The sequence below is a fragment of the Anabas testudineus genome, chromosome 6, assembly GCF_900324465.2.
Source record: "Anabas testudineus chromosome 6, fAnaTes1.2, whole genome shotgun sequence".
Lineage (NCBI taxonomy): Eukaryota > Metazoa > Chordata > Actinopteri > Anabantiformes > Anabantidae > Anabas > Anabas testudineus.
The window spans coordinates 11,940,134-12,006,878 of NC_046615.1; the positions used below are offsets into that span (position 1 = coordinate 11,940,134).

Below are 66,745 nucleotides of genomic sequence, written 5' to 3' on the forward strand. Positions count from 1 at the left end.
TTTCCTCTCTACAGGCTTCTGTTCTTATAGTCCCTAGGCACTATCACTTTTTCTTTTTATCCGCCCTCCCACAGGTTGGGCAGTAAAACAGGAGCATGCTCATGGGAGGCCATTAACCACCAGAAACATGGCATTAGAGCTCTGCTGCAGAGGAAACGACTGCAGACTCTTTTACACAACCAGTGGAACAAGTATGGTAGGCCAGCTCAAATGGGACCTCTGGTCCTCCAGCCAAACACTGTAAACAATTATGGGCAATCAGCCAAGTAACTCTGTATATTTCTGATGACACCGAACAGTTTTACTATTTCATCTGAATGTGTCTCAGCTCTAGCTCCTGTACTTTGTAAAACTAGAATAACATCAGGACTCTGAATTTGCAAGTTAACATATAGGCTAATTACTACATGTACTAGTTAACTACGAGCTAAAACAGATTATAGGATACTGCATACTGAACTTTGATTTACTTATTTTTTTATAGAAAGAGTAGTCCATCACAGTGCATGAACATCTATAGGTGTACTACATTAATACAGTACGATAGTGTGGACACAAGGATAACTCTGGATTACTGAAAAACTTGAGTTTGTTGTCAAAAGCTTCAGCACTTTCACTACCTGCAAATGAAGTTTTTATATTCATTTGCTAAATTGTGACTCTATTAAAAAAAAAAAAAAATGTTTGTAAACACAGAAATTATGGTGGAATTAAGGTATCAAATTCTCTCCAAAGTTTGCTTTTTGTAACAACACTGTCAGTTTCAGAATTTAGTTAGAAAATGCCACCGCGTCCTTAGTCAGGTCACATACAGTATGGTTCCTCCAGTGGAACTGAAATATCTTGAAAGATCTTTCAATCGTACCTGTTGCACAATGAGTTCTTTATTTGTGTCAGGATCTTCATATGTATGACATTGTCTGGATGGGTGCAGATTTGGCCAGCCCCAGGACAGCTGCATTGAGGACTTAACCAGAAATTTCCCCCCCGTGTCCCTTACTATGCCACACACAGGTTCTGCACTCTGCAAGGCTTTAGCTGAGTGCCGATCTTGCGTGTGGTCTGTAAGGCAATGCCCTTGTTATGAAGTGATACGTGCTCGAGACGCTCACCTCAGGATTTACACGAGAGGGAAGTCTCCAACATACTCCTGATCTAGACATGTGCGACCACAACTGCCATCAAAAGCCAGGTGGTACTGACTCACTAACCAACAGAGTAGGCCTATCTCATGTAGTGTGTGACAGAGGTAATGAAAGTGTTTGACATAGAAAGTCATATGTGAGTGTAGAAACCACACATAATTTCTAAAAGAAAGTTGTATGTTCTCTCCTCAACAGAAGAGAGCCATTGGCAGGAAAAGGGAAGATATACATGGACAGATGTACCTCATGAAATAACCTACATTGCATTCCCTCAACACCAACCATAAATTTTACCACCAGATACATTAGATATTTAGATAGGACATTTAGATACATACAGCTCATTTTAAAAAATGCCATTGACGATACTACGTTAAGTTCTAGTTAAATGTGTGAGTCAGCTTTCTGAATGAAAAATCATTCTTACAAGATTTTAAAAAAGTAAATAGATACTGTTTTCTCTATGGATTATATCGCAGATTAAGTGGTCACCAGTATGTCAATTGCTGGCATCCTGCTGAAGCAACCCAACCTGCATACCCCTCAATTAATTGAGTTTTCAGTTGTGGTGGAACATGATCTTGTACTTAGAGTGCTGTTCTTCCAATTGGTGTCAGAGTTACAGTGCTAAATAAAGATCAAATAGAGATGTCTCCAGACACCTGTGTGCATAAATGTGTGTTTGTGTGTATGTGCAATGTAACAGAGACCCCTCAACTGCTCCCTAGAGACAGGCCTGACACAGAAGCTAAGAATAGCCCTGGCTATATTACCAACATTTGGGGGTGGTGGGTGCATAAAGGGGGGATAGACACTTTGCCACATGGGAGAAGACAAGCAGACACAGGAACCTTCGTCCTTCACTGGACATCTCATTTACCAAGCATACTGTAGCTGTATACACATGACCTCACCAATGACCCCTCAAAGAGAAGCGCATGCACACACACAAATACAAACTGATCTTACGCCATACATGTCAGGCATGCACAGGCTATAGCATTAGCAGCCTAACGTCTTATTTTTAGACTGAGTAAACAGTGGTCTGTGCTTGAGATGTCCATCAACACTGGGTGTGATGTTGTTAATTGTAGGGGATGGGTGGAGGAGATGAAGAGGAGGAGGAGGAGAAGGGGAAGAGCAGGAGGCAGTAGGAGGGAACAGGAGGAGGAGATGGATAATCATCAGGAAGTAGGATTTCCTGGAGCACACAGACACATTCTTGACCTTAGATTCATGCAAACCAAAGGCTATTATCACAAATTAAAGGACAGAGATGCAATGTCTATTACTGTTTGGTTACAGCTGTCATTTCAAAAGCATTTTTATATCTCTAGCAGAGCTCTACTTACTGGGTTTTGTGGAGCATAGATTTGGAGACAGATAGATGGACAGAGCTAGACACGGAGGAGCTACAAAAACAACATGTCACACATACACAGTCTTCTCCAATGTCAGGTGAGAGGTTGTGACCCTATACTAACAGCTCTGTTTCCATTGCCATCGAATGTGAGAACTTCATGCAGAATGCCTGAATGGTTTAGAAAGGGAAACACTGCGCCGAGAGACCTGTCAAAATAGGCATATGACAGCAGACCAAAGACTAAATGTGTGTGTGTGTGTGTTTGCATGTGTGTTGGTGTTGAAACTAAGAAATTAGAGACATGAATAGCTGTATTCAGGCCAGCCAAACAGCTACACTAGAGCTGGTGCTAAAGCAGTATTGGTGATGAAGTCTGATAATCACCCGTTATTTGAGATAATTGGGTAATTGGGGTAATGGATTTCACTGTGATCCTCTGAGCTTGTCATTACAAACAGGTATGGGCTGGTATATTTATGGCATCATACACTACACTAGCTGGAATAATAGCATGACCCAGAAGTAACTGGCTGCTGGCTGTATTTTTATTTGGGATTTGAATATTAGACACATAAAACAAAAGAGGAGGGAGTGACGGAGAGAGACCATCCTAATGCAGACAAAGACCAAATGTGAATACTGAGAGGGGAAATGCAAAAAGAAAAAAAGAGCAAGAATAAGCTAAATATGGTGAGATGGAAAAAAAAAAAATAACTGAGATCGTCCGAGAGGCTCTGCCAGGTGGTTAATGGTGGTTCAGGGTTGTTCAATGTTCAACAGAGGGAAAGACAGAGCTCATCATAATAGCAGCCTAACATTAAGGTTCTCCTGCCATTATAGATTTAATGACATGCAGGGTGCTGTCCAACTACATTTAACCCACTCATTTGCATAATAGTGCTGCCCTTACAACACTCACATGGGAGTAATACCTCTATTCGATCAATCTCCCTCTCTTTATCTCCCTCGCACCCTTTCAAATACACACACACATAAGCAACGAGGCACAAGCACAAATGACCATTAGCATACAATTTGCATAAATGAAGCCAGCAAAAAAGGATAGTGAGAACATTTGTGTATATGAAATATGATCATGCGAATTACCAGTTGTTAAAAAAATATCCCTCCACTATTAAATAGTTTGTCTTATACATTACACATTAACATCATAACATTTATCCAATGTTTCTTTAAACTAATGGTGACAAAAAAAATCTAACCATTTTGGAATCTGCTGTTGAAAATGCTGAACTGATTATGACTTTGCCAAGAGTGATGTCATTACAGTATGAAAAGTACAAAGTTGTATTCTATTAATGAAGCAGAAAGTGCAGCTACATGAAGTTCATAGTCTTTTCACGTCTAGCGCTCCCTAGACATCAGTATTAGTAACAGAAGTGACAGCAGTAGTTGAGCCTTGAATCCAGTGAGAAGACCTCAACAGCTGGAAGGACGCAGACTCATTAATCTTAGAAAATGACACTTTCCACTGAGAATGCTATACCGTTAATCAAGTTGATTGTGACTTTTATTTCATTTTCTTCCTCACTTTCTTTCTATCTAGATAATGCACATACACATGCATGCATGCACGTAGGAAAAGGCCCTGAACCACCATAAAATTCAAGCAGGTTGGATATGACCTCTATGTCTAGTGTGAAATATATACCCTGCACATTCTTTCACATATTTCAACTTTAAGCATTGATGAAGGAGCCATAAAATGGCAGTGAGTGCAGTCATCTGTCACTTGCAGAAGGCTACCGCACATCCACTGCCCTGATGATAGCTATGCCCTTCATGCTTACCAAAGCTGGTGCTTTAGTACCTCTCACTATGCAACTGCATCAAGTGGAACCTGGTGTTTCATTAAATGAAAATCAGTTTAACATCCACATAAGACTTCGGGTAGACTCTGCCGACTGAGTATGTCTCACAGAAGACTGTGTAGTATAATAAGACAGTATAATACTGTCCATAATACTGGACTGAATCATTATGAAGCCTACATGTGCCATAGTGTAGTATATCTATTGCACTGTAGTATAATGGAATGTCATGTTAAGTCTTACAATAACATAATACTAAACAATGTACAGTATAACTGATACATGGCAAATAATATTCCATTCTGATCTGAGACACTGAGCATGTGTGTGTCTTTGTGTGTTAGGAGGCCCTCGTGCTGGAAAACAGGAATGTGCCTGCAATAAAGCAAAATGATAACCAACATCCCCATGGATTTGGGAAAGACATCAAAGGCCGTGCCATATGCTTAAGGTTTCCAAAACCACAGGAAGGTAGTAGGAAGGAAGGTTAAAAAAATAAAGGAAGACAGAAAGAAATAGAGAGAAACAACAGAAATATAAAAAAAAAATAAGGTGTCTACAAGTCTACTATAAATAATAATCGTTTGAGACTACCTCATGCTTGGTGATGATTAAGAAAGGTAATTAGGTTGCAATGAATGCAGAATGAGCTCATTAAGACAAACGGTAGTAGACAGCGGCTTATCACATTAGAAGAGGCACAGGCAGCTTCTCCTTTATGAACAGCACTGAATCATCCACCATACAAAAGTGTTTAATATAAAAGGAAGCTGTTGTCACCAGGGTACACCATCAATTTCATAAAAGATGAAGCGATATATGGGATGTAGAGTCACGGATATAATTTTTATTTCCGGCTGTAGACAGGAGACAGTGTCTGATATTCATTACTGGGATATCTGAATGGCTCTGAATCTGAAAAGGAATTTCATTCAGTAGGCGTATCAGTGAGCAAATGATTAACACTGAGATTGTCAATACTCTACTCACTACTTTTGCATTGCAATTCCTTGCTGGGATGCCAGGGTCAAATCTTGTTAGTGGAATCGTAAATAAGTATATGACACATCAGATCGACATCTATATATTTCTTAATCTGGTGATGATACTGTCCTTTGCATGCAGTGTGGTTAGTAGCACTCAAGGTCACTACAAATATGACTGCTGTGTTTACTAGTCTGAGTCCTGTTATTATTCAGCCTGTTATTATAGTTTCTTCGGGAAGTAAACTTTGTCCAGATTTTCTCTTATGTAATGTTGTTGTGAACTTGGCAGGGCACCTGGAGACTTAAATTAAATACCCCTTGGTCTCAATGAAACAGTATTGTTTGGAACAAATCCACAATAAAACAGAGGGGAACATTGTGTGTGCTGTTGCAAAAGAATAACAGATTGTTTGCTAAACGGCCAGTGTGGACCTTGTAAAACTGAAGCTACGAACTTAAAAAAAAAACATGCAGTAATTTCTTCTGCAAACATTCTGAGTTAATGGAAACAAACTCTGCAAATGCTGATTAATTTCACAGAGACATAAGAAAGGTGCACGCAGTCTTGACTCTGCTTAACAGTATCAAGTAAAAATCCACAGTGCTGCAGCTGTTTTAGTGACAGACATTTCATCTAAGCCTCTGATCTCACAACACATGACCGTTCACACCTCTGGAAAACACTTAAGGCATACCAAGCATGCACATGCACGGTTAAAGTACACACAAACAGTCTTATGAGTGTCTACACCACCTTGTTTGTTAATGTGTTAAACAGCACTATGATATCTTTCCTGAGTTACACAGCTGAAGAGCTTAAGTCCCTGTTCTCTGAATCAATCACTAACATTGGAGCTTTATCTCATGTTCTTATTTAATGTGTTATGTGAAGCTCTCTTTATCTCATTAACACTGCACTATAAGTACTAATTGCACAAAGTAAATAATAAACCAACAAAGAAATGTTTTTCTTGTCTAAAGGCAGTTTGATTTTAGTGCAAATAAGCTGAGATCAGGCTAAATTACATGGTGGACAATTAAGAATCATGCTGTTATATCTGATCTTTTTCTAACATTGTTTCTTTGCACATCAATCTAAAAATACAAGGTAACGTGACATACTGCTGCTTCATGTTGGCACCACAACCAGTTGAAGTCCAAATACATGAAAAACACAACAAACAACAACATAATCTGTAAAAATGAAGCAAAAACACAGGTATAGGCTGTGCATGGAAAAGTCCCTCGAGAGTTAGGTTTGGAGCATGCCACACTGTCCGTCAGTTCGATGTCCAAAGTAATCAAGTGATTTGGTGACCTCAACAGGGCTAATTCGCTTTCAAACCTATTCTCATCTGTTATGAATAACAAGGTTTTCAAAGGGACTTTTTCTCACCTTGCAGTAAAGCAGAGTCAAGACTAAGGGAAACACTGCACGGTGTTTGGTTTCAGCACCCAAATCCTCAATGGAATGATGTGATGTGTTATGACTGAAGTAAGAGGAGATGCCATTGCATGCTATCAGACTGTAGAGGGATACTAATTCCATTCAAGTATCCACTTTTCTCTCTCACCCTTCTCTACTGCTCTTCTGCCACCCCTCACCCCCCTCTCACCCTAACACCTGATAGCCCAGACCACTTGATAACTATCCTACTCAGTCTCCAAAATCATTATGATCAAAATACTGAACTTTTTATGACTATTCTGTTCTGCACCAACATTGTGCCCATCATCTACAAGACAGGGGCCTAAAAAATGACGTCATCACTATAAATTTTCTTTGGGGTTAAGTTGTTCAATATTCATAATAGTGCCCAACAGTGTCAAAGTGCTAAGTACCTAAAGCAAAAAATGAAATACAGTAGTGATGACGTGATGGCACTCATTTCAAACATGAACATATATATATAAATAGGTTGGCATGGTATGAGAGTCAGCCTGCGCGCCGTGCAGTTGGTATCCATTACACAAATCAGGGAAATATTTTCCAAATGAGATTATGATAGGACATGCAGCTGCACGGCAAAGCAAGCGTAAAATAAAGATATGTGACCAATTGGAAAAACCTATTGAAAGGCTAAAGGTCGCTAAGGTGTGACATCAAACTGCACTGTGCACAGTGTGCATATCCATTTCGTGGATACTGTGTTTGCCCCTGGGATCTGTGGATGCCTGCAGCAATATGAGACACATGCAGACGCTTACATGCAAATGCACAACTATAAAGAAACAGACATTTAGGAATGCGGCCTGTTGTGGTGTTGCACACACAAACACTTGATTAAATCAACACACTTTAATCCCTAAGGCAGGAAAAGTCATCCCGATGCTGGCAGCCAACTTTAGCTGCAAATTCATTAATTGGATTAAATTGTTGTTATGATTAGAAAATGTTTTCTTCGTCAGCGTCTTTGTCGTTCTTCTCATGGCTCCATTTATAGACTCTGTAGTTGAAGACAGTAATTGTGTATTTGTAGTGTACCCTACCACAAATACTGTAGATTAGATTAGATTTTTGTCCGTATTTTATAGTAAAAAAACACATTGGGACCATGTTTCACAAGAAATAATTAAAACCACTTTTAAATAACTGCGTGACAGTAATAATACTGGCATATTTTATTGTTTGTTCAGATTTAAATGGATTCTTGTGACTTAGCCGCACTAATACTTGTCAAATTGTACATGTTTCTAACAGAATATAAAAACATTCGGTCCTCCATCTAGGGAGAGGCTCTCATATAAAATTCCAATACAAACAAAACACAACCCATTCGATTATTTTCAGGCTGGTAAATGAAATAACTGTTCAATAATATTATTATTATTTTTCAAACCTTGATTTTAACCTTATGGTTCACAGTTAGGACAAGACTACATTAAAGCCCACTGCAGTTTAAGCCAATCGTGTTCATGTAAACTGAGTAAATGTTGCAAGAATCTGATGTGAACCTTTTGGAATTTCATGGTTTTCAGCATTAATTTGTCATAAAATGTGATCTGATCTTCATCTAAGTCAAGAGTATTAACAAATATAATATGCCAACTCTGATATTTCATGTTAATATTGAGAACAACAATATAAACTTCACAGTGTGAAGGTAAAAAGTATGTGAACTCTTGGAATAATTACCACAAAAAAAACTAATTGAAGTCTGGTGCTAGCATAAGTTAAGAAAATTCATTAGATGTGGACTAGAGCTACTTCGACTAACAAACACTCTAACTTTGCTCTGCACAAGAAAAATACGCTTATGCGAGCCATACCTCACCAAATTAGCTTTCAGAGGATGTACGATCAAGAATTGTTGATTTACAAAAAAGGGAGAAAGGGAAAAAAAGGGATACAAAGTGATGTTAAAGACTTTAAATTGGAACTACCTAACATCTGTGTTCAAGAGTCTACAGTACGTAAAACATTGAACAAGCAGGGTGTCTATGGCAGGACACAAAGATCAATGGCAAAATGTTTGGAAAGAACACACAGACCTACATCTGGCGTAACAAGTTCACTGCATATAATCATGAAAACATCATCCCAATTGTAAAGTATTTACAGTATTAGGTGGGGGAAATCATGATTTGGGCCTGTTTTGCTGCATCAGGGGCTGGCAAGCTTGTAGTGATTGAGGAAAAGATTAATTACCAAGTGTGTCAAAAAATTATTTTACATATTGTGAGAATATCTGTACATCAGCCTAAACTGTGCAGAAGCTGGGTGATGCAACAGGACAATGACCCAAAACACCAGCAAGCGAGTACACAGCAGAATGGCTTCGGAAAAACAAAATCCGTCTTTTGGAGTAGCCAAGTCAGAGCCCAGACCTCGACCTAAGAGAGATGTTATGAACGAGTTGAAGGGAGCCAAACATGAGACGTCCAAACAATATGACTGAGCTAAAGCAGTTCTGCAGGAAGAATGGGCTAAAATTCCTCCTGATCGATGTGCAGGTCTGATCCACAGCTACAGTAAACACCGGGTTGAGGTTATTGCTGCCAAAGAGGGCACCAAACCAGTTCTCTTGCTACTGTATATTTCTATACTGTCTACATTTTGAATTCACTGCACTGACAAACGACCTGAACACCAAATTAAATAACTATTAAACTACTTGAATTTAGTGCATTCTCTACACCTAGGCATGGAAAACAGATGAAAATCATCCCCTCCAAAGTGTTCTGGAAGATTTCCATGTTTACTGAGCTCATTAACCTTCATAGCTAAATGTGCTCTCTTGTGGTTTGGGTTTCCACTATACAGACCAGGCAGGCAAAGTCTGTAGATTGCTGCAAATCATGCAACACTTGGACCACACTCCCACCATTTTACTTTTTCACTTTCTGTTAGTTCTCATCAAGCCTAGCAGCTTCCCGATAAAAAACAATGTATTTACGACACTTCCATTCCTTAGAGATCAGTCTAGAAAATGTATATAAAAACAGGAAAACCAGCAGAGGAGAGCAGAGGAAAGGAGAAGCCCAAAGGGGTTATTGAGATAGGTTCAAAGGTAATCTATGAAATATTGGTAGGAAGCAGATGTTATATGAAGCAGAGCACCTGGGAATGCCAGGGTAAACACACTGCTTACTCTTTCTTGCAGTTCAGGAGAAATTCTTTATACTCTTTATATTCCAGTGCATTGCCACTGAACAGCTGTAGCTCCTTTAAGCATGAACCAGGTGAGAGATCATATTGTTAAGATTGCTTAGATTGGACAGTGATGTTGTTTGTTTAACATCCCAGTGCAACAAGAAAAGTAACATATATCAGACTGGACTCTACATAGGTACTTTCTTTAATTAACCTCTTACTTATATCAGCCTAGTGACATATGCAGTACTACAAACCCTGGACTTCCATAGTACAATCACAATGCTGTCATGACTGGTTAACCTAACTGGAAACCTGATAACTGATGTCTTGTCATGTAAACTCTCCGTAGCATGTGAAATGCACTGCTTGTGATGGGTGATTAAAAAATAAAGTGAATTAATTGTCAGCTCTGTACAGCTCTGGAGTCTATAAATAAAAATACCATATACACCTTTTTATAGCTGTGTCACTGTTGAGTTTAGATATTACAATTATCAGATTGAATTCATCAAAGATAGCTAAACTATTTATTGAGTGATCTCTGATAAAGATAATCAAACAGTGTCTTAACTTATAAAAACAAACATTCCAGATGTAACACAGTCACAATAGCAGCAGTGGTGGTATCAAACCAACAAATGCATTTGCAGAGCAACATATTCAACAACATTTTCAGTGGTTTCATAATCAGGAACTTTTCCATGTTGAAAATGTCTCCCAGGACTTGTGTGACATGAAGTAAAAACGTCTCATATCCCAGAGGGCAAAGTCTAAACCGAATTGTTTAACCAGGCCAGACAAACTAGTGTTAACTGTCTTTTTAGAATTTATGTCAGATGTGATTATACTCAAGATCTTTGTAAGTATAATCATTGCGCCCCTTTCACAGATTTCTGATCTGCCAGTACTTTTGATAAAATGTTAAGGCGTATTCCCTAAACTGTTGCACTTTGATAGCAAGAGACCTCTCAGCTTGTCAACCTCTCTCATGACACCTGACCTGTAATAAAACATGAAGCTGATATCATTTTTTTTTAAAAGTGGATATGCATGTGTGCCCAATGCATACTGGCAACAAATATCCAATAAGCAGTTATAACTTCCCAGTTGGCTGTTGCAGGAGAACTGGCACCCTGATTCAGTCCCATAAGCCACATCTACAAAGCATCTGCCACAGCAAGGGGAAATATCAGGCTAGGGAGCATCCAGAGGAGATGTCTCATTTACATCAATCTTCAAAGCACATCTTTGCACAACAAATGAACACATCTATCATAAGGTGTGTTTAGGACATTCACTGCATCCTGCATGTCCTGCCACAAATCCTGAAGTGAGGAGAGATCACGTACATCCATAAATCAGACAGAGGGACCAAAGGTAGTCATTACTCTAAGGGAACAACTGTTTCTAGCTCATACACACATACCTTTTGCCTTCCAATACCCTAAGGCCACCATCAATACCGCCCAGCCTGACAGCTCCCATACAGTATTTGGCAGTCTCCACCCAAGCCAAGAAGTTCACTGTCCGTGTCTGACAAACACATATCTGCACAGCTGTAAATACCCTGTAATATAGAACCACAAACACCTCTGTGGTCCGACATCTCAATTCCGCTCTCTCCTACTTTTTCTTCCCTCTCTGGTCTCCCTGTCACGGTGTTTGACATCTTGATTCTGGCATGGTGCTGTGGAAGTGCGCTGGGACAGCATGTACTGTAAAAACAACGTTGAATTCTTGCACCTGGATACACTTGCATCAACTCACAAAAAAAAAAAACAAATCTGTGCTCACCGGTGTCGAGATAATTGACGCAAACAGACTGGCAGATTCAGCACGTTGAACAGATACATACTGTGCAGCAATCTGTACACTCGTTTGTAGGTACCAACCATAACATCAGGCACTTTGGATGATAACTTTGCATAACTTTTATGACGCACACACAAGGTGGAGTGTCTGATTTTGTTTATCTATTAAGTAGAAAACACAGAGACTCTGATGAGGCTTTACTTTAATGCACATCCCTCTCTGGCAGCGTAATAGTTTATAAGGAATATAATGATGATTCCTGATGTAGAATAAAATTTATAATTAGGGAGCAGCCCTACAATCTTCTTGGCTTCAAACTGTTCCACCCTCTGGGTGGAGCAGGGAGCTCTAACCTGTTCATTACAACAATCACATCAAATTAGCCACTTCCTTCCGTAAAGCCTGGTTTCTTTCTTCGTTTTCTTTCCCCCCCCCGACTGATTCTGTCTACTGCAGCAAGGCACCGTAACTCATTAACTAAACTAGGTAAAGTTCAATTCATTACGTTCACTTTTCACTCATTTAAGCGCACTGCTGCAAAACTGCACCACCCTCCAACCAGCTCCATAAGGCTAGGCTAGGTTAGCTAAGATTACTGAGACTGTGTGGTTAATTACCATAAAATTACAAGAGCACATGGTTCATTTACATTCAGACAAAGTCATACACTGTTTACACTGTTTTTAGCCAATTCAATGCACATACCATTAATGATTCACATCCCCAAAGCACTCTTATTAAAATAAATAACATTTTAACAAAAGCTATGCTAACCTACCTGTAGCATTCTTCCGGTTAGCTAACGTGATGAATCCATTTGTCTCCATGTGTAGTCCTCGTATCATCTTCACCTGTAATCTCAGGTCATCTTATTATTTCCTCTTCGTGTCTCAACTGTTAACATCAGATTTTTAACTTTATCTAACTATCTTAACTTTCTTTTTCCCTACAGCAGCCAGGCCCACTGACTGTAGAGCAACTAGCCACATTAGCCACATTAGCCACTGTTACTCAGCAGCCTCCAAAGTTTCTTCCTCCACACTTCCTCTTTGTTTCTGCTCCTTTAGGGTTATATATCTTTATTAAAGATTAAAGATGTAGTTAATGTAGATTCAGTAAAAGGTTTTGATGTCATCTAGGACATAAACACCACACGTATGGTCTGGATGACCTCTCATACAGTTTATGTCAGTCTAACAACAGCTTCTTCTTACTGTATCTCAAAATTCACATTTTTGGATGTTTTGTTTCTTCCTCTAAATTATTTAGACGCTGTACCAGACGAATTCAATGGTTTCTTTCAGAAAAGCAATAATGGTTTTGGCACAAAGATGATTAAATATATACATTTCCTATTGGGCCTCTGCTACAAATTGTATGGTATGATACCTATGTACTGTATTTATCATTATCCTAGTGTAGTGCTTTCATATTGTTCCTCTGCCTCAGTGTTGCTTTTTGGGGGAAATGTATTTTGTTTGCAACTGTCTGATAAATAAACTATAGACGAGAAGGAAGTGTTTGAAATATTTATTGTCTTTGTTACAAGAAAAACAAGGAAATCGCTGTGAAGAACCCCAAAAGGGGAATTGAATACTGTTCTATGTACATATGTATGTAGGGCACGATGCCAGTCAACTTAGCATGGGGTCAGTAATAATTGTGTTGGTGTAGACCTAGACGAGATCCGATAAAGCTTTTTTCTGTCTTTCACAGAAACGTAATTTCACTGACAGCATTACATCCGAGCACTGTTTATGATATCTACATTATTATGCAAGTCTTAAAATGCTTTTCATTATGCATTGTGTTGTATAATGCTTCATTTCATTAGATAAACTTGTTTGGCTGGATAGAAGACAAACACTTTCACTCCATCTCTCTCTCACACACACACGCACACACACACACACACACACTGAACAAGAGACCAGCTGGTCCTGAATCATTCTGACATCTGCATGCAGTGTACAGGGACTTGTGTTGCTATATCAGGAGAGGCTCAGCTGAACTTACCCTAACTCCTAATTCATTTTCAACATGCGTGCTTAACTGCGCTGCACGTTTAATAGGTTTATTGTGCAAATGATTTCATCTCTTTGCAGAACGTAATTAAGAGAGAAGAGTTTTCCAAATACATTTATTTAAATAACTGAAAGAAAACAGAAATGATGGAAACATCTATTAAACCTACAAAAGGTACTGTATGTGAAACATCTGTACAAAAATGTTTTTTTTCACCCCAAACTTAATACATGATTATCATTATAGTTATACAGATCAATAAAAAGACTAAATAGAGCATACCCTATCCCCTGTACATGTTTTATAAATATTTACAGTCATTACAACATTGACAGATCAGTCACGTTGTAATTCTTTTCCTCGTTAATGTATTTCTCTTCAACTCTTGGACTGTTGACTCCACTGTTAACCTTCCTTACTTGCTCATGGACTGATCTGTCATTGCAATTTTACAGCTCCGTGTCATGTCTGCTTCATCACCCAACAGGTGGATATACGCAGCTAATCCTGATGTTTTCTTGTCCCTTGCTGCTCCGCTGTCCTCACCACCCTCTTTCTCTCTTTCTCTTCCTCCCTTTCTCTGTGGTGTCTCCTGTTTCTGCTCTTCTTCATTTCCTGGATGTGTTTCCATTTCCCAGTCGCTAAGCCTCGTCCTCGCGCCTTTGACGGCCCCTTCTCCAGCCACAGTGAGTCACAGTACTCCTCCAGAGAGCGAAAGGGAGAGCTCATCACTCTCAGGTAGTCTTTATATCGCTGACGGGACTCTGTACCATGTCGTAGATCCACAGTGGGCTCTTCACCAAGCTTGAGCTTACTGTCTAGCTGGCCATGTGTAACGAGTTGCAGCGTAAGGCGGAGGAGAGTGTGGGTGAAGTGCGTGTGCTCCTGAGCGACGCAGATATACACCCCGGCATCAGAGGCATGGAGGGAGCGAATTAGAAGACCTCGATTAGTGTGAACAACACGATCATCCAGCCTGACCTGGAGAAAAGAAAACAAACGAACATCATAACAGCTTCATCATGAACAACAGGGTTGTGTGAACACAGCTACCTGACATTATGCTGACTGGACAGTCCACAATCCTATATACCTACAAATGTCTTATAAATTCATATTCAATGTTTTCCTATATATTCTGTGTCTCTCTGCCCCTAAGCAATCAATCACAACGACTGCTGGATCACAGAACACTTGCTCAATACCTCCCACCCTGTTTACACACATATTTTCACGCATGATTTGTATCTTAAGTGGCTTAAACACGGTAATGACCCCTGAAATAGGAAGCACATTGAACTGGGTGTGGTGAATGTCACCCACAGCACGAGGGTCCAGAGGTCATTATGTGGTGTGGAGAGATACTTAGATCTATGATGAGAAAAAGCAGTTGGCAAAGAAAGGTGTTTTTCAAAAGGTCCGTGTGTGGGTGGGAGAATACATGTGCTTGTCATTAAGGTGTAAGAGTAAGTAGCATGCAAATGTTTGTGGTTCCCTCCATTCATTTAGCATCCACCATGATTCATCAAACGGCATGGCTGCTGTCAGGGCCTAAAGCAACACACCTGTGTTGTCCAGTGTGTGTGTGTGTGTGTGTGTGTGTATAAGTAAGTCAGTGCATATATGGATGCTTCAAAAGCATACCTCCCGCAGCCCTGCTCCAACCCCCAGAGGTGTAAACGATAAGACAGCTAAAGACGAAGGCCCAACCACAAACTGTGGATATTTGAGTGTGTGTGTGTGTGTTTTTGTGTAGCTGGTCTGTGTTATGTGTGTATTGCTCTGTGGTGGTTTCTAGGTCTGACACTGATGATGTGTTGTCCGGGCAGAGACAGACCCACAGGTCTCACAGTCTCTTTGGACACTGACCTTTACTCAAATTTGATTTAGTCGTCTGTTTCCTCGCACATTCTCATTTCATGACACACCTGACCTATTTGCTAAAACGTGTAGTATTACAAAAGACAAAAATCTTACACAGAGTTCGCACAGAATTCAGTGAGCGTTTATGTGTGCATCGTGTGTGAATCTGTATCCCCACTGACCATCTAAAATCTAGGTATCTGTTGCTAAACTGAAATGCCAGACATCACTTTTGCCTCTATCTGTATCTGAGCATGTGTTTTAGCTGACAGATTCCTGAAAGGATGAGCAATGCAGCTTTTAAGCAGAGGTCTGTGTTTTGTTCTAATGAACGTCATCCCTGAACTTCAACATCAACCATGCTTTTTGTATCACTCATTTTTAACGGGCCAGCATTCCTGTCTCCGGGAGGTGAATTTTGCACACAGGCACGCAAACAGCCGCGTATACACACAAACATTCTGCGAGAAAGACTGAGCGCTCTCCCCCAGCTGACGCCTTTAATAGCTGACTTTTACAAGGGGATAAGAGAAGTGCGCGTATGTGTCTATGAGGAGAGTAAATATTGGAGCGGGCTGCAGGTGCTGTGAACAGCTGCTTGAAGATGCCTTTATCAGAACCCATCAGGAGGCAGAAAGTGTGAAGAGAAATGCAGAAAGGAACAGACTGTGGGAAACAGTGGAGATAACACAAGAGGTATGAGGAAACAAAGTAGACAGAGTAAGGAGCATGAAACTGATGAGGGAGAATGAAGGACAGGAGAGGAGGAGAGATGACAGACAGGAGAGAATAGGGGGGGAAGAAAAGCGCAGGAATTCAGACATCACCTTCTTCAATGTGCTGTGCAAGGCGGTAGACTGAACTGAATGGCTAGAAAGAAACCTCACCTCCCCAAACTTACCTACTATAAAGTTCATACTGCAAAAAAGACATTCTTTCTGTTACCAATGATTAAAGTAGGCATCCTGATTTAGTCGATTTTCTTTTTATTGCTTGTTTTGTACCTCGCCTGTAAATTGCTTTGCAAAAAAAAAAGCTCCAGCCAAGTGACTAAAGGTAAACGTCATGTAAATGTAGGTTGTAAAATAAGTCAGTCGGTGTGAATCTTTTTGTACTTAACACAGCTGCCACAACATTCCCAGTAGGTGGTTAGGAGAGGAATAAAGAGGGAGACTCAAACTAGAAATAAAAAGAGACAGAGTGACGGAGAAGTCGGGTTTTTGTCCAATAAAAGGGTCAAACTGCATCCATTTAAAAATTTTAAAAGTAGCATGGCTCACACACATAGACATGTCCCGCTATGTAAATTAAGACATGTCTTTAAACTCCTCTGTATTAGTCACTTGAACTGCTTCACTTTGTATTGACAGTGAGGACCAAAACAGCACTAACTCCCTCGTCTAATCATAGGCATTACGCTACATGGCAAAAAAAAAAAAGTGCACTGACACTAATCTTGCCTGTAACAATAGAGAAAGACAACTCAAACACCTTTTTTACATTAGCCCTGATATTACTTCCTTTTTAATCAGTTTGGAAGTCACGTTCGTAGTCTGACATCTTAATTAAAGAAATCTTTAATTACTCAAAATGTCAAAGCATTTGTGCTGCAGTTTATCTTGGTCTGGAGTATTTAATAAAACATTAGAGGGTTTTCCACACTCTCTTGCCAAACAATCTCACTTATTTATTCATTCATTCAGGTATTTATCCAAAGCTGTTGTGCTGCACGGCTGCATTTGCATTTCTTCAGGCTTCATTCTTTATCAGGACACTCTTCAAGCATCAAAGGGGTTTTCTTGTTAGGCTCAGCTCGAGTCTGAATTCCTATTTAAGATACTACTTTATGTATCAGAAAGATTGTGAAACAAATCGGCATGCCAGTAAATCCAGCCGGGGGGCTCTCACTACCTTTTCACTGGCAAAGTAGAATGAGGGAGATACAATTTCGGTTACCTAGAAATTATTTTTTAAACATATGGAAACCGAGCCAAACATCTTGGAAACTTTGCCATGATATATATTGTCATTAATTCATCACAATCTGCACACTGTAGTGTATCTTTTTAGTTTCTGTCTCTATCATACGGCTGTTCTGGAAGAATGCAGTGGAGGAAGAACTCCTGCATTCACTCCTTCAACACTTTGTCTAACGTACAATAGGTCACATATCATTGCATGCCTAAACATACAAACACAGAAAACTCCCCATTGTGATCATTACTCCAAAACACACGGCTGTCCCTATAGGGAACAATCTGTTATGATTTCTGCTGTAGGAGATCATAAAGAAAAGGTCTGTGCGAGTCTATAAAAGACCGCATGGGTCTTTAGCGGCCTCTGCACCTGTCATTGTGTTTACATTCACCCCTGAGAGGGAGGATGGGGGAGCAGTTGTGGGAGTAAAATTAGGGGGAAGTAGTGAGAAGTGCCTTGAGTGGTAAACAGGCCACTTGCAATGGGTGGAGGAAGGTTTGAATGTTTAACTAGGGCAAGGGAGGGGCGCTGACACTGCGAGCAAGCAGGTTTCTGTTGTGTCATTCAGGAGACAAGTGTCATCATCAATGAGTTCCTGTCCACACCTCAAGTACAAACACATTACCCCGCTGTGCCTATACGTCTCCCCCTGACGACCATCCTGTTTCCCAGGATCATTTCGTATTTCACAATGGAAAGAATCGAATCTACCGTGAACAACCTATGACGGCGCACAGGGCAAAGCAGTGACACTGAAGCATGAATACCTAGCTATTCAATGAGAAATGCAGAAAAACACAGAGGGTTTGATTTTTACCATTATTCATATGATATGTAAAGTATATCCTACCCCCATCTCTAATTCAAGTCATTCCTCCTTTAGAAGGAGCTACAGGAAATTTCATGAAGCCCTGGACACTCATAAACATCAATAATGACCCTACATAAAGAAGTAGTGAGACCTCCGATTGCTCCCCGATTCCCTTTAATTCTACAAATCATGTGACCTTTGGGTTTTCACATTGATTCCACTGTAAGCTGTGAATGTTATCCTCACAACACACGCACTAGCTTTTATTTTCCCCATGATAAATAGGACCTGCAGTGATGTGATTTGTGGCACAAACAGTGTTTGACAAGTTCACGGCTCAGACCTCAGGGCTGGTGATTTTGAAGTCAAACATGAGGTTTTTGGAAGTTTTGAAGCAGTTATGTAAGAAATGATTGTTGAACGGCTGGCTTTGTGCTCGCTACTTCCCTTTTTGTGACCTGGCATGTGAAAAATGTAACCCCTCGGGTACAGTATACTCATGAAAAGCTAATAAAAGGCCTGACTTCAGAGCGAGGGGTAAGATTTGTGTGAGTGTGTAGATGTGTAGAGATGAGTGCACTCTCCGACCTCCTCTCTGCGTTCGGATCCAGGTCTCTGTATGTACCACCGGATCTGGGCCTGTTGAGATTTGGGGATACACTCTAGAAATGTGGAGTTGCTCTTCACCCCAAAGAGGACCCTCTCCTCCACCCGTCCCCCACCAAGACCTAAAGGAAACAAGGCTGTTACCGATGCAGTCTTTCAGTCTTTCCTCTGATTCTCTGAGGAAAAAAACATACTTTCCTAGGAAAAGAGACACAAGATGAACTTCTGGAGAGAACAAAATCTACGTACCATCAGTGTCCCAGCACTGACTGGCAGGATCTCCATGTTTAATATCCTGTCTCCTGGCTCGCCTGGAGAACAAACACATAAAGTTTAATAAGATTACAAGTTCATGCCCTGTGATCCTAAAAGTTGACAGTAATCTTAAGTAGAGGCCCTTTTCTGGTTCATGTGTGCAAAGCGAGATGCCAGTTACAGGGTGGTAACGTTATTTCTACATAAATGTTATAGTACAGATGTAAAAAAACAAGGGTTCAGGAGGTGGGGGAGCTCACTTGGGCTCCTTTAGTTTGTATTGATTTCCCCTCCTCCACCTCCTGTCAGTCCTGTGTGACGGGACATCTGCAGCCTTCACTCACTGACACTGTGAAGATCAGCTTTCAAAAGAGCCCTTGAGACCACACTATTCCACAAACCATAACAAAATCCCCACTGGCCAATAATGTGACAGTGTGACCCCTAACTGTAGGGTATACGTTCTGTGAAACCTAGATCCGTGCAACGAACCCCACAAACAAACAAACAAGAAAAGATGGATCACAGAACACAAAGTCACAGATGCACATAGAGTGGACTCTTCCACCTCGAATACTACACTTTAGAGGTGTCCAGTGACAGTAGCATTAATCATCTAGAGGGACAGCATCTCTAATCGATGCCTTAAATGGACCAATACCCTCTGACATGGAAAAACCTGAAAAAAAAATGTGAAGAGAGCCAGAAGAACCAAAATAGAAAACATATTCAGCAACAACGATGAACTCCTTCTGACAGTCTCAGAACAAAGAAGCAGCCTTAGGGACACACACACATACACCCACACCATGTAGAAGTAGAGCAACAGAGGGTCAGTTTAAAGCAGTTTGTTGATGCAGCTCTTCCTTTTCTTTTTTAGATCACACATATCAAAAAAAAAAATCAATAACACATTTGAGTTGAAGTTGCTCGTTATTATTTCACGCTATTTGTGCAACACCGCGACTGCGACTTGGCAAATTAAGAGATCAGCATCACCTTTTAGATGCAGGGATGTAGCGTGAGCACGTATGTCCATCCCAGGCGCAGTAGGGGTCTCGAGCCAGGCAGCACTCAGCACAGGCTTGGCCATACAGATTACATCTACTGAGGGAAACCTGGGCCAGCCCCTCACTTGAACCCACGTAGAGTTGTTGCTATAGTGAAACACACAACACTCTGCTTTAGGGGTGGTAAACATAAAGATCTATTTCAAGGTCAAGTTTCCGAACATGCACAGAAAGAACAGAAACCATCAATGAAAGGGAACAAAATGCATTGAAAGCGCATTCATTAGTTGAGCCTGGGAAAAAGATTCAGTACGTGACAACAGATTTGTTGCTAAGGACAATTAAGACACGTGTAATACTATACATGTATTTTTCATTCAGGACATTTTGCTCATATTCCCTATTGTGAAAGTAGGCTCAGGGATAATTGGGAGACATTATGGAAGACTTTAAACATTCACCTGAATGATTTGATTTGTCAAAGTGACTGGGAAGATTTTTACTAATGTGAATCTCCTGAAGTTGAGGAGACTCCTAAACACCACTTTCAAACTCCTACTGCACACACTCGTGACCATGCACACGCACACAGGTCAAAAACTGCTGGAGATTAATGAAAGCTGTGATTGGGCCTGAAGTGTCTACTGACACTTGTGACCCTTAGATAATGAGGGAGAGGGGGGCGAGAGAGCTAGAAAGAAACAGAGAGAGAGAGAGAGAGAGCGTGAGCGAGAACACAGGACTAAATTGGGGATAAGAAAACATATTGTCTCGTGCCACTTCGGGCATATGCACCCACTAAATGTGCGTGGTACGAATGAAGGAGGAGAGCATGCAGAAATGGTGATATAAAAAGAGTGTGGGAAGAAACTGGGTGAGAATGAGGCCAAACCTGTTTAGAAGACATCTCCATGCTGAGGATGGGAGTGGGAACCTGCAAAAAGTCAAACATTCATTGGACAGAGAACTGTTTAGCTGAAAACAAAAGATGAGATTGTTGAGTTGTCGTTCGTTGCAGAGTTCGTAGAACAAAGGGCACGATGAATATTTGACTGATGAGTCACCTTTTCCACGGAGAATGACTTGAGTTGTCATTTGACAGTCAGTTGACGGTTGTCATCGCCTTTCACAAAGCAGCACTCGCAGCAAACAAACTGTATTCGTGGATTTGTGTGTGCAGCTGTATTGTGTACAACACCTGGAAAACTTGAAGTTCTTCAAGAACGACCTCCTCTGTTGACCAGTTCTCCTGTGTGATGCTCACCACCTTCAGAATTGAACCAACATCTGCAACAGAGGGTGACACACAACAAGCAGATCAATGCATCCAGCCATAAGTTGCTGTCCGTACGCTTGCATCCTTCATAAAAGTCAGACACTGAGTGAGAACTCCTGTTATAGAGCTTTGTAATATAAAAGTGAGTCAGTGCTGAGACCTACTGGATCCAACATCTACCTTAAATGTATTCATTTTGCCAACAACAAGAATAAAACAGCATCAGCAAAACCAGTTTTATGTTGATGAAATGTTATAGTGATCTAGTGCCACCTTCTGGTCACATATAGGCAAGAAGAGGAGAGTGTGTCGTACCTGTCCCAAGAAACATGACCTCATACTGTCCATCCTCTGCTAAAACTCTGTCCACAACAATCTGAGTCAGGGTGTAGTCCACCCGGACGCGTGTGAACACTGGCCGGCCAGTCAGTGGGTAGACGGAGCGATACATCAGAGGGTGGAATCGGATGAAACTGACAACTTCATCCGGGAAGTCTTTGGTGGTCTTGATCCTTGGATCATATGTTTTGCTGGGACACTGGAAAATAAGTTGGATGATAATAAGTTGAGATGATTTAAATTTTTTGTTGTTATTTTGCTTGTTTGTCTTTTTCCAACAGCTGACTCTCTGCCAATGTAACGGTGCGTGTCTCCCTCTGGTGAACACATGAAGAACTGCAACAGGCCAAACACTCATCTGGAACATCTGCGTTACGCCTGTTCTCTCTTTTCGTGGAACAGCACGGCTCAAACGCAGCTCTCACTCATTTGTACGGGTCAAGCTTACGCCATACATCCCACGTCGGCTCATGATTAACTTTCCTTTTTAAACTAAATTAAACAAGGATCTGATTAGCATGTCGTGCAACCTCGGGGTTGTGTCATACATTATGAGATTGCATGTGCAGATGTGAGCTTGTGTACCCTGCGGCATTCTGAACATTTCACCCTAAACTTTCACATCAGTCCATGTTTATTTTTTTGTAATTGTACTTTGCAAGAAAGCTAAGGACTGTGGGCATGAAATGAATAAATAAAAATGTTTCTACTTGTCTCATCTCAGTGGTACTGTTGGATTAAAAGTGGTAACGTACTGTTCCTGGACGTGGATACGGTATCCTTCCCTCATATTCTACCCATCTGTGGTCAGGCCCCTCCTTGTGGGCATAAGGTCCGTTAAACACAGCTCTTATGTCTGCCATGCTGTAAACACACACCGCTGACCCACGGAAAATGGAGCTGTGACAGAAGCAGGAACAAGAGGTTATGTTAAAGATGTAGCAGAATAGTGTTGATATCAGGGTGATTAATACTGAATTTACCTGGATGTAGTGAAGACTGCATACACTACAGGGTTTTTTCCATCTCTGGTAGGAAGCAGAAAGATGTCCTCTTGAAGAAAGAGAGGAAAACAACATAAATTACCTGCACAGGAAGAATGCTGTTGTATTTTTATTTACACAGAGCCGCAGCTACAGTCTACAGTGCAGCTGCTGGTGCAGTTGCACATTCAGTCCTTATGCAAAAGTGCTCTCTGTTGGTAGTTTCTACAAGATAAAACCCAATTTCTTGGCCTAGATTTGGACTTTTTATAGTCAGCAGTCACTTACGGAGCTCATCAAAGTGTGTGTCCACTCCGTCTGACCCAGGGATAGAACACACAAGTCTGGCTTTGAGGAAGGTGGTCCATTTATTGGTTAGACTTCTCAGCCCACCCACATCATTCTGAAACACAACCACATACACTGTAACAAACCCATAGTCAGCGAAGTGCAGCTGTCCAACATGGCAAAAAGACTACTGTATCACAATTAATACAGACTTTGTACTTAAACACAATCTGACTGTAATGTACACAAACGGGTTTAGACTCAGAGAAAACACACAAAATTGCAACCTGACTCCGATTTCCTTCACTACTTAGGAAAATAAACAGGTCAACCACATGCCTCTGGTATGGATCTGCTTATTTAACTAGCACAAAGGAGGCTTCTTGTTAATATGATGACAGTTGGAAGTAATTGAAAAGAGAGAGGAAAGAGAAAAAGGGAAATGATGGAGAGAGAGGGGACATACAAAGGAAAGTGCAGCAAGTGAGGCAGCTGATTAATAATGCAGGTTTGATTTTAGCATATGAATTGCTGTTTTAAGAAGCAAAGTATGATTGAGGTTTGGTAAGATGGTTCAAGTGCGCCTCTTTGTCGTGCACAGAAAACTAAGACTAACTACCTCCCTATTAAACTTGGCTTGTGGTTCAACACACACAAAAGCACACTTAGGTTTAGGGGACCAAAAAAAAAATGTAAGCACTTAATGAGGATGGTTCACAATGGTGATAATCTTCAAAGAGGATTCAAGTGAAGTGGCCTCATTCCTTTTACATGCAGGGAAAAACACACTTACAGATAATGAAAGTGAAGGGAAAACACAAAGACGGAGAGAGAGAGAGCAAGAAGTGGGAGCACTGCCATTCCAGAGGAATCTCCTTCCAGTCTGCCTTACAGCTTACTCCCAAGTCATAAATACACTGAAAGCTTTTCCCTAAGAATGTAGCAAAAGACCTCTGATTACTAATAGCAAACTGCTGTGTGGGCCAGTCACTAATGACACACTGTACAATATACAAGAGGTCCCCAATCATGAATTTATCCTGCATCTGTCCTTAGTCAGATGGGAAGTGCCAAGCTTGTTTTGACCTGCTGTCAGGGGCCACTGAATGATGAGTTCCAGCTCGTTTTCTAGTCGAGACTGAATTTTCTCACTGTAACTTGCGCTGGACAACAGGATCGGCCGAACTTACATAATCCAACGTACATTAAACAAGCTGCGCTAAATTATTAAAGTTAAAACATGTGCAGTGTTAAGTACTGCTGCACAACATTGCTTTTTAACAACGTTTTAATAGAGCGCAAATACGAATACTTATTCTTTGGGGCCATTGAATGGTCCAAAGATCTTTCAGTGACATTGATACTGAGGGCTATTTAGGCAGCAGCGCTTTGAATGACCTGTCAGCCGAGCACAAAGGGGTCAAAATCGTGATTTAATGACCCTGACAGCAACACCCTGTAACTCTTTCAGAAGAATACAAAAGAAGGATGATTCAGCAAGGCCTCCTCCTGGGAAACATAAAACACTTATGTAGTGGCTAACACAAAGATCCCTTATCCAATCAGATCACTGTCAAAATTATCCTGGTCCTGTCCTGGTCTCCTGGTCCCACAACATCACACCAGTTTCTCTCGTTATTTAGTGAGTCTCAACATCCATGTCCAGTACTCTGGTTGGCTCTTTAATTCTTCCACTCACTTCTCACTCCCCTATCTATTTCCCAACGTGTTATATCCTCACCTCCTCTCTTTGCCTGCACATACTTCCCACTTTCCACACCTCTCTTGTGTAATATCTCACCTTACACACGCGAGCCACCCGAGACAGGATGCTCTTGTCGTTGCCTTCCCACGAAACCTCACGGAAGAAAAAGTATATCTTATCATCGTCCGGGTTGTAGGTGTCCGCAATGGGATGAGCAGATATGAACCTGGCCTCTGAAGACAAAGTGAGGAAAAGACAAAGAGGGGAGAGCGTCAGACAAAGTCAGGTAACAGCTTTGGCCATGTGCTGAAGCCGTGACATCACGTTAACAACACACTTAGCACATGTTTAGTTAGAATCTCGCTCTGTGTCTACAGACTTACAAAGCTAATGCTTGGCTGCGCATAAATATTCAACTTGTTGCACAGTTTGCTACATGGACTAATGCAGTGAAAGCCACAATATTTACAGTATGTTACAGTAGAAGCAGCCTTGTGCGCTCATTTGTGACTTTCAGCCTGTCTAGCAGCATCTATTATTCATCACCGTGGTGCAGATTCTTTTATTAAAAGCAGGGTTTGTGCAAATATTGCTTGTAATAATGTGCCACAATGTACTCCATTACAATTAACAATGAAATGTACTGCAGTCAAAATCTTATTTAGTACTTAAAGTACTAAAATATGGTTGTGTCTTTTGGCCATGTAAGGCAGTGGAACAAGCTACAGTATAAACACAACACTGCCATACTACCACCTTATAAAGTTCAACACTGGCCCACTTACAAAATAAGCCTGGACATAACAACATTCTTTTTTTTTTTATTGTTTTGTGAATGTAATACTGATATTCATTCTCCATTTGGCTCTATTTTGGTGAGAAAAACATCTGGGTCTGGAGCTGTAAAATGCTCAGCTGTGTTCACCAGCTTGTCTCTAAATCCATCTCTCTGCCGTTTGCGTGTTGGTGAGGTTGCGCAGTTGTTCATCAGAACATTTTCGCTAAAAAGCAAATTCCTGATGCTTCTGCAAACAAGGTCGACGGGAGCAGAGTGAAGCAAGACAGTAAACCTGCTGCAAGACCAAATTAAAGAGCTGGAATACACCGAAGACGTCCACACGTCTGAAAAGTCGTGGTGATTCTCATTAAGTCACTGAGTGACAAGTTTAATGCAACACATACATTACTTTCTTGATCCATACAGTATGTTAACTGTATGTAAGTTCTTATAATAATAATAACCCTACAGTAAATAAATGTTGCTTTATATCGTTTCTCGACTGGCTTTGTATGGACTTAAACTGTAATTCTTAATAGTTATAATTTCAAAGTGTGAGTCAACGTGGTCTCAGAATAAGAAAGAACCAACGTAGAAAACAGCAGTGAAAAGCAGAAACTGCATATTGCTGTCAGTGTCCTGATTCAGAGAGGAACTAGTCCAAAGGTTTAAGTGTTGACATCACATCAACATTAGCTCAACCCCTAGAAGTCGAGCCAACCACCAGAGGGTGATTCCCCAACTGTCACAGTTTAATGTACAACTGTTAACACACTTGACAGAAGGTCATTGTGAGTCCTGCAGCAGTGAGAAGAGGTTCCACAGGCTCACAGTAACAAAAAACACTGCAAGAAATTATGTGTTCTTTCCCTCAGCATGCCCAGGTCCAACCCATGCTGTTTACACAGAGCGAGAGAGGGAAGGAGAGACATATTAACTCCAAACATCTCTGACTGCGCGGTTGTGAAATGTGGCGACCATGTGTAAGGATTTAGATCCTGGTGACAACCCAGTGACTTGAAAACACTCGAGACTGGAGATGTATACAGAGAGGGGAAAAAAAAAAAAACTCCCTCCTCTGTGATGACTGTGCAGGCCCCATGTGTGCAGCTATAAGAGATGTGCGACAAAGACTGTGAACTTTGCGGCACACTGTAAATTCCCCTGTAGGTGTGGTTCCCATTCAGCTATGGCATTCATATAAAAGTTCCAGCTAAATGAATACGTGTGCTGTTTCCACTCCAGCGGAATGCCAATAACCATCCCGAGGGCACAGAGAGGCGCTTTGTGTCAGCGGAGAGGCTGGAAGTTTGGAGAAAAAGCAATAACAGCTTGGAGTGCGCTCGACGTGTTAATGTGGATGTGTGCGAGCTTGTGCGCACCGTTGATCCAGTAGTCTTCAGAAATGTCTGTGCGTATGTAGTGCTGATCAGGTGGGGGGCCGAGGGAGCGCGTGAACGTTGTGTCTTTCCCCAGGAAGTCCGAAGACGTTCCCGCGTACAGGTACTGATCTGCAATTACGGAGACGGCTCAATAAATGACAACATTAAAAATATTCAAATAACACATCACCATGACTTGTGATTGAAAAGTCAATGTACAGTCATTTTGGAGGTAACCATTTTATATTCACCTTAAAACAGATCAGAAGATCAATTTCACAGTGTTACATTACATTATATTTTTCCTACTGTTTCATTAGCTCACCTCAGGTAATCCATTTTTGTTTAGACACAAACATATGGAGGAGAGATAAGTAATTTTGCAGCCTGAGGAATGTCTTCTTGAATAAATAGATAAATACAAATTTACTCGACTCAACAGAAACTTGAGGTGGAAAAATGAATTTATCCCTGCGATTTTGCTACTGCGCACCAATAAAATCCTGGTACACGAGTGATAAGACAGGCAGAGGACTGCTAACATGATGGCTCTTCCTACCTGTGAGGACTGAGGTGAATGGCTGCAAGGGATCAAAAGGACACTTCAACCTGCCAGACTCCACTGTACTAGACAGCAGCTGGAACACGCCATCCTGTGGGACGGACAGGAAGATAAGGCTACCCTTTCAAAAATTGGAACCTGCCAAAAAGATTCTAGCTGACATCCACTTGCTCGCATGTGCTTTACCTCTCTGCGCCCAGTGATTTCAATGAAAGCACAGCTGGGATGGAAGGCTCCTGTCCCACAGGCGTAGACGTGTGTTCGATTGTAGTTGTGCAGAACCCTGACGAAGTTAGCGCACTCCAACTGGGTCGAGCAGGGACAGAAGAAGAACAAATCAAAATCATAAGGAAAAGTTGGGCTAAACAGAGTCTAGTCTAGATTTGACAGTGTACGGCTAGATTTACAATGTACATGATTGTTTTGTTATTTAGTTTGCTTGATATTTGTACTCACATTAGCATTTTTGCCTGCCAGCTTGCACGTTTCAACTCTGTCCCGGGCAGCAGGCCAGTGAATCTAACGACAAATAAAAGGAAAAAATAAGTGCACCCCATAAGATAAAACGATAAATTCTCCTTTTGAAAATCAAATACTTGGAAAAAACCCTCTACCATGCTACTGCAGTGCTCTGTATGCCCGTTAAAGCCTATTAAATTAAGAGTGCAATGTTTTTAAAGTGCAAAAGATTCGGAATGCATCAACCAGACTTCACGATTCACCTATAGGTGGGCTACTTGTGCACTTTAGAGTCGATTGTAACATTTAATGGATCACTTTAAAGGGTAAGCTCCTGACCCTTAAGGTGAAATAAGCTTTAATGCAGCCTAAGATCCTCCACAAGGTTCTTTTAGTGGCTCTTTATGGCTTAAAACCAGAAGCAACCAGGCCTTCAAGGGCCCCTTAACTCTGGAACTGAATAACAGAAGAGTTCTTCATCGCTTTAATGTTTGATATGTTTAGATGTTGCCTTAATTATTCATTTCTAAAATTTCTTTTTGGATTTTTTTTTCAGCCATCTCACTGCCACACGTCAATGATCTCAGTTATCCAATACTTAACACATTCAGGTGTTGGTTGGAGACAGCGACAAACGTATAATATCAAGCATCCCTTTTATGTACCCCACCATGTCCACACATGTGTTATAACAGGCTTATGTGCTTAGCGTGTTCCCTCTCCTAAGTCCTACCAAGGAGAGCTATCGCCAAACTTATTCACGGGTCGACAGAGCCTGGATACGCATGCAAACACATCAGCATCAGTGTTAAAACATCTCATGATTCCAAATCATGGCATGCCACAGAGGAATTCATATTAAAATCCAGTGTTACGATGTGATATGTGCAAACATATCTCAGATTATACATATTTTTATTAAACCAAGAATATAAAAAGATTTTGTGGCCTAGTGTGTCTTCCAAAAAGGAAGCTAACAACAACTGGAATTCCTGCTAGTAGAATTTGTGGGTGTGCTTTCGTGCCCGAGGGTCCAATTCCAGGTATGCCTCTCCATGAACCGATAATCACCAGGCTTTTATCTGTAGATCCTATTCAGTGTCAAGGGCTATTCCCAAAAGGCACAGGAAAATGAGACTTTCAGCGTCTATCTCGCTGGCATCAGTATCAGTGACCAGAGAGGCAACATTTGAGACAACTTTGAGAGCCCAACTAAGAGTTAAAACAACCAGATAACGATCAAATAAACACGCTGTCGTCCCACTTGCGGATCAATCTCAGCTGCGTAAACACACACTCTCGTCTACAAACCTTAACATGCGGCGTACGTCCAAGTGCATTTGCGTGTTTGTATAAATGTGTAAGCGCGATCGTGTGTGTGTGTTCTGTAAATCTGTATATACTTTATGTAGTGGTGTGTGTGCGTGTGCATGTCTTGACCCTGACCCCTCCAGACAGACAGCTTCAGAGCGCTGCTGAGTGAAAGGTGAGCTCTTCTCTCAAACACTACACAGCTCAGTGCATTTCAGCTCAGCAACAATGTAATGGAAAAAGAATATCTAACGTCTACCGCGCTTAATGGTAAAACAGGTATAAGTGTCACGAGGTGAAACTGAATGACTGTCTCTATAATAATGAACTCTTCACAGCAAAGAACAGAGGTTATTAGGATGTCTCAAGTGACTCCAAGCGTGAGTTTGCATGTCTGCGGGCTGGGTCACCGACAGTGTGTGGAGGAGATGCTCCATCTCCTGTTCAAACTTGAACTTCTTCCAGCACTAGCTCTCTGTCAGAGGGAGTGGAGACACTGTAAACACTTCAGAGTCTACCCAAACACCCTCCCAAATACAGTACAGCAAGTGACTGGAAGCAAAACCAAAACCAAAAGCCACTCTTCTTTTATTCTACTACCTGTATTCTTGGACTTTTTCCTATTATGAGAATCATTCCATGTAGTACTTCTGCATCGTTGTACCTTTCTAGGAGCTCTGGCCAAATGATCAGGGTCAAGCAGGTAGATGTGATCCCTGGCTCCCAGCAGAAGACGCCCTCTCTCCTCATCCAACAGGAGCGAGTGGGAATGGAGGCCATCGGAGGGGCCCAAAAACAGAGAGACACTGCCAGCTTGCAGCAGTTCTGATCCAGTAGGTGAGACGGACAGAGGAAAACAAAGAGATTAATACATCTGCACCGTAAAGAGTAAACACATGCTGTATGTTTTATGTAAGAATGTATCATCCATCATCAAATTACAGTACAGTGAAGACAGATAATGCTGTCATGTGTATCTTATTCTCTTAACTGTAATTTATTCTCTGCAACAAAATCCCAACAAGCACATTTTTGGGGGAAAACATGTCTCGGCTTGACTGGAAAGTCCGTAATCCTCCGGTGGTTCAACACCTTAGCTACACATGATAATAGAGACAAGATAAAGTAGCAAAGACCTCAACAGCACATTATGTGGATGCTTTATTTGAAATCCTGAACAGGGTATTTTCATAGTTGCTTCACTAACCATGAAGACATCTTTCAATTCATTTGGCTGTTCAGATGGGTGATTATTCACTCATTCTCATTTACTGTTGGTTGGCATCTACATAAATATGAGCTTTGGCAGTAGCATATGCATGTCATGGGTAACTGGAGCATGGATCATGATGAGCGCAGGTGGATTACCTGTTGCTCGCCCATTAGATGATATAGCTTGTTGTTGACTGCTAGTGGTGATCTTTCCAACTAAAATTCAAATGTATTGTATATATATATATATATATATATATATATATATATATATATATATATATATATTGTATATATGATGCTTTTCAACATAAAAACTAAAAGTTGGTCTGTGAACTCCTGGCTTCGAAGCTCCATAATGAAGACCGTTTTCAGGGAGCTGAATACAGACTACATTCTCGGCTCAGCACTGTGTCCTTCATCTCCTTGATCTGAGGAAATCTCTTCTATCACCAGGCTCTTTTCAGCGCGCCAGTATAGCAACATGCCTTGAATAAACACTGGCTCAGTGTGGGGGAGTCCTGTGGGAGTCACTCTGAAAGGATTGACATTGTGATTACCCTCTCGGTGTGAAGGATTGGAGAGGTTACCAACCTTTCAATATTTGAACTTCTAGGACCACTCCACACCACGCAGTTCTTCTTAATACCTCCTCCCATACACAAGCTCACATGCACTGCACCTTCACACGCACATATCTTTTCCCCCCTCCTACACACAAACACACACACACATCATGTCCACATCAAACCAAACCTCCCAGAGAGATTAGGTCCACTAGCCTTCAACTAACGGTAATCTGTTCTGTAAACACACAGCACTATGAGCGCACTGAAACAAGCCGCTTAGCTGTTGCAGCTTAACATAGTGATCCACACCTTTCTCCAAAGAAGAGAGGCCCCGACCTCAATAAGTCTTGATTAGCTCCTCTGCTGGTGATTTAGCCCAGCTGCCCTGCTGCCAACAGGCTCTATTGATAAATTAGACTTGACGTCTATATTACTGTAATGCCTGATATCGTACTACTCAGGATAAATAGGGCAATGCTTTCATTGTTTTGTCTGACAAGTTGAAATGATAGCTTGTAGTGGGAAAGATAAATTGCTCGAATGATGGTGTTTATGCATCTGCCATTTGTGCAGGGACAGATAAGGCCATTATGTTCATTAAAAGCACTCCACTGATCATTGTACTCTGCATCTAATTTAGGTGAGATGAGGTCACTGATATGATCGCAGCATCAGACTGCCATTAATATTCAATGTAGGATGTTCTATCCATAGATTCAGGGTACACACAGTAACGCCAAAGCCAGCATCAAACGCTGGGTCACGCCGATATGAAGCTGATGAAGATGTGCTTGAGTACAGCCAGATTTAATCCACTGAAAAGTGTTTTGATTTGTTGCCAATAAGCAAATACTGCAAATGCATGTCTGTAGCTTTTGATTAATACAGGTCACAAGACTAAGGAGAGAGTGACTGTTGTGTAACTTTAGCCGTGTAATCACACACTGAGAACAAAAGCCTAACAACCACCTAAGTGTGCATCATATTAAAACTATTTAAATCATGAGCAGATGATATTACTTCTCATTTGGCAGAAGGCCACGCCGTCTGTGTTGTGACTCTGGTTGAAACTCGAACTTGCGCCTCAAGGTGTGTTTTCCATAGTTCGGTTCTCGCGTTCAGAGTGAAAGGCCGTTGTTTTGGAGGCGTTCACTGAATCAGAGATGATTTCGCTTTGATCGTTTAACCCTTCACTCATTGGAGCTTTGCTTTCTCGGGAGGGCGATGTGTTGTTGTATGAAGACTGATCGCTGCTGGGTGGTGTCGCTTTTGAAGAGTGTGCAGTGATGAGATGATGACAAGATGTGTGCATGACGTGTGCACTGGGTTGGAGGTGATTTCGCTTTTGATGGATTCTTTGTGCTTCGGTCATCCTGACTAACAGAGCCAAACATGGACATTGTTCTTCTTTAACAACAGAGGAGGAAAACCACTGCATGCTGTAGTCAAATGGCCTTTCCACTGAATCAACAGCAAAGTGTAGTTAGCCGAACTAATAGTCAATACTGAGGAGCAAAGCCAAGATACACTATATAATGTTTTTTTAAAAACTTAATTTTCAGTCTCATATATCTACTCAGCTGCCCAAAAATAAAATGCAATCATATATAAAATGATGAACTACTAAGTTTTATCTACTGGTTGGCTTGGAACTAACATCAAATAAGACAAACTAAATACTGATTTAACTGCTGAGTAAACACTGTCCCTAGCAATCAGTATTCCTGCAACTACTTACATGTATTTATGTTGGACACTCTGGACATACATGTGTATCTATTTCCAGCCATACTGGGTTTTGGAAGCCTTTGAGCAGAAGAGAGCTTTTGGAAGTCGAAGTCAAACTGAGTTTACTTTTAGGTCACAGTGGGGATTCGATTTTATGGAGCAAGACTTAAGTTCATTTGTGTGGTTTCTTGGAGCTACATAGCATGAAAGATGGAGACTTTTGAAGTGAAGTTTGCACTGGAGCTGGGAATGGGGTTTAAAGGGAGCAATAATTTAGTCTTCCTCAGTGGCATGAGGCAAACAGACTCAAAGCTAAACACATGGACACAGTGCACCTTGCCAGAGCCAGTTAATATATACACAACAACCTCCTATGGCGAAGCTACATCAACATAAAGTGTATTTATATGTCTTATCTTGTCTAGACATGTGTAAAGGAATGAACTGCAATAGTGTATTTAATTTTTACAAATTCAGCCTCAAATATTGAAAATATATATTTTTATGTTGATGAGAAAATTAATAAACTGTCTTCTTACTTTACAAAACATGGTCCGATTCCTGTGCTCGCAGGAAGTGACTAAGAGGAAATTATGAAGTGAGCTATTGTACCAGTAAGAGAGTCTTAAATCTCTGACTGTACTTTACAGTGATGTTCCAAAGAGACAGTGGAGACAAAATGCTACATGAAGAGACAGAGTTAGATGGGTCTGTAGAAGACGCACACTAAAAAGCTAATGTACTGTGAGCTTAGTTTGGTTTGGTTATAATTAGAGCTATAACTCCAGCTAGGCATGAAAAGTTGTTGGCATGAGATATAAATATATTTTCAATTCAATTCAAGTTTATTTATACAGTGCCAAATCATAACAGACTCATCTCAAAGCTCTTCACAAAATACAATATACAAAATGACTTCATATTACTCAACATTTTATTACAAATGCAATGCAAAATAACATGAAAGCTTTAAAGTGCATGTAAATATGTAATAAAACTCAGGCAAATCAACAATATTTCAGGTCTTACCTCTGTGACTGAGTTTGACCCTGGGGAAACTCTGTTTGATGGTGGCTCCAAAAGGCAGGGTGGCCAGCAGCAACAATCCCACTAATGGGACCCCTGGATGGGATAGTACTTTAATCCTCTTCCCGCTGGCGTCATGATTACCGCCAGACATGAAGTATAGCGCCCCAACTTCATTCAGACTCTGCTTACCAGAGTCTTCTTTCCTCATGGTGTGTGGAGTGGTCTTGTTCTGTTTTCGCTCTGTCCTTTTCTGCAAACCTGGAGGGAGACCAGTGTAAGCTAGGGAGGAGCAATCATAAGTACATGTATGTGTGTGCATGAGTGTGTGTGTGTGTGTGTGTGTGCAGTCTCATCTAACTTCACACAGGACGTGTACACAGGTTTTCTGTTGCGGCTATTCACCATGGAGCCCTTCAGGCATGTCCCCTCTCTTTACCCACCCATCAGCTGTTGCCTGCCGCTGGTTTTCCTTTTGTGTCACTTTTAAATCTGTTTGCCCAAAACAAAGGTCAGGCTAACAAAACAGTCGCATTCTAGTACCTGTCACCCAGCGATGACTCATTTATTTTCTCTCTACTCCATCTTCTCTTCACATCAATAACACATTTAATTTTTTACCTAAATAATACTTCCCAACAGTTCCAGCAAAGGCTGATGACAGTGTCAACTCTTTCATTATGTCCTTTGGAGGACTTCTTAGGGCATTAAAGAGCAAAGACAATAGTTCAAACTCTGTGAAAAGTGAGCTCCATGTGTGCAGTCCCGCAAATGTGAAAATGCTTGAATGAAGTGCTGTCAGTGTTGCTCTTGTGTTATTTTTATTAGTAACACTATATAAGAAGACAAGTAAGAATGAAATCAGGAGCTAAGCATAAAATCCTTGCACTCTGGATTTTATGGCAAAGAATCAGCTTTCACTTATAAGAAATATTTATGAATCTGCATTATCTGTTAAAACATAAACTGTTCTTCATGTAAAGAGATCATTAGCATAACATCGGTAGTAAGTTTATGGGGGGGGGGTCGATGAGTCATACCAAGTTCTCAGTTTGCCTTCATTCCTGCACATTCCACGGCCGTCTAGCTACTAATTAACCCCGAGAATCAATGAAGAAATTAATGAATGCATCAAAAGAATGCCAACACCCGTCAGGCTTATCTCCCTCATTACTTTTCTTCCACCCTCATCTCAGATAACACACATCAACCCGTCTTCTGACAATATAAACAATGTCAGCCTAAAATTAATAGATCTGCTGCGGCGAACACGCTCACATATCTCAAATGCCGGAACTAAGCGTGATGCAAACACCATTAAGGTCAAATGTTGCCTATGAAACACCTGCAAAGTTATAAGTTATATAATGTCATTTATGCATTCTGCACATATCTTCTTGCTTGCCTATACACACTGATTTGCATTGCATGATCAAATGCACAATGGCATGATGGCAGATAGGTACAAGCTGTGAAGGTACCAGCCGTTTCACTTAATTTATTTTTCCAGTCCAGTTTTGTCATCTGGTGTTTGAAACAGAGTTCATCACGGAAAATCAGGTCAGAGTAACGCCCATCCCAGTGCCCCATTATCTTTCAACTGGAGACACGGTTTATTTAAAATGACAAGGTAAGGCCTCTTCACACATTTGGGGTTAGTAATACAGATTTAAGCTGTGTGTGTGACTGATAAGATATCAGCAAACAGAGTGAGGAAGTGTGACGGTTTCAATCTGTGCAGTCCTTGCACACTTTGTGAATGACAGTGATTGTGCTGGTAGGCGGGGAGGGCTCATCCTTTCCACAGTATCTTCAGGCGTGCAATGGCACGATTTCACTCAAGTGAGTGACGTAATGAAGTAATGTAGCTCCCTTCACCACCTGAGTGCCTCCATCTATCAGGCGATACAGGCCTGCGCAGCGACCCTCCTGACGAATGCCCCCAAACAAAAGAGAATGTTCAAGTATAAGAAGAGGAGCATGAGAAGGGGGTGACAACATGAAATCGACATGCACTTGAGCAGGAAAAGACTGAAAACCTACCAGAGAGAGTGAATAATTGTTATCGAAAGAGAGGTAGAGAAAAAGAGTGGGTGAGAGACAGAGGTGAGAAAGAGGTGAAACAGACAGGTTGTGCCATGTGGTTTAAGCGAACGCTCCTGTTTCCTGGAGTCTGGAGGAGTCCCTGTTGTGTTTGGCAGCATGGCCGGCACACGGTGCAGGGGGTGATGGGAAACAATCTTGATGGCAATGGTGACAGATTTAAAACTATCAGCCAATACAGTGCTGCTGACGTGATCTCAGCCCAACATACTGGATAGCACCTTATAGATTTCACAGTTTTTTTTGTGCTCCGACAAATACAGTATACTGTACTATGTGTGCCACAAAATGTCTATTCAACAACAGTAATTAATCAACTACTGTGTGGCTCAAAATCTAGAAATCTGCATGCTATTTAGAAACATTTAATCATCAAATTTTTTAAAAGACACATATTCCCTATAGAAGCTGTCAGGAGTGGTGAGGAAGGAGCAGATGGCGATGAAGTGCTCTGACCATAGACATTCTCACACAGAGACCACCTAATGAGGCATTTAGCAATCCAGGTGCCATGTAGAGTACACTATTATCGGGCCTCTCCATCTCCGTGGGACAGAGTGCATTAGCACAGCTATTTGTCTTTATTCCCTGACCACAGGCACTGACCTGGCAGAAAAACAAAGGTAATTGTTTCTAGCTTTCAAGACATTAGTTGTTTTTCTTGGCAGCAGTCAATCATAAGGAATAATAAGGAAGCAATAAGGAAGCATGCAACTCCCCCGTGAGTCTGTGTGAATTCATGTCTCACAGGAATAATACAGGACTGCCACTCGGCTGCAGTGTTTGTGTAACACAAACACTGCAGCATACACACTACAAGGACCATTACATTTTAAAGTTGTTCTGCTGGCTATAACCAACGCTATGTATAGCATTAAAGGATGAAACAACAATGTTCACACACACACATGTGTTATTCTTTGGTACTGTAATATACAATTTATCTGTTTTAAACACAAACATTACTTCATCTCAGAAGTATATTTATCAGCACAGTATGTGTATGTGATCAAGAAAGAGATGAAACTAATGGAAATTGGAAATGCTGTAGTTCCTCTCCATGGATTAAAACAGGGAATCTTTGCAAATTGGAAAATCTGTGTTTTTAGCAGCTATTTACCTTTTTAAAAAGTCCTATAATCAGTTATCTGAACAGCTAAACAACTATAGCATCCTGCCAGCTCACTGCACTGTCCTACAGTTTACAGTACATGGGGATTCTTTGGGGAAAATAACCGTGCACCTTGTTTTGCATCAAATAAACACATCCACAAAACCACATTAAAAATACCAGGCGCCAAAACCCCAATCAAATTCAGACAAGAGAAAATTCCAGTGGCATTCCCTCTGTTTAGGGTGTGAAGCGTCCGTCTGTGGTGATTAACCAATAGAGACAGATAAATTCCAACCCTGAGGTGCTGTCTGTCCACATTTTGTCCCTCCCTATGCTCTTATCTAAAAACACTGGTAAGAGAATACTCTGGGCTACCGCTGGTACGGTAACCAAATACACCAAAGCCAGATAATAGTACGTGAGCTGCCTTTGTTAGAGATTTGTTTTATGTTTAATGTTGCAGTTTAATCCGCCAGTCTTGTCAGTCGAAGCCAGAGCCCACAGCTCCTCTGCTCCGCCACAGGCAACTGAAAACACTGCCAGCTCAGGTTTGCTGTCACACCAACACAAGGGTGAGAGAGTGGGGGGTGGTGGGAAGTGACACTGGATCTGTGGATTAACCTTCTATATAGAGAAAATGAAACCGGAAAAACATAGAGTGGAAACAAAGTTGATTAGCTATAAAAAGCACAAAACAAAACCAAGTAACTAAGAAGGGATAGAGACAAATGTGCCGATTGGTTTGTTAAAGGACAACGAAACAAGTAACTCTACACATGTCGAACAGGACATGACCCGGGCATGCATCTTTGAAAGTGTATGAGTGGCTGCATGAATGAACATATGTGGGTGTAAACTAATACCATCGTCAGGACGGCAGATGGGGGCAATAGGGCATGAAAACAGTGACTGACAATTGTAAGTGCTCTCACTTGTCTCCTTATTACCTCAGGATAAAGGAGTGTCACTATGATTTGGTGCTAGACAAATAAACTGAATGAAACTGAAATGAGAACACGCCTGTGTGCTTTGCAACAGCTTTTCTCAAGAAAGTCACTGTCTTCTATAAATGTGGGAAGAGCTTCTGTTGTTCTTTTGCAGCCTGGGAAGATGTTGTTTTGCAGTTAGCATCACACCAGCCTCAGCACATTTCATTACTGACAGGGAAAAACAGAGGCCACAGACCTGCAGGGCAGGGCCAACGCAGCCCGGCCGTCTGTCTACAAGTCATTGGCACCTAGCTGTTGTAGACTCTCTAAATATACTAACATCACACAGCAGCTGTCTGTCTGTACTGAAGGATTCAAGAAACAGTACCGTATAAGGCTAAAATGTGCAAAATGGATTTGTTCAAATTACACGTTCCACCCACAACCCGTTGTGTTTTGCGAAAACAGTTGTTCATTTTGATCACTATCCTGGAAAAAGCCTGAGCATCAACTGCGTGACGCTGTCACACAGTGCAGGAATGGTGCTGTAGGCCATTTAAAACAAGCAGAATATTGATTTTTTCTTTTTTCCTCTGGGGGTAATGTTGGATCAGTTCAGGCACGCCGTACAGAACAGGAGTGAATTACTGTAAAGCACACAGGAGTCAGGGTTAGCACTGCAGGGCTTTCCACTGATTGATATAGTGAATGACAGAACCCACATGTCCTACCAAGATGCTCACAAAATGACTTATTATCAAATCTACCCTCGCAATCGCACAGACAGATGAGATTAGGATACAGCTGTAGCCACAAAGTGTGTGGTCACTTGTTAAAGCAGTGGTCCTCTTACCACATCCCCAGTCAAGTCAACTTGTGACTGGCTGCGTACAGTTACTGGAAACCTTGTACAAGTGCAATCGAATACAGCTGTTATCATTCATTAGTTTTGGTTAGTTTCATACACTATGCTTAATGTACTGTAGAAGTGTTTCAACATTTTAGAGGAAAAAAGAGTTGTTAGTTCACACAGAGCAGAGAGTCCACAATTTGCTACTTGTCAAAGCACGATAGACTAAAATCCTGCCATTCACACAACTTCTAATACTGTAAAACAATGTACAAATACCTCATAATAGTGAAACATAAAATACGGGCGCGCTGCCAACTGCATCAAATGGCTTCAGAGAACAGAATGACTAATGCATGAATCATATGAGATTTCTTTAAGATGACATGTTGGAGTTAGGCACATTCAAATCCCAGTTTTTCAGGGTTGAAATTGAGGAAAATCTGTAAGATGTCCCGCAGAACTTTTAGAAGTTGTCGAGAGTTTGACAAAAGTCTACATAATATCTATAATAAATTAAAAAAAAAACTATTATCAGACTTCAAATCTCTAAACAAACTCTCAGAAACATTAGATGAAGGGAAATAAATGAAAACCTGCCCTGATGGATGTGCTGTCCATCCAGGAGCTCAGTGTCAGCTACATGCACTAGGCTCTGCACAGAGTACCTGACACGAAGCTCTACCTTTGGGAAACCTTCAGCAGCACCTGTATCATCGTGATTGTCGATTCCCTGTGTTTGTTGTCTTACCTGCGCGCTTCAACACGTGTCCCCGCGCTGTGGACAGCAGCGTCCCTCTCCCCCCAGTGACCCGACGAGCGGACTCTCACTCACACTTGCGCAACCTCGTGCTGAGCAAAAGAGAAGTGAGTGGACGAAGTGAACACTTGGACTCCGCTGCTCTTCACTGTAGTTAAAGGCGGACTGGCGCTCTTGAACTCTGCAGGGCACTGCGCTGGAGGACGCCTGGGGAAAGACAGACGGTGAAGTCACTGCTGCTGCTGCAGGGGAGGGGCCCTCAGCATCTGTCTCGCTGCCAGCCAGGACTAAACTGACACCTTGATGGCCAATTTCAATCTTCTGGTTTGTAGATGAGGCTTATTCCGAAATAGACTATTACTGTTTTGAGTTCACGGCTGGTAAATTGATTGGTCATGACTTTGTGTGTCATGAAAAAAAAACAAATAAAAAAAAAACAACCTGAAAAGCCAAAGGTGGTTCTTACTAACAGCACAGTCTATAAAACATTGATTAAACACCAATAAAGATATTAATATTAAGCCTTTATTAAGGGTGCCTAACTGGAGCACGGGTAGATATGACAGATAAATGATAGATACAGTGAGCTCACTACATTGATTTGACTCGCACAGACAAAAAATAAGAATATTTGAATATCTAAAAAGGACGTAGTTATTCGCAAGACTGTGGGAGTTCATAATAAAAAAAATGCATGTTATTGCCACTAGGATAATACCCTTATGTATCCTATAAAGGTCTATACTGATCATTCTGAACTGTATTTGGGTCCACACAGGCAGTGTATCCTGCAGGGTGGGCTGCCTTTACCACACGTCTTCTAGACGGGAGCATGCAGTCTCAATCCCTCTGCTGATTTCGAAGTAAACACGGATTCCTTTAGCACGCTCCTCGTTGTGCACACAGACACGAGTCAGTCCAAATCCACACATCATTTTTCTTTTAGCAGAAGTTGTGGAAGCGCCAGAGCCAAGTACACACAGAGGTCACATTCATTCAACATGAGAGCTGTAATGTTGGACCCAGAAAAGAGAGCAGTGAGTCCCACTGCGATGAGATGGGATATGCTTGTTGTTGGGCTTGGACTGGTGGTACTTAACGTGCTGCTGCTCTCAATCTGGGTGTGTAGGATCAGCAGATGTGACTGGAGCCCAGTTAACAGAGAGGATAAGGTTCTGGGTTCACAGGTTAAAACGGTGTCCTCCCTACCCATAGGGAGGTTTGGTGTCAGGGTGTGCACTTCCTCAGGACAACTCCCTCCGTCACATACACACACACACAAGCACACACACAGACAAAGACAGACAGAGGAAAGCCATTAGTGATGAGCTGAAACATTTGTAAGCTCCAGCAGTGTCGTGGTTGGATTAAAACTGGGGACATTGCAGTTTATGCCCAAGGCCATGCAATAGAGGTTAAGATGTTCGCAGGTGTTTGGAAATTATTTGCAGCCTCTTTGCAAAGTCACAGTGTAGTCATGGTATCACAGACGAGGGTGATGCCCACAGTGGTGCATGGTACATTGCTACCACCAGAGCATTATCTACCTTTTGTTGGGTGGACAGTTCAGAAGAATGTTTGGCAGATTTCCCAGGACAGCTGTCAAGTTATTTAACAATCAGGAGAAAAATCAGTGACCGACCAGCAAGTGGTCCGTTTGTCCAATTAGAGGCAGAACTGGTTCATTGACATTTGACTGAAGGATTTATTTTCTATCATTCATTTTTTAACCTTATTTAGGTGACATTTGTCCCAGAAAAGCAAAGTGAACGCGTGGTTCAGCTGTGGTTAAAAAAATCTGCTAATGTTTGGGCTTCATCTTGAACATACGTATATATATGTCCACACTGCACATGCTAATTGTCGTCCCCCCCCCATGTGAACTACTTACGAAGTGGTGGCTTGATTTGTCTATTTCTACACCTGTTCCTTGATATAGAGTGTGACTGATCTGAGGAGATTATGCAGTGCACGACATGATAAAGCAAACCAAAGAATAGCCCCGTAATCCCCAGTCATTTTCTACAGTGTTGTTATACAGTTGATCCTCCATTAAGGAGGATCAGCCGTTCGCTCTGGATGAGGTGGGGCGCTGTAGAAGTGTGAGATCAGCAGTTAGTTGTTTTCAGACAATATGCCATCTTGGAAAGCTCTGGTATTCTATTTCCATCTCCAAAATCGTGTTGATATTGCTAAAATGTACACATCTGAGGACTGTGAACATTAGAGGAGGAGGAGATGTTAGTCAGAGAATCGCTCATTCAAAGGGATTAACGCTCAGCAAATTGGACACACTTTCACTGGTACAGTACATGACGTGTTTGGTATATGTAAGTGACTTATATATCACTTCACATTGTTTGGTCCACGTCCACTGTCTCTTCATCTTTAGGATTTACTAAAGCACTTGGCAGCTGTTAATACATTGTAGGTTCAGTTACAGTCAGTGAGATGAAATGCTCTCTAAAATGAGGTGAGCATTGACAAATCTTCATAAACCTGGGCAGTAATGTTCCATTAGTAGGTTTGCAGTCCTCAACGGTATAAAGAAGGAAACAGCTTTTCTTACATACTTGTGGTGGGAGGAGGGTTTGTGCACATTCACACACACACGGCGTATGTTAGAGTCCAGAATGTGGCGCAATCTGTGAGTAATTTCTAACAGTAATCACGAAGATCTCCAGCGAGAGGGTAGACAGCAAGGCCTGGTCACCCAGGGAGTGCCTGCTCTACTTGAGACACACATACGCACACAGGTCTCTGAGCTTAGCGCCAATAGACTTGAACTGATTAACTAATCTTGATTACCCCTTGTTGCCACCAGGATAGTAGTGCTCTAAAACGACTGCAGCAGAGCAAATTATCACTGATTGTTACTTATCGATGATTAGGGATAAAGATCGTTAATTAGATCTCAACTAGACATGTCAACAAGCATGGAAGGACTACTGAGTGTCTGCAGAAAATCTAACCCAATCTAAACCAATTTAACAGCTGTAGACAACAAGGACAAACAGAGAAAACATGTTCAGAAAGTGTGATGCATTTACTGTAATAAATATATAAAAACGAATATCCATATCCACCATGCAGACAAACTTTCAAACTATTGTCACCATACTTCTGTGTTATAGTTAAGTTGGGACCGACACTCACAGTGCACTTTTTATCACATGGCTGCTTTTCACACTATGGGTGTCACGTTGCTTATAGATCCAACTAAATCTGTCTCGGTGCAACACGATTTTACAGGTGCGGTGGTGAATGTTTGTGGAGTCACTCAGGTAACTTGAGACTTTATGTATGTTATGAGACTATTTACTGTTACTGTGAAGAGGAAATGTTCAATTTTATACCTCGTAAATTTGATCTCATTGTTGTATTTGCTTTCCAGGTTTGACATTTAACTTCATAACCTCATTTCCTGGTCCATTTACATTACAACATTATCACGTTGCCTATAACTTCACAGTCCGTTCTTCAGAATAAGTCGTTTCACCACTGACATATAAAGACATTACATTTTACTGCTAATATTAAACGTCCACTGCTTTTTATCAGTAAAAATAAGTCAGTACCTTTTTCAACACTAAGTTGCACATCCCCTCATCATTTTACCTGCGTAACTTCCCGTAAAACCTTTCTCACATCTCAATAGTTTTGAAATTTTTAAACAAATGCTGCTTCTCTCAGGCATGAAAAATCTTTTTCAGTGTAGCCATCCCACTGAGTGTTTTCTCTCACTCCAACACACACACGCACACTGACCCAAACAAAACTCCACAAGACTGAATTTCTTTGGCTAAATAGGAGGCAAACAGTCACAGCTTCAAAGATCACAGTCATACAGTCTAAACAAGAAAACCACAGCCTGGTGAAACGCATTTTCCGAAAACTCACATGCACACACTTCGATATGCACGTTGCAAAATTTGGCAACACATACCAGCAAAAGTAAACACTAAACAAACAGACTGTAACTGCAGCAAAAACATAGAGGTAGACGTGAACGCTGAGATTATTTTTTTTCTCTCTCTGTCTGCATTCTGTTTATTTATGTTTTGGGTTTGTTGGTGATTGGCAAGTGTCTGAGCGTGTGATTATTTATTTATTTATTTCCAACAGGAACTTGCAGTTTTGTGGCTTCCAAGGGCAACAAGTAGGAGTGAAGTGACCTGTGCGTGGGAACAGGTGGAACGTAAGAGAAAAGATGGAGGAAGTGTGAGACATCAAGAATGTATTTAAAAAAGTATGCTTCAGAAAGAAAAAACTATCATCAAAGTCTAAAGCTTGACACACAGGGAAACTGATTCTAGATGACGAGTGTAAAAAATGCAGCCATGAATAAATCTGTGTTATTTTTTTTGGTTATTTTAAAGGTGAAGTTTCTGGAAAACTCACATAGAAAGAAAACCACCTGTAACTTAGTCTGTATTTTCTTTGTCTCTTGTTGCATCTCTTCTTTCTGATTATTAGCCGTCTCACATCCCTGGATACCAGCCAGCGAACAGGATACTCCCCCGAACAGTAAAAGAAGCCTGTTGACCCTATTCTGGATCTGAAATCAGTCAGTATGCATGAATCAACAAAAAGGGGGAATAACAAATATCTCACACAGATACAATGCAGTGCTAAATTGTTGTGAAGAGCTGCCAATGTCAGCATCACTGTCTCTGAAACGCTTTGCTTTTCTGTGCAGGAGAGAAAAGGAAAGTACCGATCATGAAGGAGGGAGGGGCCGTCCTAGGAAATAGATGGCTGTTATCTTGCCATTAGTTGTAAAGATGAATGTTGTTCTAAGGAAAATCATCATCAGAAACGGGTGTAACAGAAATTCAAACTCACAGATGTTAACTTGAACTTCATATCCCACTGAAAGCCCATACAGCCCTTACTTAACCATGTACACTGCAGCTGCCATCACGTTTATTTCTATCCAGATGAAATAGCTGACGCCTGTCCACGTACTGTATGTCCGGGATCTTGATAATACTGTATGTGGATCTAATCTAAATTAATCAATCGCACTTCTTAGGAGAAAGAGGAGAAGACAAAAAGAAGCACTGATAGAAGGATAATGAGTAAATTAGGCCTTCAGGGAATGGAGCTGACATGTAGCCTCAGATGGTGTGGGGGTCTTTGAACAAAACACACATAATAACATCCTCCCCTGCGTAGTGTGTGAGTGTAGAAGTGTGTGTGTGTGTGTGTGTGTGTGTGAGATGTGGCACAGCTGTGTTCTGTATAATTGTATGAGTGAGACCTCACCTCTCTTGATCAGCTGGGCTCACTGTGTAAAAAACATCCAGGTTCTACAGGTTTTCAGTTGTCGATTCCATTATCTTCCTCTGCTTCTACCAGGTTAGAAGAAAAAGTGTGTGTCACTGTGACAACTCTCAACGTAGGAAATCCACTTTATGAAAATACCACAGAAAATAAAACCTCTCTCAGCCAGTATGTTTGACGCCACCATGTTATCCACTGGTCATAGGGCATTCGACTTGTGCTGTCGTCACGGGTCAGATGCTGGCAGCAGCCAGTAACTGGCAAAGGAAGTGGAGACAGGAGACATGTGTGCTCTACTTCCTGTCAGATGACTTAATTGTTGTGTGCCAGTGGGGACTGTGATCTTTTTTCTTTCTTTTTTTTTTTAGCTCTTGCTCTCTCTTTTATTCATCTTACCGCTTTCCATCTCTTTTTTTTCTGTTTCCCGGCTACATTGTTGACATGTGATTCATATCTACATTTCAAGGCCATCAAATGGAGCCGTTGGCTAGATAGAGAAACCTCGGGGGGAGAGAATAGACCGCAGAAACATAACGATGCCTGTGGCCCTGAATGTGCTGCAGGCGTCTCGCAGCTTACCAAACATCACAGCTCACTCAGTCAGGGGTAGTGAGATGGAGACAGGACCCCTTTAAAGATCACGTCTGGATTTGACATGCCAGTGTAAACACACCAGCGAGCAATTACCATACGTGTGTGTGTGTGTGTAACACTAGGTCATCATCTTCAAGATAGTTCTTTGGATAGAACAAGTGTAAATTCAATCAATACCTTCTCATGATATACTGTGTATGTATAGTATTACTGTAGCTGCACACTACACACGTGTGTGGGGGGGTTGAAGGCATTTGGGAGTATGTGTTTCAGTATGTCAACTCTCTGCATTGCCTGAATGATCATTTCAAATCACCGCTGCATCCTGTGCCGGCTTCAGCTTGTAATTGTGGTCACTCGAGCATAAAGAGCAAGAGAGAGCAAGTTACTAAAGCGCTGTAAGCGTTGCCAGTGACCTCTCTTTTGTGACGGCTTTCCTTTCTACTGCTTCGCTGTGCCTCAGATGAATCCACTCAAATAAAGACCACAACTGAGCAGAAATACCAGAAATGATTTACTCCTCCCTCCTTTACCGGGAGTCTGATGGGACGTGCCAGCCACTAGCCAAAGTGGTGTTATATGATCAAATTACTTTAGCTCTAATGTTCTTTACACTCTCACTCTTATTCTTCGACACTGATCATTGAGCCAGTTGTTGTTAAGTCTGTATTTCTTCACCTATTCATTACACCAATGGAAGGCATTTACATGACTTTCATTAGGTCTCAGAAGAACACATTGACAATATTGTGCGTGCCAGTGATGCGTAATTTCCATATGCCTTAATTCTACCTTAGTTGTGTTTTTAATCTGCTCCTTCACTTTGAGTAACGCTCACTGTTGAAGTCTGGTCAGTTAGAAACCATAAATCACTCTATTACAGTATTTCAACCAATTGAAAGCAATTAAGGGCAGTTAAGCACCCAATTACCAACACATTCTGGTTATTGTAGACCTCTGCATCATTACAGAAAGGTTCAGTGCTAATATAGTCCCAATCTATGCAGAGGTGATTCAGAATGTCCCTTCCTTGCACTATAAATGTGGGATTTAACAGACCAATTTGGACTAATTGGAAACAATTCACAGCAGTTAGGAGTTTCAATAAAAGTAAGGCCACTTATGGAGCAGATCTGTGGGCCTCAAGTTGGAAGCACATAACAAAGTGCTGGGTTGAAGGGTCCAACACCAGGGTGGGAGAAATTAGTAATTACAGGTATGTGTGTGTGTCTGCATGAGTGTATCTGTATTCATGCAGGTATATTTGTAACAAGGCCCTTTGAGAGAGTCTTGTGTGGTACCTGACTGGCTCAACGGACCAGACTGAACTATAAAAACACCGTCTCCTCCATTAGGCCATAATGAGCATTGTGTCAGGCTGCTGGACGACTGCTACCACACAGTTCAAGCCTTCAGTGGAGAGGAAATGAGGAGTGATCGGTACAATGACTCACTGTGGAGTGGAGGTGGCACTGGGACAAGCCAGAGATGTATGCTAAGAGTTGTGGTAGTGGTCCTTATTAACCTGCAGGGTGCTGGTGCTGAAACAGGAAGCCACTTGTAGCCTTCTGGTCTCTCTCACTTTCTCTTTGTGTGAGGCTGCATATGGGACAGATAAAAGTAGCAGCTATATTTTTTTAAATGGGGAATTTTACTCCCTGGAATCATTCTTACCACAACTCTATTTTAGCACCACCACCTTCTGCCGTCCTGTCACAGGCCGGTAACACCTAATTGTGCTGTGCAACAATAATCTTGTGTGTGTGCCTGATTGCATGAATACAGATGGTGTATTGTGTGGAAGGGCATATGTAGGGTGAATAAAACGAAACAACTTCTCGCCTCTGATTTCTCAATGCTACAAGAGCTATGGGATGTTTGGATGTCCTAATCAATTTTTAGAAGTTGTTACTTGTTTTGTAATTATATTATTTCAATCTCAATGTAAGAAAACTGTGGATTATAGTGTGGTGTGTGCTGACACATTAATTTGAATGACTTTAATGCAAATAACCAGAGAAACGAGCAATAAACAGAGGGTAGTGAAAGAGGAGGCAAAGAGAAAAGGGGGGCAGGGCAGTGATAAAACTTTGAAAATAAAACCTTTTATCTGCTTTTCATCTGCAGTAATGGTCATTAGCTGAGTTTGTGCTAGCTCGCAGTAAATTTTCAACCTTTTGAATCACAAGGTTGCTATTTGGAATCGCTCTAAGGAGCCGGTTATAAATCTGAAGAGTTTTATTTTTTTTCCTCACAGGATAGCTCATTAGATTTGCCCAGTTCAACTGAAACCAATTCCATATGGCTGTTAAGAGAAGCAACTCAATTAGTAAGCTAACAGGGTCATATGAGGGCATTAGGTTTCAAGAGAGCGATGGACAGACTGAAAAGTGGAAGCTACACATGGTGGTGAACCAAACATAGTTTCCTCGTGTCTTTATATGAATATTAATGGTCTTCTTGGTTTTCAAAAATGTAACAAATGGGATAAATGCGAATATGATAATGTTCATTATAAAGTATTTGTGACTATTTAGGCCAACATATTACTATTAAAATAACAGTTGAACCTTTTGGAAAACAGGTATTTGTTTTCTTGCTGAGAAAAGATGAGAAGATTGAAAATGGGATGATAGTCACCACTTGGTAAACCAAAATTTGTCCACTTTGTTTTTTGTATAGACTAAACAATCTAGATTTTCTGTGTTCATTGCTTTAGAGGGGCACATCCTACTTCCAGTCTTTACTCTAAACTACACTAACTGTCTGACTGTAGAGTCATATTTACCATATGACACAGCACAGACTGTTCCCGACTCTCTGCAACAAATTAAATACATGCATACATACACTTTTTTTACAAAAGCATCCCACTATTCCATCTAATTGTTGTTTGTCAATGTCTCAAAGTAGCATTTGTTTATAGGGTTGCATCTGCTAAAATGAATACATTTAAATTTTTACTAACAATTAGTCCCCTCAAGCCATCCTAACATTCCTCTGGCCTCAACCCTGACCTTAAACTTAAAGCCCCACAAACAACCCGTAGCTTTCCCTCCTGCCCCCCTCAACCCCACCTTTTAGCCCCCTCCGTCTCTAAACCAGACCACCTGGGAAACTGTCTCTAGTGTCTGCTTTAACCTCTGTACCTGTTTGAAGATCCCAGCATGAATCATGACCTCATTCTGGTGAGTTAATCACATCACAGAAAGCAATGATCCTCACAGGAAGCAGGACGGAAAAACCAGGAAGTTCAGACAGAGGGAGAGCCCAAGGCTGGTAATCAATCACTATGTATCTGGCATGAGGTCACCTGCCTAGATATGCCTGTGTGTTTGTGTGTGTGTGTGTTTTACAATTACAAATTATTTGTTTCAGACTTTGGGAATCACCACTAGAAGATAGGCTCTCATCCAGGTTCGGTAAAATAGACAATCAACAAGAGACGATCAGAGAAGATGTGTCGTCACTGTAACCCCTAGTTCAGTTTTGGCTTCACTTGCACTCATCCTTTAAGGAAACCTCATTCCTCATACCATGAGCAGCATGCAGTAATAAGAACATACTAAGATAAGACGCATGCTTTTTCCATGATTCTTCCTACTGTCATTATAAATGTTACATGACCTTCATCTCTGCGGTTTGTGAATGTAGCACGACCCCTTGTTTCCATGGTTACGACGTGGCACCGTCCAATTAGCAGCAGCACTCTGACTGACAGGTAGACAGAAAAAGAAAAACTTTTCTCGCTCTAAAAGGGGAACAAAGGTAACTGGGATGAAATGGTTTCTATTTTACCATCTACCTTTTTTCTTTTTGTTGGTTTTGTTTCTGTCTCCTTCGTCATCACTTCATCATCACACTCTCTTCTTTTCTGAATTTCCTACACTACATACCTACCTAAAGTTTCAAATACGTTGCTCTTTTTCTCTGTATATTTCAATAGTAATATTTCCACTCCTTTTATTTTAAATAGATTACACATTGCAGCCTCTCTACTCCTGTCTGATTGAGCCTCAGTATTTAAAAAGCCTGTAAACGTCTTCCAGTGCTCACTTTGTCTTGTTAAAGCCATACGCATTTTATTCTTATGAGAGACTGTATTCAGGTTTATCATTTGCAGTAAAACTAGAGCACACTCCTTCAATCCCACAATCCCTCAGGGCAAAAACAGAAGAACGCAGACTGTCAGCATAGAGGAAAACAACTAATCCTGCGGCCTGTGGCATGTGTCGTTAGTGAGAATTGAAATAGATTAATTCCCTCTGCCTATGGTCTGCACGATCAGATTTTGGCTACACAGCAGTAATAAATCACATTAATATGGAATGTATTTCATTTGATTAGCTTCCTGTTCACGTGCACACACACACACACACACACACACACACACACACACACACACACACACACACACAAAGGCTGGTGCATGCATGCAGGGAAAGGTGCTTGCATTTTTCAGCAAATAGCTCTGGAAATTATTATAGTGTTCATGTAGTGTTCACATTGAGTCATAGGCAGCTTGATACAGCACACCTGTTCCACTAACACATTGGCTGAATGAAGGTACAGGGCAGGTCTGTAAAGGCACACTCTCCTGTTGTTTATAACTTTTCCAAACCCTCTGTCTACCCTTTCTGTAAGGCCCTCTAATGGATATTTCTGCTTTCTATGGTAGATGTACTGTATCATTATATGTGACATGTCCTCTTTTCATCAGACCTCCTTACCGTGCTGCAAATGTGGGTTCATTACGTGTTTAAGTGTGTTAGAATCCAAGTCATGGACTGAATTGTTTTCATAGTGTCTCCATTACCGTCAGCTCTTGAGCAGGTCTGAGAAAGTGTAAAACACGTTGTCAGTTAAAGCCTCCAAAATACAGCACATGTATAAAATGTTAGACACTTATGAGGTGACTGGCCCGAGTGTTTTGTCTTAACTCAAACCATAATTTTGTCCTTGGATTCTTTAAAGGCAGCACCAAATTCAGCTGTGCTGCGCAAAGAGTGACACATATGCTGTGTGACCTTGTTCCAGCACATATATGCTATGTCCCACAGGAATACTTGAGCAATTTAGGAAATATGCATATTTGTGATGTGCTTTAACTTAGCATAAGATGTGGAAACAGCCCCTCTGAACCACGTTATATGTAGTTTGTTCGAAACAACCAGTTGTATCAAAGAAAAAGTGGTGAAATAAAAGAGTTGTAGGCTGTATATTGGTTTAATCTACAGTTCCCTCTTGACTAATGTTTGGTGTGTTTCCATTTAGCTCCACCTTTGTTTCACCTTTGCAGCTGCAGCGTGATGTATCTTGGTGCATCGTGGAGTGTTTCATTTTTTCACTGCTAGTTTTGTTTTGAAGACATCAGAACCAGCTGTTTTCCTTTTGGCCTTGCTTCAGTGTAAATCTCAGACACCTGGCTGTGGTATGTACAGTACAGTCCATCAATTCTGCTTAAAAGCTGAGTCGTAAAGCTGAAGAATAAACACAAAACACGAGAACATAATTATCAAGGTTTGGTTGATAATTGTGTTGTGTAGTTTGCAATATTCATCAGATGGAGCGCTCTTATGAAGCGTCACTGGGTGCTGCTGTCTAAGGAAAAGATGATGTGATTACTGTTTTTCAGGGGTGCCTTTAGGGAGAAGTGCTTGGATGATTCAGGGGCCTCAAGTTAGACATTGCAAGTAAGTCGGTTGTGTTAGAGCTGTCTTTGGGCTGTCAACAAAATGTCTAAATCGCACCCCTGCTGACTTCAGCTGCAAAGATTCTGTAGGCTTTGTCAGTGAATGTCAATGTTGCTAAACCTATTTTCATGGACTTACTTTTCTCTTTAGGCCACTGAATTTTATTATTACCTGTAAAAGGAAATGGAATGTTGACTGCCTCTCTCAAACGCTGTCACCGTCCCTCTGGGCCTGCGGAGTGACTGAAGTGAAAGGACAAACAGAGCCAGGAAAAAACGGAGCCCTTTGATGCGTTGTTACTGACAGAGCTTGACGTTGACGTGTTTGATGTCTGTGAGCCTGGCAGGTCAAACTCAGGGCACATATCTGTAAAATTGCCATTTTATCAAAGTGAGCAGCAAATCCGTACTCGGTAAAGACAACAGTTTTGTGTCACTATACATCAAGTCGCAGCTCAGGATCACTTGTTAGTGTTGATTACTGATCTTAGCATCTTATTATTATCTTGTCTTATTTGTGGGACATCACAGCCTGCCCAAACTCAACCTTTCTCATCCTGAGATGTATAAGAGCAGTAGACACCTTAATGTAAACACTTAACACTTAAATATATATATTTATATATATACATATATACTATATACTTTTTTCCTCCCCCTCTTGAAATCTCAAAGAGAGTTCACTTCTTTTGTATTTTGTGTTGCAGACCTAAACTGTGTCTAGCACAAGAGATTTGATCTGTTTGTATCTGTTGCACCGTTATTCCCGATAACCCGGGATTCAACACTATGCAAAACCACAACTGAAATCATGCTGCGTTTTTCTTGCAGATGTTTAATTTATGTAGTTTTTATTTCTTTGTTTTAACAATCTGATCTTGTTCTTTAAGAGCTTACTAAATGTAGGCACTACGCTTAAAGTGTTTTGTGCTAGTCATAAAAGTGTCTTAGCAAAGACAGAAGAACAGTAGGACTCTGTATACAACACACACACACACACACAGACACGCACACCTTTATGCGCACACACAGATGCACAGATTCAAAGACTCCCCTGATGATGCACCAATTAAGCTCTACCACATGGAAGCCATTGAGTGTGAAATTGAAAACAGGGACGAAGACACCATTATAGTCTCATTGCTCAGACTCAGAGAGATCAGATAGTCCTCGTGCAAGCGGTTAGTCCCAAATCAAGATCTCTGACACTTGTGTAGAGATGAATTAATGGGATCTCTATCAAAGAGTCCAGGCTGATGAATGTGGCAGAATCTCGTCGTCATCTGGTGTAAGATACAGTGGAAATGTGAACGTTCAGGACATTTCTGTTAAGTTGCTGCATCAGAACTCAAGTTTGGCCATATAATAAGTGATACTTGAACAAAGAAGCAATTACCCTTAAAATACACCAAGAAGTATGGCTAAGCTTCAAGTGGTTAGAAATAAGCAAAAACAGCTGTTGCTGGAACAGAGTTGCGGTCATAATTAATCACAAATATCACAGTTTCAAATGAAAAGGTTGCCTGGTGTTAATTAGGCAAATAATTAATGTCAAGGAAAGAGGCCTTTTTAATGAGATCCTTGATAAAATAGGGCTGGATTAGAGGCAAGGCAAATAACAGCTCAGTGGAGAAACAAAAATAAACATGCAAAGGAGTGTGTCTCACGGATTTCAATAGAGCCACGGGGTGGGGTCACATCTCATAATGTCGAAGGAGCTCAGCACCTTGTTGTCGACACAAACAGAAATAAAAATTCGACTTTTTTCACCAGTCTGATTTAAAAAAGAAACAAAGCGTAGGCCTAGTTAGCTTACTGCCTGTGATCAAATATTAGGACTATACTAATAATACTGTGCTGAACCAAATCTCCATATTTACCATAAACAGTAGAGGGGATAATACATAATGAATGAACTCTTTTACGCTCTATGTTTTCATTTCCTACTGTTTTCCAGCTGTTCCTCTGTTAATCTAAGACTCTTGGCTTTAGAGATGCTATCCCTCTCTGCAGCCGCAAGGCTGCAAAAACAGAGCAGCAGCAAATTTCCATCCATTCTCCTGTGCCCTGGTTACAAGGAGACGTCATAGATGGGGTGTTCAGGGGGGTGGTTTCGGCTCCGTGGGTCACACCATGGACTCTGTTCTTTAAAGAACGCCCGAGAGAGCCACAACTGTTTTCCTCCTTTTACCCTCCTTCCCCCCCGTTTGTCACAGAGCAACTCTGCTGACAGCAGACCTACTGCACTTCTTCCACTGGATTACAGCTGTGTGATCCTCTACACACAGCGAGCTGCACTTGTATGTTCGTTGGTCCCACCATTTCTTTTCCTGTGTGACCTCGGTTCACACTGTCATCACAAAGTCACTTTGGCGTTAAAACTGTAACCTCTACTGAATGCTACCTTGTAGGATTAAATGAAAGGGAGGGAGTCCGAAAATCAGTATTATCTACTGGGATTCACACGACCTCTGAGGCAGAGGCACTGATATACTGAACTGTCATCTCTTTCGGTCTTCTTCCATCTATCTGTCTGTCTGCTCTCTGTAGGGGTTATGATGCTGCTCCTAATGTGTATTTAACGTCTTGTCTACACTGTCACCGCGTAGCTGGGATGATGTCTACCCTGCCATTCTGCAGGACGTGCTGTGGTTTTGATGACAGTGGAACCACTGCTGTACCCTCCACTGGGGCCTGCAGGCTCTGAATCTGTCTTCCTTTTTATCCCTCCACCCTTACTGTCCCTCATTTCCACCATCCCTCCTCTCCTGAAGTTTATGTCTCCTCGAACCCCCCTTTGTCGCAGCTTGTCCTGTCATTACTCACACTGGCTATGCGATGACAGGAGAGAAGAAGACAAAAAAAAAAAGGGAGATGTACGTGTGTATGTGTGTGGGTGTGTATATGTACACTCATCTCATCTTATTACATCCTAATCAGTAGTGTAGCAGCCAACAGCAGGGAGCAAATCACATTAAGATAATTGGGAAACACTTCATGTTGGACAGCTGGGGTTGTGCTGGATTGATTAAATAAATTTCATGTCACAGAGGAAAGCCAGCCAGAGCTAGAGACACTGCATGTGCATGTGTGTTTGTGTTTGCATGTGCACATGCATACACGCGGCAATAAAAGACACAAGAGACACCGATTTAAAGACGTAAGACAAACCTTTATCACATTGCCACTGAAAAAAATAAACAAAACACAAAGATAAGTTAAAGGAGAATAACTACAGAGTAGAGAGAAAGCACATGTGCACTGACTGGGAGCAAAACCACCATCAACACAGGCTGTAGTCACAGGTCCAAGTTCTTCTGAGTGGCCGCTAGATGTCACTATTCTCTCTGTGTAAAATGTCTAATAATCTAATAATCCTGCTGATGTGTTACTGAAATAGCTACACATCATCACACTGCCGTTTTCAATACACAGATTTGTATATATAGGTAAACCATGCAAAATAATAAATTGTTTTAATGGTTACAAAGCAGCTGATTATTACGGTATGCCTGCAAACACTCTTCCTAAAGACATTAGGGATTTGTTGAGGAAATAAACGTGATAATTGTGCAACTTGTGACTCTGTTGTTAGGATTTCTTCTGAGGTCACCTCAACTCTACTGGCATAAGGACATATTGGCTTTAACTAAGAGTATGCAAATGAGCAGCAAGTAATCAAAGTTCAAGCTGAATTGTTTAAGAGTTCATTGAACTGGAATAAAAAGATGTGGAGGAAATTACTTCAGTTTGTCATTGCTGTGGCAAATTAGGCAAGGACTGAATAAATGGATTAGCAGAAATGTGTGTGTGTGCGTGTGTATGCTAGGTGTGTGCTGGAGTATGAATAAGTGTATGTGCATGTGTCATTCGGGCGCGTGTGAGCATTTGTGTGAGCGTACACAAATGTATGCTTTTACTGTCTGCATGGGGATGACATGCCAGGATACACAACATTGCTTCCATCTTTTTAATGGTATACGTCCTACTCCTCCCTGTGTTGTCATGGTGATGTGTCCCTTCCCAACCTTTTTTTAGATAGGTGTGCAGGGTTTGTTCCTCCTTTGCAATCTGACACACATACAGCAGAGCTGCCGCGAACATACACCGCATTACAGACTTGTTGAAAAGTAGACAGCTTGCAGTCTTGTGGAAAAAAAATTCAAAACATACTTATCTTCAGTTCACGAGGACACCTAAAGTTATACCGGGACTTATCATAGACCTGATGTTAAACCTAAACCAACCTTGAAGGGATTTGAGTTTTCAAATAGCACTTCCCTTGGAGTTATTTTAAGTAATTTAGGCTTTGCTCACTCAAATGTTTTTAAATGTAAACTGTTTTCTTTTGTAAATCCACCTTCCTCCACACCCTAGGGTGCAAATTTGCAGCTCCGAAACTCTTATTGCAAGGCATCAGTAATCGATTTGGAGGAGAAATGAGGACTTGGCCGCTGCCAACATTTTAAACACAACTGATCTTATTTAGATTCAGTTAGAGGAGAAGGGAGAAAGGAGAGGCATGGATAGACAGGCTTCACTGTCTTATCTGCAGCCTGTGGTCACATCCACTTTTCACACCTCCTGTTCTATCTGCTGCCCACACAAACACGCAAACACACACGCACACAGGTACCTGACAACACACACACACACACACACACACACACACACTTGAGGACATGGTGGGTAATAGAAATGTGTCTGGATGATTAATTATCACACGCATTGGATATGATTTAGCTCAGTTAATACATTTTTGGGAGCATGGGTTGTCATCATCAAGATCCTCCTGTACAGCTTGGCTTGCATGAGTGTAACACTGTTTTTTTCATTAGTGGTGCAGACAAAGGACAAATTATCATACCAATGTTAGTATGTGCAAAATTTAACACACCTGTGGCAACTCTATTAGCCATATCTGTAGTCTGTTTGCTATTTTCCAATTTCCCATTGTGTGGCTTGACAAAGCCTTTGTTCCACCCAAATACACGCAGACACATTCAGAGAAACCCCTTAACACGTTATTATCAAGGCAGACAAAACAAACCATTTTCCTGTATGAGTGGTTTCCTATTACATTTGAACAGGAAGCAAATTAGGGTGAGGAGACTGTTGCTGATGAGAAGTGTGCGTCTGGATGCCAGGTGCAGTGGAGAGCTCGTTTTGCATATCAGAGAAGTGCTATTATGAGTAGAGCCATGCATACTCTGCATTAGTGGATGTAATGACCGAATGAGGGGAGACTAAATGAGGGGTTAGCAAACACACACACACACACACACACACACACACACACAAAGACAGAGATATGCACTTGCATACGCACCGTATGAACAACAAACTCAAACCTGCTCGGTCCTCTACTGTATGTGCTGAGCACAGGGTCATCAGTAATGGAGCAGACTATGGGATCGAAAGCGACAGCGGTGGATCCACATCTCCATAAAACCTGTTCTCTCCGCGCGGGCTCCATGCATATTCAGGCGGGGCCGACTGAAGCCATGCCACGTCGTTAGCAAATGAAAAGTAGTTTAGCATGAGAATGAGCCCAGGGGTCACAGGAGAAGAGATGCACAGGGACAGAACAAATTCCACTCGGCCTGTGATTGGCCCAAGAGGAGAAAGGAGGCGAGGGACGGCAAGGCTACGCTGAACATTTATTTCATTTTTTTAAATAAGCGTTACATTTACAGGGATGTCCGTATGTGGATACATTTTTGTAAGGAACATCTGTTTGCATAATAGAGGTATTGTTATTAGACAGAGCCGTCTGATATTGAAATCAGATGGCTCTGTCTAATAACAGCGTTGGTTAGCAGGGTTTTATATTCAGGTAGGGTGATATATTTGCATCAGTGAGGGTTATGAGCTCTGTTTGTACACAATGCAACACGGCTGTGGCACCTCTGAGTTTTTTTTGTAGGCATTGCAAACTAGCAATACTTCACAAACTTTAGAGATAACATTCTGACAACAGTAACTTTGAGTGCAGCAGGCATCCTGTTGGCAGAGATTCATTAAGGGTTGGTTGACATCCTCTACTTTGCCCTGAGTCTTCCACATCCGTCCAACGGTGCAGTACATTCACAACATCCCCACATTGCAATAAGACACTCGTTCACTGTGACCTGCCTCCCATCAACAAACTCTTGGCGTTATCTGTCCTTCTGCAGTTTGCACCCCGTATGGATCACATCAACTGAAAGATATGGGGATTCTTAAAGTTTGGTGAAAGTTATACACAGCAGCTAAAATCCCATCGATATTTGTTGGAGAAAGTTCAGGGTAATGGTAAATGATGTCATTTGAAATGCTAATGAGACCTGAAGCTGAAGGAAGAATGGATACATCCTGACTCCCACACTCAACACTCGGAGTGCTGTACTTGTTTTCGTTGTTTTTTAAAGTCACACCTTGCCCCACCTGCACGCTGTCTTCTCAAAGACATCTACGAGCCCGTGCCACCGGAGGATCAACCACCCTCTGTCTTGCTTTTGGAACTCAACAGTGCAAATTATTGATTTAGTGGCAAGATGAAGTTTAGCCCAGATATTCAGTTTACTGTTGGCTAGGTGAAGCAGGGTAGAACAGGTCCAGGACAGATCAGTAATCAAGATCAACACCAGCCTGAACCAATTTACACAACTTTAGAGAACCTGTCATGCTTCGCTGCTCACCCCTACACCTCTTTCTCTCACTCTCTTTCTTTGTCTTTCTCTGTTCTCTCTCTCTCTCCCTTTTTTTTATATGTAATCTCTCTGGCCTGAGTTGTCCACAGAGCAGAAAGTCATTAAGTGCTGGAGAGGTGACAGCGCAGTGATGGTTCAGCCTGAGAGAACACAGTCTCCCTGAGCAGGCCTGACCACGGCTGCACGCGGATTAGCTCATTACAGGTCGTACACTTACTCTCGCTGTGCAAAGGCAGAAAGACACTCCAAAGGGCAGCGAGGTGATGTTCTCAATGGGACCTTTTTATTTGCAAATCAGCTTGATTCTTTTCATTTCTTTCCTTCTCTGCTTTTGTCTTGCCTTTTCTTTTCTTTGTTGATGTACTTTTTTGTTGAGGCGTCAGTGGAGGGATTCATTTTATTACACAGAAGAAAGCCTTAAATAGTTCTGCTCTATGTCACTCACGCCCAATGTACAGTACCTACAAGTACAAAACATTCAATTTTTCCCACAATCCAGTGCGTAAAACCAGAGGTGAACGCAGACAAGCATGTCCCCAAACACCCTCAAACTTTGTCACATTTTATGGATGACACATGAAATTATTTTTGCAGACGAACGGCCAAACAGAAATCAGAGTCTATGTTTGAAATTTTATGTGCATGTGTGTGTCTGTGCCCGTGTGTATACCTCATTAGGCCCACAGCAGAGGACTGTAGCCTGGACAATTACACTGAATTCTCCTTTTTCTCCCCCCTTCCATTATCACTCTCACTATCTGCCTCCATCCTTTCCCCAACCTCCCCAAACAAACATGGTCATTTGCATATTGCTTAATGGATTGCAAATCTTCTGACCCCCTAAAATGAGCTTAATTGAGGTAATGCATCATATTGTCGGCTGATTTAAGAAGGATAATCATTTTTGATGTCATTTTCAAACACTTTGCCTTTCTTTACCCATTTGCTTGCACTGAGCAGAGAGTAGTTGGAGGACTAGAGTACCAAGTGTAGTGTCCAGTAGTAAAATACAAAGTACATAATATTCACATTTTAAACACTGTTCTATTAAATAGTAAACTGGATTTTTTTTTTTTTACTTACAGAATTGTCATGCAGGAGAGGATGGGGGGTGATACAGAGTTTGCGTATTTTGGGATTCTGTCCAAAATCATTTTGTCAGGGGACACCGAGGACATATTATAGAAAGCAGTTATAGACACCAACAGTACCAGTGGACTTCAGAGTCCTGAATACGGGTTAAGACATGAACTGTGTAGCTGTTACCCAGTTGGCAAAGCCAAGTAGTGCTAATCTGCTGCAGGGCAGTGTTGACACTGGCAAACAGAGCACCTGGGAGAAGCACCATGTCACATTACAACTTCTGGTCTTTGTGTGTGTGTGTGTGTGTATAGTGGGGGTGTGTGATGAGACGGCCAATGAAGGCCCTGAGAGAGCAAGTTCCCATGACCCATATAGTCCAATAGGAGGTCTCTTCAACTTGCAAAGACAACCCTCTGCCAGTGAGTGCACATGCATAATCACGCACTTATTTGCACAACCACACACACACATACACAATCACACACAATGTGACCACACACAGACCAATTTCAGTCAATCCAATCTGATCTCAGACTGGTTTGGCAAACACATGCCTCTCTGTCTTTGCTCCTTTTTCATGCTGCTCCTAAAGATTTCATCTCTCCCTGAAAAACCTCCCAGGCCTGCTCATCTGCACTGCTCAAATTTAACTGCACACATATATGCTGAAAAAATATACAGGAGCATTTATCACGCATCTCACGACAAAAGGCACAAACATACCAGGACACAAGAATGAGTCAAATGCAAACAAGTGTCTGACACAATAAAGAAAGACTCCAAAATAAAGTTCAAAGAAACTTTTAAGATATGTTACACGTCCGGACAGCAGAATCTTTGACAGAGAATCTCTGTCTCGTCTGAAATCTTCTGAGGTTATCATCCGAAATGATGTGAATATTTATGAGCCGAGAGGAATGAGACACAGTCATATCTAAAATATGAATTTTCTAATCAGAGCTAATAAATATTTGACTTGTGAAGTCTATTGTGCAGATTAATAGATATTCACAGCTAAATTCTTAATGTGAAGCAGGCCATACAGTATGGGTCCCCATTAGGACCCAAGTCATCTATGTCACTTAATGATGACATGTGGTCTGACTCTATCATTTCAAACTGTCAAAAATATCCCAGACTGCTCTTTTAGTATGCTGCATGTATTAGTATTATGCTAACTTAGTCATGTACAAATACTTTGATGATATGCTTCCATTATTGAGAGTGACTATCTGTATTCTTCTCAATATTTAATATTAGTAGTATTGCTTATTCAAAAACTAATATACGTTTTTATGAAAAGACTAACACGACCACATCACAATGAAGACTTAAAATGAACACTTGATGGTGCAGACCAAAAGAGATGTAGAGAGTGACTAACATTGCATTGCTTCCATTTCAAATTCTTGAGAAAATCATGGGGATGTTTCTAATGTTTTTATCTTTCGAAAGCTGTGGCAATCATAGAACCAACTTCCAGACAGTTCTCAGTCCAAAACAAGTGTGCATCATATCTTTAAGTTGTATATATTGACTGCCTTTTATGGGCACAGAAGAAGCAAGTTACTAAGTGAGGTAAAACGAGGAGAATATAGTTGGGAGAATGAAGAAAGGAAAAGAAAGGTAGCCAATCTCTTCGGGTCTAACAATAGAAACCCAGAGTCGGAGCCAAAGTGAAGTCGATTTGAATTCCCTCAGAGGCTGCCTATAAACAGGACAGCATGCTGAGAGTGATAAACCAGTGGGTTTATTCATCCTCCTCATCCTCATCATTGCAGTTGACCACATGTTGCCATCCGCCCGACTGAAGGCAACTACAAAAACCAGGAGAGAGAGAGGCTGATAAAGTAACTCAATTACTTTACAGTATAAAAACAGGCGTCTTCTAGTGTGTGTGTTTGTGTGTGTACCGTAGGCATGTGTGGGTACATGTGTCCCTCCAGCAACACCAACGTCAAACAGAGGTAATACAGACTAAAAATAGCATACATGTACATTATAGAGCACAGTATATATTCACAAGGGGGTGGGGCACACCTTACTTTGTAAATATCGAGCTACTAGTAACTTGTTAACTTGGCTTGGCACAAAAACTGGAACCAGTGGAAGCACCTGGCACGGCTAAGATTGAAAATAACAAAAACCACCAACCAACGTCTTCAAAGCCAGACTCTCCTAGTCTTGAAAACATCTTTTTTGGGAGATTTCAGATTTCAGACAGGCCCACACGTCACTGGGCTTTGAGCGCTGCTGACACACAAACAGCCTGCAAGCTATATGATTCCTGAACACCTTCCAGATGACAGGCTGCTCACACAAGGCTTTCTGTTACTTTCTTCCCGTAAACTCTGAACAATAAGGCCAGGGACAAATCAACTTTACGGGAATTGTGGTCATCAGAGAGCCACCATCCATTTATGGGATGCAGAAAGTGCATGTCACCATTAGTTGAATATGAGAATATGTTTTCTTTATCCAAAGCGTTGTTTGTGTGCGTGAAATTAAACTATAGATAGTGCATGAGTCATGTTTCAGAAACTAAAGCTACTTTAGAAATTCATCTAAATGAAAGGGACTGTGTGATATTTGTCCTTTCTGTCTTTACACAATTTGACTTAATAAATGAAGATTAGGTTAAAATATGAACGTTATCCATGTTACAAAGTGGGATGTGGCATATCATCAGTTGTCTTGGTGTGAATGTGGTGACCTTTCTGTTCGCTGCACCATCATACTGGATAGAGAGCAAATTTAGAGACAGGCTCTGTCATTTTGCTCACACACATGCACAAACCAAAAAAAGAAAAACAACCAAAAAAGAAACTGCCTCTGTAGGAGAAACAGACACCACAGTGGAACTCTAAGTTGCTCTATAAGCACACATTTTAGCCCAGCTGACAGTGTTGTTTATCTGAAATGGTAAAGTGAAAGCACTCCAAAAGTTGCTGTTACTTTTACCTTGACACAACTCAAGTCTTCAGCAGAAGTTCAGGCAGTGACAATCAGGAAAGTTAAACTCTTCAACTAAATTCTTACTAAATTCAAAATGTGAGACACTGTAGGAGGGTTACTTAAGTTCACCTCTCTCTCTCTCTCTCTCTCTCTGTTTCATCTGGCAACAAAGCCATCCAACAGTATGCAACACTTAGCTTGGTGCTTCTGCACTTCAAACACACATCGCCTATTTCCCCTAACACGTGCGCAGGCACAAATTCAAGGATACATAAAGATGTATGAGACGGGCGTGCATGCACGCACATACACAAACTGCCAGAGATACTTCCACTCCAGTCTTAAGTTACACCTAAATATGTTGTTTCCATCGAGGTAGAAACAACACTAGTTATCTTATTCCTACCAAAACAGTGTAGTAAGAACGGCTTTATGAAACATTTTGTCACGTTTGACAGTTTCAGACGGTGATTTGTGGTCAAACAGCTGGGTCATTCTCCCTTGGAATATGTTGAACAGCAATCAAGCTACAAAGAGACGCTGTAGGAACACAGATAGAAATGCAGAAACGGGCACACATACAAAAACACACACATTTCAGTGAAGACATGACATCCTTGCAGTGTATTCGCAGAGACGGCGGGGGTGAGAGAGCGCTATATTATGGACAGTAAAAAGAAATGATTTTCTGAAAAGACTACATCAAGGCCAAACACTGGCTCTGATTTATCATGTCATCCACGGAATAAAGCACAGAGATGTTTGTAGGACATTTCAGTCATTTGCTTTATTAAACTTTCCAGCTTATCAATAGAATATAAAATGTGTTCTTTTAAGCAAAACCCCATATTTGCCGAGCTCGTCCAATGAAACTCAAGTGAAGAGGAGAGAATACATTTTCATTCCCTGCAAGTGCAAGGATGCAATCGAATGTAGTGTTTCTTTTTCATATGTAGAACAAACCCCATTATGACGTTTTGCTCTGATGCAGCTAGCAGCATTTTTCAGTTCTTCTCCCAATGATACTAAACAAAACCTGTGCAAAATAAAGTCTAAAAAATGAACAATAAAATCTATGATTGCTTGGTGAATATGGTTCATATAGTGTTTTGAGTGGTAAAATAAACCAGCAACCACATGCACTGTACGTAGGTATAATGTCACGAGGTGATGACATACCATAAATATGACTCATGAATGTGTTTTGTCAGAATCATGAAGGCAAAGCTGGTGTTCTGCAGGTGAAACTGTGAACTATTCCTGTTGCTTTACTTAGCAGAACTTGGCAATATCAGTGTTAGGGCTTTTATCTTCTTCTGGAATGTAAGGTAGACACACATGTGGGTGTACATGCACGCTCACTTGCACACACACACACACACACACACACACACACACACACACACACACACACACACACACACACACGCACGAGCTGTACAGATTTCTGAAGCGCAGCAAGACATGCTATCTAGATTCCACTTTTCTGAAGATCAAACTCCTCACGTCTCAAAGACGAGACAGTTCTGCTACCCTGCCCTATACTCAGTGAGGAGGAGGAAGAAGGTGGGAGTGAAGAAAGAGAGCTGGGGCAGGCGCAGGAAGAGGTGAAGGAGAGATGGGGAAGACGAGAAAGGTAAGAGAGGCTGACGCTTTTCAGCGAGAACACAAAATATGTATTAAATGGCAAAAAGATTTAAGTCAGTCAGAGGTACACAGAGAAATGTATGTACTTAAAGTGAGTCAGGTAGTGTATTAATGTAGAATCAAAAATAACCTGAAGACTTCAGAAAGAAAGAGGAGTAGAAGAAGCTTCATGTATTGATACCCTTAGTGTCTGATTCCTGATATTTTAGGATTTATCAGTGGTTCACATCCTGCCAAGTGCATCTTTGCTTCGGCACTGACAAATACTGATGCTTCATGTGTATTCTATCCAACCTGCACTTGAACATCAGTTTGCCTGTTTACCCTCAAGCTATGAAAAGACACATGCACAAACGCACACACTCACACACACACACACATATCCTCACATGAAGGGTGGCCTGGCAGCACAATGAGAGAGTGTGTAGCACTATGATGATGAACATGGTCCTTAGGGATTTACCATTAACCTCTATAAAAATAGAGACAAATAAAAACCTCATGCACCTTATTGATTAGCCATATATGCACAGAAACACACAGATAAAGACATTTGAATACAGTTTTAATATAACAATCAACACCTCGACCTCACCTGCGTTGTTTATGCTTCAGTGCTATTTGTTCTGTGTATTTAGACACAATGGTGCTTTGAGTTAAATGACAACATCAGTTCAAGCAGCAGAGAATGTGCCAGGCGTGCCGCATCTCATGCTTTAAAGAAATGTGACTGAACGAGCTCATTCTCAACTTACTCGGTGTAGCACCCTGAGCAGCACCTGCAGCGTAGGCTGCTCCACCAGCAACATGTAGAGGAATGCTGCCACAGGTCCTTTCTCAGTCTCCATCACGCTCTGATTTACCTGACTGCACAGCCTACGACTAAATAAAACGGAGCCCAATTAGAAAATGAGACAAAAAAAATGTATCTTAAATACACATGTTGTGCAACGTTACATCATCAGCTGTAATGTTACAAACCCTCTGTGAGCAGTAGTGCACCCCCTATGGAGAACCTGAAATTCTCTCTAATACTGCCCAAGTCTTTTTTCTACAACACTCTGCATGTGTGTGTTGTGTGTTTGGGGGTGAGAAGTGGGTGCAGAAATATTTTACCTGTTATAATTTGTAATAATTTGAGCAGCAGCATTTTTCATCAACCATTACTTTTGGGGATTTATGAGCAGGTGGCGTCTGGAGGGAACATGATTACTTTCAAAGGAAAGTTTTAGTCAAGTCACATTTAAGAGCCTGGATTTGGGAGGATCCTGATAATTTGGCCATCAGACCGATGACCAGGTAGTTTGTATCCATCCACCACTCGAGTGTTGATGCTGTGATGATGTTTTCAGTTCAGTTCAAGTCTCCTTGTTGGTGCTTGGGGCGGTGAGTTTCCTGTGTGAGCCATCAGTGACTCCAACAACTCCAGGCGAAGCAGTGATTTGCATTTGCCTTTTTCTCATTGGTTTCTTGCTGTGTGGCGGAGAAATGTAGGAATCTGCGATCAATCAATCAGTGTGATAGCTTAGTCTGTGTGATGGAACAAATGCATCCTGCCACAAAAAGTATTCAATTCAACACCTTCTAACTTCTAACCAGTTAGGACACCTCCAGAGTTCTCCTTAGGTTTGGTAGGGATAGCCACGTAGCATATTGAACACATAGTAGTGATTTCCTACTCTGAGACGCTTCTCTCCATCTCTTCCCATTTGAATAAAGACACATTAAATCAACATTTAGAGAAACCCTCTTTTATTTTAATCTCACATGATACAAAAGATGAGCATCCTCAGACATGCGTGATTATAATTGTCAAACTGACCCACAAAAGACACTGTGACTGTTGCGTTCTGGTTTCAAGCCGACTCTTAGGAACAATCCCTGCCTGTCACCTGCATGCTTATGCTCTCCAGCATTTGTGGTACAAATCTTTCTGACATCTTCCATATCAAATCCTACATCATTTCAATTCACACCCTGTTCCACTTGTTTATTTAAATGCTGATATGAGTATCTGTCACTCCACACAATATAATTATGATTAATGTATGCTGTCCCACATACTCAGCTAACAGATCTCTAAGTCTTTCTGGCAGATGCTGCCAGCAGTTTGATAAAAATGCAAAACCGAGCATGATTTTTGTTTTTCGAGTTTAGAAGCATACATGAGGATTTGAGGTGTTTTGCAAGTTTCGAAAAGAGATTTAGTATTCAGATGAGTCATGAAATGATTACTGCTGCATGCACACACACACACACACACACACACACACACACACACACACCATACAAACAAATGGACGTCCCACTTCAACGTGTGCGTCTTCATTGGGATAGCACACAACAGCATATGGTGTATTGTCAAATGTATTGTCATAAACATGCTCAAAAGTGATACAAATGTGTGTCTTAAAGACGGTATACCAACTGGTTTAAATGACATATGTGCACGCTCACACACCACATCTGAGTGGTGCATACTCAGATTCTTAAGGTATAATTCATTTGTTGTCCTTTGTCGACAGTTACCCTTGGAGAAAACTCAAGGTAACTGATTTTCTCTTCACCTTATGTTGGATACACTCTCCTTCAGGTTCTACCAGTGAACTTCAAAACCTGCCTCTCTCTCTTACACACACACACGCGCAGACATGCACACAAATACATATATATATGCCTGGAGCATGCAATTACCTGTGTGTATGTGAATGACTGGTGGCAGTGTCATCATGGTGGTTGGAGGATATTAGCCCCAGCAGGAGCGGCTGACATCTCAGTGCTGCCATAGGGCTGTCTAACAGTGCAGAAAATAAAGGCTGTGAATCTCATTAAGGCTCATTTACAATGTGTTGCTACTGAGTGCTCTAATTTAGACATGAAACTGACTTCAGATCTGCTCCTACAAACTGTGTGCCAGCATGCAAAACGGATTCATACCCCAGCTCAGCTTGAACCATAAATTGTCCACTTGCTTCCATGACTGCAGAAGTTAGAAGGAGAAAACAATACACAAAGGTATATAACACCCCTGGAAACACCTCACCATCTTTGTACAAATGTGTTTTAGCAAGTATGCATTACAAACGTGTGTTACTGCTAGTCTGTCATAAAATAGTAACGGTTGTTTAGGTCAGTGGTCC

At 41.3% G+C, this 66,745-nt stretch overlaps 1 protein-coding gene across 5 annotated transcripts; it reads right to left on the reverse strand.

Annotated features, from left to right (window-relative positions):
* Positions 1 to 13,304: 13,304 nt before the first annotated feature.
* On the reverse strand, positions 13,305 to 45,168 carry sema3d (sema domain, immunoglobulin domain (Ig), short basic domain, secreted, (semaphorin) 3D). Of its 5 annotated transcripts, XM_026366427.1 has the most exons (20): positions 45,099 to 45,168; positions 44,925 to 45,010; positions 39,648 to 39,863; positions 33,904 to 34,161; positions 30,030 to 30,190; positions 28,052 to 28,114; positions 27,782 to 27,901; positions 27,593 to 27,686; positions 27,034 to 27,162; positions 24,970 to 25,106; positions 23,169 to 23,283; positions 22,881 to 22,950; positions 22,653 to 22,797; positions 21,874 to 22,096; positions 21,481 to 21,569; positions 21,175 to 21,216; positions 20,272 to 20,429; positions 19,267 to 19,328; positions 19,000 to 19,139; positions 13,305 to 14,741 (listed from the first exon to the last, which is right to left on the reverse strand). In XM_026366427.1, exons 4-20 carry the CDS (start codon positions 34,109 to 34,111, stop codon positions 14,262 to 14,264), a joined length of 2,436 nt encoding a protein of 811 aa, XP_026222212.1. In that variant the 5' UTR covers positions 34,112 to 34,161; positions 39,648 to 39,863; positions 44,925 to 45,010; positions 45,099 to 45,168; the 3' UTR covers positions 13,305 to 14,261. The 5 variants fall into 5 exon arrangements, with proteins under 5 accessions (XP_026222212.1, XP_026222211.1, XP_026222214.1 ...); XM_026366426.1 differs by having other exon boundaries at positions 44,925 to 45,140; XM_026366429.1 differs by lacking the exons at positions 44,925 to 45,010; positions 45,099 to 45,168 and adding an exon at positions 44,074 to 44,092.
* Positions 45,169 to 66,745: the final 21,577 nt, after the last annotated feature.

Excerpts from the sequence above, each read along its gene's own strand:
- sema3d (XM_026366427.1), bottom strand. The coding sequence starts at position 34,111 with ATGAGGAAAGAAGACTCTGGTAAGCAGAGTCTGAATGAAGTTGGGGCG. Across the intron at positions 27,687-27,781 it reads AAATCACTGGGCGCAGAGAG|GATGGCGTGTTCCAGCTGCT; the intron begins GTAAAGCACATG and ends TCCGTCCCACAG. Across the intron at positions 20,430-21,174 it reads TGGAGATGTCTTCTAAACAG|CAACAACTCTACGTGGGTTC; the intron begins GTTTGGCCTCAT and ends GTTTCACTATAG.